Consider the following 72,089-nt stretch of genomic DNA (forward strand, 5'->3'; position numbering starts at 1 on the left):
ATTATAACAAATACAATTAAGTTGTTAGAACTGGACATCTCCAAAGTATCCAACTTAGAGTACTGGAAGTGGTGATTGATGTCACTTGACATGTCAGGCCTGACTTGCCGAGTCAGAAAAAGGGGAGTGATGACCTATGTCAGTTGGGCATGTCAGTTTATATTTTTATTATTATTTTAATGATTTTAAATATAACATAAATTGATAAAATTATAAAAATTAACATAAATGGAAATAACTTTCATTAAAAATAAAAAATAAAATATTACATTTCCTAATAATTAAAAAACATATGATTCCTAAAAATTAAAAAAAAAAAAAAAACATTACGTTATCGAGATTAAAAAGTTACAATTCGTTACCATCGCGATTATGCCATAGATGCGAAACTAGAGTATGTCGAAGATACTCATGCTCGTCATTGTCACACAGCTCTTTTGTCTTCTCGGCATATACATCACACCTTTCGTACCAAGTTGATCTTTGTAGTCTGTTGACAGGCAAGTAGTATGATTTATTTTCAGCGATGTTAAAACCATTGTCTTCAATTATCATGTTGTGCAATATGATGCAACCATACATGATTCTTTTGATTTTGTTTACGCTATATGCCCTAGCAGGTTGTCTTAAAATACCCCAACGACCTTGCAAAATTCCAAATGTCCTCTCAACGTCTTTACGAGCTGCAGATTGTTTCTTTGTAAAGTATTTCCTTTTTGCGTCAACAACACTTGAGAATCCCTTAACGAAAGAAGCCCACGAAGGGTAAATCCCATCGGCAAGATAGTAGCCTCGATCAATATCAACGTCCCCAATTTCGTATGGAACTTGAGGAGCCGTGTCAGTTAGTAAACTATCAAACAATGGAGATGCATTAAGGACATTCAAGTCATTGTTCGAACCGGCCATTCCAAAATATGCGTGGCAAATCCAATTGTCATACGATGCAACGGCTTCCAACATGATTGTCGGGTAACTGTGATCGCCTCGGGTGAAATGCCCTTTCCATGCATTTGGACATTTTCTCCAAGCCCAATGCATACAATCAATGCTTCCAAGCATTCCAGGAAAGCCGTGAAGTTCTTCATGTTTTTGATACAACTGACGTATATCGTCCTCGGTCGGTTCTCTCATGTATACATTACCATACAAGTCTATAATACATCTTGTAAAATTTTGCAAAGACTCACGTGATGTTCTCTCTGAAATTTGTAAATATTCGTCAAATAGATCCGGTGAATCACCGTATGCTAGTTGACGAATGGCAGTAGTGACTTTTAAAATAGTAGATACTCCGAGAACACCACGTGCATCAGGACGTTGTTGAAAATAAGTAAACCACTTTGGTGCATCGGGACGAGTAGAGTAAGAAAGTATACCTTCAATTATTTTTTCAAGAAGACTTTGTGGCATTCGATAACGCCGTTTGAAATATTCAGGGGGATACTTCGGATCTTGAACAAAATAATCGTTCAACAAACGATTGTGCGCTTCTACATGATCACGACGAATGTAGCGACGTTTTCGTCTTGAGCTTTGAGCCTCATTTTGTTCCTCGACCTCCCTACGTATTACCACGTTATTTCGATAAGCAAATATACTTTTCATTGCGTTAACCAAAATTTCTTCGTCGGAACTACTCATTTTTAAAGAAATATTTTTATTTTGATAATAGAATTTGGATTTGATTGTGTGAGTATATGTTGAGTAAAATGGATGTAAAATGATGTGTTTGTGTTTGTATATGTGTTGTGTATATATAGAATTTAAAAAGAAAAAAAAAAGAAAAAAAGGCAACGGTAATATAAAATAGCCGTTATATGTTAATTTTTTATTTTTTTTATTTCCTCGAACAAAACCGCGTCGCCTATGCGACTGAACAGACCGGGACGCAAACTCGCAACGAAGTTGAGGAGTGGGGTGACTAGCGACGGGGTAGGCGACTAGGGGAAACGAGCTCCCACTCCGGTTGCTCTTAAATACTAACAGGTTACAGCTATGATAAAATGTGTATCGCGCATATATAACTAATAAGACTAAAAGATTACATATATATCTTGAATGGATCTGCAACTCATTCAAGAAAAATGAATACTGGCTTGGTTGAATAACGATAACAGATGCACAAAATCAGCGTTTGCAAGCTTTCTAGATCTCGTCTTCAAAATCTCCTTGTTTCAACACACCCATAACTTTACTTTTATCTCGGACCCCTTCGTCTCACCATCATCCATATCCATATCATCATCATCATCAATTTCATCATCATCAGTCTCCATAGCTAAATTACCCGAAACTCCAACAACGGATGCATATTGTAACGCTTCAAGTGTTTTGTAGTTTTTCTGCAGCACTGAAGGTACTTTTTTATGCTTAAAGATAGCCCCAAGCGTTTTGTTCTTCCTCAAGAAACACATTCGGACCAACCCTTGGAATTCTTTTTTTAAGTTGACGGCTGGGGCGGGTTTTCTTGGCTCGATTCGGACAACGGACGAGTCAACCTTGGGTGGTGGTTTGAAGTTGGCTTTTCCAACTTTAAGCAAGTGGGTAACACGAGCCTTGAACTGTGTGTTTACTGAAAGAAGGGAGTAGAGTGTGTCACCCGGTTGAGCCACTAATCTCATAGCAAATTCAGTTTGGTACATTATTACAGCACATCGAAATAAAGGTCTGTGAATAATAATTTAAATGTTAGAGGCGATGAGATCTGGTACGGAATGTTGGCTACACAGATGTCAAAGTACGGAAAATCGCACTTGAGCACGTCTCCTGGGATCACCTGTGAACACACGAGTGTGTGCATATAGTTAGTTTACATTCCAGATTAACTCGCTTAGAGACCATGATGAAATTATTATTATTATTGCATTTTTGTATAGTTTAGATGCGCAATAGACTATGTGTTGCATTCAGACTGTCGCTCTGCTTTTGGTTCATAAATATAACCTCTTATTGCAAATTATACATTCTACATTTTTCATTAATGGAATTCTCAATTTTATAAGTGAGGTTTGGGATCAGACAGATGTGAAAATAACACTTTTAATCAGCAGAGAACAGAGTACGGTACTTATCAGCGTTGCAAAAGTCATCCATGACGACCGCCGCAACGGAAAAGTGCCTATCCTGACCCGTTCTGCTTAAAATCGGTTAAAAAGGTATGAGATGTAAATTTATTATGGGACGGGTCGAGAGAGAAATCTAAATTGTCTTGGGTTAAATGGGATGTTACACTTTTACCTTATGAGATGAAAGATCTAAATATTGGTTCGTAAAAAGGGAAAAATTGGGCTATGATGGGGAAGTGGTGGTGGAGATTTAGGCCCCAATTTAAATATTGGTTCGTTTGGGATCACGTTTTGACCTTGATTTTTTAATTATTGCGTTTTGATGTTGCAAATAATTTATTTACAGTGTTTGGGGATGAAATTCTAATAATCACTTATTTGCGTTTTAAGGGTATAAAAACACATTTTTGAAGAAGTAAGGGAGCACCTACTGTTGTGAAAACATGATTTTCGAATTATAGGTCTTAATGCCAAAATTACATACGTGTCCTTCCATCTCATTTATTGGAACGTTAACATATTCTTACGAGCATATATTCTAAATTTTTAAAACATAAACGTTACATGTATTAAACAGATGCTTATGTTAAAATAATAAACAAATATGACCAATTTTTTCACGTCAGTTAGTATTGTAGGGGGAATGATTCTCACACACACTTTTTTGATCCTCACACACCTATTTTAACTTTTTACTCTTCTAATAATACTCAATTGGTGTGTGAGGATCAAAAAAGTGAGTGTGAGAATCATCCCTTATATACAATATGTCAATTTATGTTTTATGGATAGAATGTTGAGGAAAGCGACGCTCCAACGCGTCAACCATACGCGGATCAAGCTCAACGGCAACAACGGACTTGGCAGCCTTTAGAAGCTTATCCGTTAAATTACCAGTACCAGGACCAATTTCGAGAACAACGTCCGTACTGTTGATGCCAGCTTTTTGAACAATCGAATCAATAATTAGAGAATTCTTCAGAATATGTTGACCTTTTGATTTGTGAAACTGTACTTCTCCTTCCTAATTTTTCCTCCAGCCATACTGCAATCGGATCAAATTAATAATCTAAATTCACGATTCAAGCGTTGATTATAATATAATTTACACGACAAAATACAAACTAACGTCAGAACTAAATCTAGCTAGGGCTTGAAAAAATAAATACGGATTTAAATTATACTAGACGGGATTACAATTGTAGTAACTGATAACATCTAAATCAGTGAAAATGTAACTCGTAAATCAGCATAATAGAAAAATAGAAGCATTAATTCAGAGATATATACTCTAACAATAGACAATCAATCTAACCTCAGAAGTTGCCGGTCCGAATGATTGCGCTTATGATTTCTGGAAGGCGAGGGCGAGGGCGAGCGGAGTATGTGGGGAGAGGCAAAACAGGGATAAATGGGGGGTTTTGAAGGGTTTTGGTAATTTTATACAAATAGAAGTTCATAAATAAACAAGTTGAACCCTTTTAGTTTCATCAAGTTAAACAAAATCATCATCCATACTGAATTACTGATTATATGTTATTGTATGTTTCTCGGTTCGGCAAACCTACAAATGGCCTTTTAGTTTTGCTATTTTTAGAAAGCCATCGACCAGTAGGTATTGGGGTTATACATGGGCACGGGATCGGATCAAATTAATTCGGTTTAAATTCGTGGTGAGATCCATTTAATAGAAAAAACTAGGATCAAGGAACGGACTATATAATATCAGTTCGATTCAGTTCTTGATGAGTCGGTTCAGTTATAGTTCTCGGAAAAGACCCATCCCGTTTTATAATCATATGATATATAAAAGTATATGAAAATGATATATAAAAAGAGAATAACAAACGTTTCATACATATATAGAATAATACACGTCTTGAAAATTGAGATATAGTCATTGTCATAATCATAATATAAAATAAAACTCCAATCAATATTTATATGTTATACACTTATACTAAACAAGTATGATCCGTTGGTTATTAAATAAATCAATAGATTTTCTGAATATCCATTAACGATATTATGTGCAGTAATTATTTAAAAGATTCGTGTACAAGACTAAATGAAATAAGAGTCGTTGATGACTTAAAAAATTCATCTATTGATTATTACTTCGTAAAAAATCAAGATAAAGTGAACAAGATAGATTTATATAATCGAATATTTCGGTCTGGCCCGTTTTCACTTTTCTTCGGATTCTAACACTCCGGTTTCGAGCACCGAAAAATATGAAAATTGAGGAACATGAACTATACCGAAAGTCTTCGGAAATGCTCAATTCCAGTCAGGTCCTCGGATCTTTCTGGTTTTCTGTATCATGCACACCCTTATAATTGCCAAAAAAAAATGATGTGACATCTACGTGACTTCTACATTGCAATGACGTCGTGGCTATCAGTATACTATATTTCCCAAATTTCATATATTTTACAAGTGTATTTTTTTTTTTTTTTTTTTTTTTTGAAAAAAAGTGAATAATACATTACCATTTTAGATATACAAAAAAATTATTCCCTATTACCTTTTTTGATAATTTAGATAGTTTTATGTTACATTTTCAAAAATTATTATTATCTTCTTTTTTTTTTTTGGCAAAAAACGAAAACTATATAACAAATCTTTTTTATCGGAAAGAGAAAAAGACAAACAAGATACAAGAAGCGAACACAAACAAAGCTCGACAGCAGCAAACTAACCCTAACAACAAAACCAAAATTATAGCTAACTAAACTCGAACGTCGTCGAGAGCCAACAAAACAACGCAACATACAATCTACTACCTATAAGGAAAAATTAACAATGAAGACCACTACTAGCTAACGAACAAAGCCAAACCACATTAACCGACCTTGTCCTCAGTGTTACCATCGCCCGCTATAGCCTTGAACGAAAAAGTCGAACCGTCTCCGGTCCCATCACTTGTAATGGTATCCGTCGGAGGAGGATTGAAACCGTGTATTTTAAACTCCTCGAAAAAACCCCCTTTTCCTAACGAACGTCCCGATCCGGTGCCCACGTAAGACCACTTACATGACACGTCCGCTTGAGCATCCCTAGACGAATTTTAAAACGCACTCCCATCTCTACCATCGTCATCATCATCATCGCAATCCCGTAAACCAAATGAAAAATTCGACGTCATCTTCTTCTTTTCCTTATCTTTTGACTTACCTTTAGCTTTAGAACCATATCTTTTCACCCCGTTTTTGTAAGTTTTTATTTTTTATTAATTGGAGTTAAAGAAGGATACAAAAGAGAGAGAGGTCAAATCGAAAAATCAAATCACTCATCTAAAAATCACCAAAACCAGGTTTCATTCAAACGAAAATTTGGCTCGACATTCGACATTTTTTAAAAAACTTGAATTTGGAGCGAATAGAGAGACAACGTTTACAACCCATTTAATTTCCCAAAATACCCTTCCAATATCCTTTCCTTTCCCACAAATAAAAACAAGAAAAAATTACGCTGTTGGTACCTGTAGTTTGTTTACATTTGCATCACAACACTTAAACTTTTATTTTTGCATAATTGGTACCTCGGTTTTACTTAACTATCTTGTTTGGTACCCAACCTAACTGGCGTCAATAATCAAACGTTAACCCCTTACAAGTGCAACGCATGTGAGGGTAATTTCGTCCCTTTATATGATTTAATTCATTTAAAATCACAACTTTTAATAAACCGTTCTCCTGATTCATATCAGTACTTATAATCCCTATTTTGCAACATTTAAATTTCAAATTCACATGACTACATTCTATGATCTTTGAACGACTAATCAACCAAAATTTCACCTCATTGTTCTATAACACTTATAGGCTCAACACTTTCATTTATAATTAAACTCGTACATAATATCCTATAATTCCATCCACCCGCAAATAAACTTTGAAATAAAATCATAAATTAACCGACTTTCACCCCACTTACCAACAATTAACAGAAACCATCCAAAATAAATACATTCTTCTCTGGAAATAGATAAGCTTGCTTTGATTTCTAATTAAATAATCTCTGATTCAGTATTTTTGTCAAGTTAATTCAACAAACTACAAAGTTATAAACTTTAATATAATAATCAGAGTTAACATTTACTCCAATTAAACAAAATGAAAAAAATTCGATTAAGGGACATCGTGAGCGGTGATCTGATGACGGCGTGGCGGTGATTCGATTAAGGGACATCGTGAGCGGCTGCTCTTTTGTCGTGGTTTTAATGATTCTGGTGGGATATACTTTCTTCCGGCTATTGTTAAGGTATGTTTACGGCGGTTTAGCCACAACTCCGCCCTGTGGTGATCCTCTTTTTTTGGTTGGTGACGTAAATTTTAGTCACGTTAAAGTACAAACAACTACTTCTGCAGATCGTGTGATTTAATGGATTTAGATAGCTTAAAAAATGGAAAGACGAAATTACCCTCACATGTGTTGCGCATGTAAGGGTTAAATTTGATTGTTAACGGCAGTTAGGTTGGGGTGCCAAACACGATAGTTAAACAAAACTGAGGCAACAATTACGCAAAAATAAAAATTTAGGTGTTATGATGCAATATGAACAAACCACGGGTACCATCAGCGTAATATTTTCTAAAAACAAACACATGCTTCAAACAATTACTTATTCTTTACTTAACTGTCCCTTACGCTTTAACCTTTCTTACAAAACATACCCCCAACAAAAGTTTCTCCGTATCTCACCCCTAAAATTTCCCATTTATTTCCTTGCCCTATACTACTACTGGTCTACCACATGCAACTACTTAAAATCCTACTTATGTGGTGTACCTTCTTCTATTACCCATTTAATACGTCCATTCTTGAGGAAGAACTACTTCCGGTGAGCCCATTATTTTTCCGGTACACTCCGGTGTTGTTCATGTTGTGCTAACATAACGGAGTTCTGACGTGGCATTGCAAGTTCTGCCAGCTCATATCTTTTGCGAAATTGATAGTATGGAGAAAATCCAACGTGGATGTCTGTTTGCTGTGGATTAATGGGTCCTATGGTTTTGTTGAATGACTGAACCATTTCACCTGGCAAATGAGAGGCAAATAATCATTGTTTTTATATTTAAAAACAGATTAGTAAACATAATCAAATTAGTAAAAACAGATTAGCAAAAAAGTATTTACTTAGAGTACAGTAATTAATTAAAGCTTTATTAAGAAACGATAGTACAGAATATGACAAATATAGGTCCACGCAAAAGAGAACACCCAGATTAGAAACATGAAAGGACTTTTCAACTGCAAAATTTAAATTAAAAAACATGTACCTGGTTTTTTCTTGATTTCTGGTAGAGTATCAGAATAACTCCGGGGTATAAAAACACCGGTCCCGGTACATTGTTTTTTCACCGCAACGTTTCCACGGCGGCAGGAAGCGTTCACAACATTTTTTACAAGGAAACCTCTAGCGTTTTGTTGAAGGCGTTGTTTTTCAACAGGAAGTTGTGGCCATGCATCTTGACGGAACCCTAACGGCCGGTCAGCGTAGTTTGGGTTACCGGAAACTGTCCGGCGAAGGTGTTGTTGATGATGTTGATGGTGAGAGAGAGTGGGTCCGGATCCGACCAGAAATGGGGCTCCGAGTAGACCTCTAGTTGAGACAACGTCGTCATTCACGTTATTCATTAACATCATCTTCATTTTAATCTTAGCCACGTATCCTGCCGCTGCTTTGATTCGTTCTAAAGCGTCTTCTTCCGTTTGACCAAACGGCGTCGTTGGACATGAGCCGGAGAAAACCCTCTTCTAATTCAATTTCAATTTTCAATAATAAATTAAAAAAAACTAAAATACTAGTAATAAATGTAACAAATAACAGAACCGAATATTACAGTTAAAAATTAGAACTACCTGAAGGTGAGAATGAGAAGAGGGTTTGAGATGTTCTTGAAGGGAGAGAGAGCGACTGAAGTGGCGAGTTAACCCAGTGACATCATCATCGTCGCTCTCTGATTCAGTGGAAGATGCGGAGGTGAAGTCGTACGGAACAAGGTGGTTACTGGGGAAGAGGGTTTTGTCGTCAATGTCACCGGAGAGAAACTCGGCCGGTAACAAAGAAGAAAGGTAGGAGAATTCATCAGACATTTTGGGGAATGAAGTGAGCGAATGAGAGTGAATCAATTTGTTTGATTATGTGGGACCCAACAAAAACCGGTGATTAAAGAAATTGAAAAAAGTGGAGGGAATGTTGGGGACACATTTTTGCTTTATATCAAGGAATCCAGGATTTTTCCCCTTTGCTCGATTCCTGTTTTTATCCGTGGGAGATTAAACCGATTATAGTTGCATAACCTGCTCTCAACTACTGTACTGAACGAAACTCGAATCAATCCGAGATCATGACCGGTAAATGAGTTAAAACTTAATGCAATCATCAATTAACGGAAATTGCATATGTCTTTTGTGTCTTCATATTCTTGAGATGGTCTCAAAGTTTTCTTTCGATTGCATAAAATTGTTTTAGAATTTTTTTTTTGTTCCATCATTAAAATAATAATATATGGGTCATTCAAAAATGTTGAGCCTTTTCAAACTTTTAGGCAATGTGCAATTGCTTACACTCGCACACACTCTAAGATGACTCTGAGTATGAGATATAATCATCCCACTATACCCTGATTCTCACAAAGTCTTGCATTTGAATATCGTTGATAGTATATGTTGATCTGGCCAAAAAAATAATCAGAAACTATCAAGAAACAAATCAATTAGGTTGCATACATCTAAATAAATATATGTATCTGTTCATGCATATTTTTTTCAGGGGAAAGCCTACACACGAACAACAATGCGAAAGAGTTTTTTTTAGGCGTCAACGTCGTTGATCTCCGGTCCGGTTACCGTGAATAACTCGTGCCCGAGATGATGATCTCGGGAGGGTGGCCAACGAATTGCCCGCCGGTCGATAGTCGGAACCTATCGATGGCAAAGGGAGAAAAACCCTACAAGACTCGTAGGAAAAAACGCTAGTGTTGCGATCGTGGAGAAAATCCGGCGATGGAAGGCCGTATGCGTTGCGGACTTGCGGTGGTGGAGGAGTTGCGGTGTGATCGAATGACCGTATGAGGTGTGATTTGTGTAGGGAGAGAACCCTATATTTATAGGGGAAAGACTAGGGTTAAAGGGAAATTAGGGTTTGAACCCTAATTTTTTCCAGGGTATGGTCCATTAGGGTTATATTTACGCTTGGCCCATAAGCTATAAACCCTAATTTCCCTTTAACCCTAATGGACCATACCCGATCAGTATCATATTCAAATAACCTGAATACAAATCTATATTTGTATAAAATAAATAAACAATACACATTATATTGTAAGTAGCATGATGGATCGGAGTGATTGATCATAGTTTTTCAAGGTAACTACTTGTTTTGTGGTAGTTCGAAGTCATACGAGTAAACTTATGTAGCTATGAAGAAGATTATTTTTTCAAAATTTACATATTTGAATCCACAACCTTTACTTTAAAAATATTTGCTCTAAACACTTCACCACCATCTCGGGGTTTGATTGATCATAGTTTCATGAAGCAAAATGTATGTATAGTTTAAGCTCAATACTCCACTATGTTAGTGGTTTAAATATAAGATGTTAAACGTAGCTTTAGGGCTACGTTTAAACATTTATCGTAAAATGTTAACTTTTTATACTTAAATTTACGGAGTCAATTTATTTCTCAAATTTTTTAATTTTATATTGAAAATATTAATTTTATAAATAATGCTTAAACGTATCAATATTAAAAATATATGCTATTCAATTGTTTATTTCTACTCAAATTCTTGTGTCGTGAATATAATAAGAGTGCTCCCAACCATGACACAATGTCTTCCAGGACTAACCAACCATTCGGCGCCACATCAGCACCTCCATCTCACTTCCTTCCCAGGACTAAACCCAAGACTAAACACTCCCAACAAAGACACTCCTCTTTCCATTTTTTATTTTCTTTTTGAATTATTTTATATTATCAAAAAATTACAATTATTTAAATAAAACTAAACTTTTATTAAAAATTTAAAAACATTACAGTAATTCAAATAAAAAAGTACATTAAAATAAGAAATACAATTAAAATAAAAATACAATTAAAAATAAAATTACATTAAAACATCAATTGAAACACCTATTCTTCATCATCGTCTTCTTGATCTTCTTCGTGATCTTCTTCATCCTCGTCATCGGGAATGTGTGAAGGTCCGGCGTCTTCTTGGTTGTTTGGATTTCTTGTTGGATCATGTCGTATGCGATAATTTGGTGGAAGATTATGTATGTGTTCTACAAGCATATGTTTTAGTAGTTGATGAATGCCCGCATCTCTTATTTCCGCGTCCACTCGCATATGCGCTTCAACCCTTTCTTGGAATGATCTCGTAGGTCGTCGAACCGGACGATAATTCTCCTCGAGTCCACAAAATGCACGGCCGTTGTCCTCGGTTATCATATTATTTAATATCACACATGACAACAAAATCCTTCAAATTTTGCGGATATAATAAGGTCGTGCCGGACGTTGAACAATTTGCCATCGGCCTTGTAGTATTCCAAATGCTCGTTCAATATCTTTTCTTGCCGATTCTTGATACCTTTTGAATTTTTTTTTTTGTTTCGGGTCTATCAGATTTTTGAACGACTTAACTATTGTAGACCATTCCGGGTAAATTTCATCCGCCAAATAATAACCCTTAGTAAACATACATCCGTTAACCGTATACGTACATGGTGGTGCTTCACCGGCTAATAACTCACTAAACAAGTCGGATTGATTTAGCACGTTGATATCATTGTTTGATCCGGCAGTTCCAAAAAACGCGTGCCAAAACCATCCATCGTACGATGCTACCGCTTCAAGCATAATTGACGGGTAACCATGGTCACCTCGTGTATAATGACACTTCCAATGTGCCGGACAATTTCTCCATCTCCAATGCATACAATCAATACTTTCTAACATCCCCGAAAAACCATGTATTTGAGCATGTTTAGTGGTCAAACGTTGCACATCTTGTGCAGTTGGTCGTCTCAAATATTCGGGACCGTACAAGTAGAAAATACATTTGCAAAAATTGTTTAAACAATCATATGAGGTTTGTTCACCCATATGCAAATACTCATCAAAAACATCGGCCGAAGCGGCATAAGCTAGTTGACGTATGGCGGATGTTACTTTTTGAACAATATTAAAACCAAGTAATCCGGTAGCATCTGTAGTGACCCGAACTTTTCCATGTTTATATATATTAATTGAGATTGATATTTACATGATTAAATGTTTCCAACATGTTAAGCAATCAAACTTGTTAAGACTTGATTAATTGAAATATGTTTCATATACACAATTGACCACCCAAGTTGACCGGTGATTCACGAATGTTAAAACTTGTAAAAACTATATGATGACATATATATGGATATATATATATATAGTTAACATGATACTATGATAAGTAAACATATCATTAAGTATATTAACAATGAACTACATATGTAAAAACAAGACTACTAACTTAATAATTTTTAAACGAGACATATATGTAACGATTATCGTTGTAAAGATATTTAATGTATATATATCATATTAAGAGATATTCATACATGATAATATCATGATAATATAATAATTTAAAATCTCATTTGATATTATAAACATTGGGTTAACAACATTTAACAAGATCGTTAACCTAAAGGTTTCAAAACAACACTTACATGTAACGACTAACGATGACTTAACGACTCAGTTAAAATGTATATACATGTAGTGTTTTAATATGTATTTATACACTTTTGAAAGACTTCAATACACTTATCAAAATACTTCTACTTAACAAAAATGCTTACAATTACATCCTCGTTCAGTTTCATCAACAATTCTACTCGTATGCACCCGTATTCGTACTCGTACAATACACAGCTTTTAGATGTATGTACTATTAGTATATACACTCCAATGATCAGCTCTTAGCAGCCCATGTGAGTCACCTAACACATGTGGGAACCATCATTTGGCAACTAGCATGAAATATCTCATAAAATTACAAAAATATGAGTAATCATTCATGACTTATTTACATGAAAATAAAATTACATATCCTTTATATCTAATCCATACACCAACGACCAAAAACACCTACAAACACTTTCATTCTTCAATTTTATTCATCTAATTGATCTCTCTCAAGTTCTATCTTCAAGTTCTAAGTGTTCTTCATATATTCTACAAGTTCTAGTTACATAAAATCAAGAATACTTTCAAGTTTGCTCGCACTTCCAATCTTGTAAGGTGATCATCCAACCTCAAGAAATCTTTGTTTCCTACAGTAGGTTATCATTCTAATACAAGGTAATAATCATATTCAAACTTTGGTTCAACTTCTATAACTATAACAATCTTATTTCAAGTGATGATCTTACTTGAACTTGTTTTCGTGTCATGATTCTGCTTCAAGAACTTCGAGCCATCCAAGGATCCGTTGAAGCTAGATCCATTTTTCTCTTTTCCAGTAGGTTTATCCAAGGAACTTAAGGTAGTAATGATGTTCATAACATCATTCGATTCATACATATAAAGCTATCTTATTCGAAGGTTTAAACTTGTAATCACTAGAACATAGTTTAGTTAATTCTAAACTTGTTCGCAAACAAAAGTTAATCCTTCTAACTTGACTTTTAAAATCAACTAAACACATGTTCTATATCTATATGATATGCTAACTTAATGATTTAAAACCTGGAAACACGAAAAACACCGTAAAACCGGATTTACGCCGTCGTAGTAACATCGCGGGCTGTTTTGGGTTAGTTAATTAAAAACTATGATAAACTTTGATTTAAAAGTTGTTATTCTGAGAAAATGATTTCTATTATGAACATGAAACTATATCCAAAAATTATGGTTAAACTCATAGTGGAAGTATGTTTTCTAAAATGGTCATCTAGACGTCGTTCTTTCGACTGAAATGACTACCTTTACAAAAACGACTTGTAACTTATTTTTCCGACTATAAACCTATACTTTTTCTGTTTAGATTTATAAAATAGAGTTCAATATGAAATCATAGCAATTTGATTCACTCAAAACGGATTTAAAATGAAGAAGTTATGGGTAAAACAAGATTGGATAATTTTTCTCATTTTAGGTACGTGAAAATTGGTAACAAATCTATTTCAACCATAACTTAATCAACTTGTATTGTATATTATGTAATCTTGAGATACCATAGACACGTATACAATGTTTCGACCTATCATGTCGACACATCTATATATATATTTCGGAACAACCATAGACACTCTATATGTGAATGTTGGAGTTAGCTATACAGGGTTGAGGTTGATTCCAAAATATATATAGTTTGAGTTGTGATCAATACTGAGATACGTATACACTGGGTCGTGGATTGATTCAAGATAATATTTATCGATTTATTTCTGTACATCTAACTATTGACAACTAGTTATAGGTTACTAACGAGGACAGCTGACTTAATAAACTTAAAATATCAAAATATATTAAAAGTGTTGTAAATATATTTTGAACATACTTTGATATATATGTATATATTGTTATAGGTTCGTGAATCAACCAGTGGCCAAGTCTTACTTCCCGACGAAGTAAAAATCTGTGAAAGTGAGTTATAGTCCCACTTTTAAAATCTAATATTTTTGGGATGAGAATACATGCAGGTTTTATAAATGATTTACAAAATAGACATAAGTACGTGAAACTACATTCTATGGTTGAATTATCGAAATCGAATATGCCCCTTTTTATTAAGTCTGATAATCTAAGAATTAGGGAACAGACACCCTAATTGACGCGAATCCTAAAGATAGATCTATTGGGCCTAACAAACCCCATCCAAAGTACCGGATGCTTTAGTACTTCAAAATTTATATCATATCCGAAGGGTGTCCCGGAATGATGGGGATATTCTTATACATGCATCTTGTTAATGTCGGTTACCAGGTGTTCACCATATGAATGATTTTTATCTCTATGTATGGGATGTGTATTGAAATATGAAATCTTGTGGTCTATTATTATGATTTGATATATATAGGTTAAACCTATAACTCACCAACATTTTTGTTGACGTTTTAAGCATGTTTATTCTCAGGTGATTATTAAGAGCTTCCGCTGTCGCATACTTAAATAAGGACGAGATTTGGAGTCCATGCTTGTATGATATTGTGTAAAAACTGCATTCAAGAAACTTATTTTGTTGTAACATATTTGTATTGTAAACCATTATGTAATGGTCGTGTGTAAACAGGATATTTTAGATTATCATTATTTGTTAATCTACGTAAAGCTTTTTAAACCTTTATTGATGAAATAAAGGTTATGGTTTGTTTTAAAATGAATGCAGTCTTTGAAAAACGTCTCATATAGAGGTCAAAACCTTGCAACGAAATCAATTAATATGGAACGTTTTTAATCAATAAGAACGGGACATTTCAGTTGGTATCCGAGCGTTGGTCTTAGAGAACCAGAATTTTGCATTAGTGTGTCTTATCGAGTTTGTTAGGATGCATTAGTGAGTCTGGACTTCGACCGTGTTTACTTGAAAAATGATTGCTTAACAAATTTTGTTGGAAACTATATATTTTTAACATGTGAATATTATGTGATATATTAATCTCTTAACGCGTTTGATATTATGTGATAGATATCTACCTCTAGAACAAGTCCCATTGACTCACATAATAATAATGAAGAGTCAAATGTAAATTGGAATGATTCGTGGACTGATTCACAAGTTCCCGAAGAGGAACCGAAAGAAGAGTCGGAACCGGAAGAAGAATCGGAACCGGAAGAAGAATCGGAACCGGATGAAGAAATAGAACCGGTGGGGGAAATAATAAAACGGTTAAGTAAAAGAAAATCCTCAACCAACCGACCAAGGTTAATTATGGTCAATGGTGTTTCCGCCAAGGAAGCAAAATATTGGGAGGATTACCAATTCTCCGATGAATCGGATTCCGACTAGAATTCCGATGATGTTATAGAAATTACCCCAACTGAATTTAAAAAGGCAAAAGAAAATAATAAGGGAAAGGGCATAAAAATAGAGAAATCTAATTCCAACCCCGATGAACTTTATATGTATCGTCAACCCCCGAAGTCCTTAAGTTGTAATAATGACCCGGGAACCTCTAAACCACCAGGTTTTTCTAAACCAATGTGGAAAACGACGGCTCGTATTAGGGGAACATCATATATCCCTAAAAACTTGGCAAAACGAACCAAAACCGAAGACGAAGAAATAAGCCAGTCGGAATACGATAGTTGTATTCGTGTGGTGTAATATATGTAATATAGTGTGCTTATGCTTTATGATATATGTAAAAATTGCTTATATTAATAAGTATTTTTTTTATGAATCTAACTCTTGTCTATTTTACAGTATAAAAACACAAAATGGATAGACAACCCAATATTTTAAGAGACCTACCCGGAGACATGATTGATGAAATCTTGTCTAGAGTCGGTCAGAATTCTTCGGCACAACTATTTAAGGCGAGATCAGTTTGTAAGACATTCGAAGAATGTTCCAAGAATGCCTTGGTTTATAAAAGGCTTTCGTTCGAAAGATGGGGGATATCACATTGGGAAATCCATAAGTTACGATGTGTTTACTTTGACGCATATATTGCGGGGAACCCAAATGCTATTTTACGCAATGGGTTAAGAAATTATTTTGACTCAATATATCTGAATATTGGACTTCGTGATTTAGAAAAAGCGGCTAACATGCAACATAAAGAAGCATGTTATGCTTAAGGATTAGTAATGTTCGCTTCTCACCAAAGTGAGAACAAGAACATCGGGCTACAACTATTAAACAAAACGTTCCCATAAGTGACGGAGTCGGTAATTGGGGAAATGGCACCGACTACTCGACACACCGTGAATATGAATGAAGAGGAATTTCGTACTTTTCTAGCTTCAAACATAGCCGCAGTACAGGCTGCGCTACATACCAACAATAACCTTGGATCTAGCAGTACAGTAAATCGTGTAGGATGCACCTACAAAGAATTCACTGCCTGCAAACCTTTGGAATTTGATGGAACCGAAGGACCGATCGGATTGAAACGGTGGACCGAGAAGGTCGAATCGGTGTTTGCCATAAGTAAGTGTACTGAAGAGGACAAAGTGAAGTACGCTATGCATACCTTCACAGGTTCTGCGTTAACATGGTGGAATACCTATCTAGAGCAAGTGGGACAAGGCGATGCGTACGCACTACCGTGGTCAGCATTCAAGCACTTGATGAACGAGAAGTACCGTCCCAGAACCGAGGTCAATAACCTCAAGACAGAACTTAGAGGGTTACGAATCCCAGGATTTGATATTACCACGTACAAAAGACGATTCACAGAATTGTGCCTATTGTGTCCGGGAGCATTCGAAGATGAGGAAGAGAAGATCGACGCGTTTGTGAAAGGATTACCGGAAAGAATCCAAGAAGATATAAGTTCACATGAGCCCGCCTCCATACAACAGGCATGTAGAATGGCTCACAAACTAGTGAACCAGATTGAGGAAAGAATTAAAGAACAGACGGCTGAAGAGGCCAATGTGAAGCAAGTCAAAAGAAAGTGGGAGGAAAACGGTGATAAGAATCACCAATACAACAACAACAACAACAACAATTACAACAATAATCGCAACAATTATCCCAACAATCGCAACATCAATCACAACTACAACAAACGGCCCAACAACAACAACAACAACAACAACAACAACATCAACTACAACAATCATCCCAACAACAATAATAACCGCAACAACAACAACAATCAGAAGCAGCTATGCCAAAGGTGTGAAAAGTATCACTCGGGGTTCTGCACCAAATTTTGCAACAAGTGTAAAAGAAATGGTCATAGCGCAGCGAAGTGTGAGGTCTATGGACCAGGGGTTAATAGAACGAAAGGAACAAATGGTGTCGGAACGAGTAATGGCGGAGCAAGTAGTGTCGGAGCAAGTTATGCCAATGTAGTTTGTTATAAATGTGGAAAACCGGGCCACATTATTAGAAATTGCCCGAACCAGGAGAACACGAATGGACAAGGCCGCGGAAGAGTTTTCAATATTAATGCAGCAGAGGCACATGAAGACCCGGAGCTTGTTACGGGTACGTTTCTTATTGACAATAAATCTGCTTACGTTTTATTTGATTCGGGTGCGGATAGAAGCTATATGAGTAGAGATTTTTGTGCTAAATTAAGTTGTCCATTGACGCCTTTGGATAGTAAATTTTTACTCGAATTAGCAAATGGTAAATTAATTTCAGCAGATAATATATGTCGGAATCGAGAAATTAAACTGGTTAGCGAAACATTTAAGATTGATTTGATACCAGTAGAGTTAGGGAGTTTTGATGTGATAATCAGTATGGACTGGTTGAAAGAAGTGAAAGCAGAGATCGTTTGTTACAAAAATGCAATTCGCATTATACGAGAAAAAGGAAAACCCTTAATGGTGTACGGAGAAAAGGGCAACACGAAGCTACATCTTATTAGTAATTTGAAGGCACAAAAACTAATAAGAAAAGGTTGCTATGCTGTTCTTGCACACGTCGAGAAAGTACAAACTGAAGAAAAGAGCATCAATGATGTTCCCGTTGCAAAAGAATTTCCCGATGTATTTCCGAAAGAATTACCGGGATTACCCCCACATCGATCCGTTGAATTTCAAATAGATCTTGTACCAGGAGCTGCACCAATAGCTCGTGCTCCTTACAGACTCGCACCCAGCGAGATGAAAGAACTGCAAAGCCAATTACAAGAACTTTTAGAGCGTGGTTTCATTCGACCAAGCACATCACCGTGGGGAGCTCCTGTTTTGTTTGTCAAGAAGAAAGATGGTACATTCAGGTTGTGTATCGACTACCGAGAGTTGAACAAACTTACCATCAAGAACCGCTACCCACTACCGAGAATCGACGACTTATTTGATCAACTACAAGGCTCGTCTGTTTATTCAAAGATTGACTTACGTTCCGGGTATCATCAAATGCGGGTGAAAGAAGATGATATTCCAAAGACTGCTTTCAGAACACGTTACGGTCATTACGAGTTTATGGTAATGCCGTTTGGTTTAACTAATGCACCAGCTGTGTTCATGGACCTTATGAACCGAGTGTGTGGACCATACCTTGACAAGTTTGTCATTGTTTTCATTGATGACATACTTATTTACTCAAAGAATGACCAAGAACACGGTGAACATTTGAGAAAGGTGTTAGAAGTATTGAGGAAGGAAGAATTGTACGCTAAGTTTTCAAAGTGTGCATTTTGGTTGGAAGAAGTTCAATTCCTCGGTCACATAGTGAACAAAGAAGGTATTAAGGTGGATCCGGCAAAGATAGAAACTGTTGAAAAGTGGGAAACCCCGAAAACTCCGAAATACATACGCCAGTTTTTAGGACTAGCTGGTTACTACAGAAGGTTCATCCAAGACTTTTCCAGAATAGCAAAACCCTTGACTGCATTAACGCATAAAGGGAAGAAATTTGAATGGAATGATGAACAAGAGAAAGCGTTTCAGTTATTGAAGAAAAAGCTAACTACGGCACCTATATTGTCATTGCCTGAAGGGAATGATGATTTTGTGATTTATTGTGACGCATCAAAGCAAGGTCTCGGTTGTGTATTAATGCAACGAACGAAGGTGATTGCTTATGCGTCTAGACAATTGAAGATTCACGAACAAAATTATACGACGCATGATTTGGAATTAGGCGCGGTTGTTTTTGTATTAAAGACTTGGAGGCACTACTTATATGGGGTCAAAAGTATTATATATACCGACCACAAAAGTCTTCAACACATATTTAATCAGAAACAACTGAATATGAGGCAGCGTAGGTGGATTGAATTATTGAATGATTACGACTTTGAGATTCGTTACCACCCGGGGAAGGCAAATGTGGTAGCCGATGTCTTGAGCAGGAAGGACAGAGAACTCATTCGAGTAAAGTCTATGAATATAATGATTCATAATAACCTTACTACTCAAATAAAGGAGGCGCAACAAGGAGTTTTAAAAGAGGGAAATTTAAAGGATGAAATACCCAAAGGATCGGAGAAGCATCTTAATATTCGGGAAGACGGAACCCAGTATAGGGCTGAAAGGATTTGGGTACCAAAATTTGGAGATATGAGAGAAATGGTACTTAGAGAAGCTCATAAAACCAGATACTCAATACATCCTGGAACGGGGAAGATGTACAAGGATCTCAAGAAACATTTTTGGTGGCCGGGTATGAAAGCCGATGTTGCTAAATACGTAGGAGAATGTTTGACATGTTCTAAGGTCAAAGCTGAGCATCAGAAACCATCAGGTCTACTTCAACAACCCGAAATCCCGGAATGGAAATGGGAAAACATTACCATGGATTTCATCACTAAATTGCCAAGGACTGTAAGTGGTTTTGATACTATTTGGGTAATAGTTGATCGTCTCACCAAATCAGCACACTTCCTGCGAATAAGAGAAGATGACAAGATGGAGAAGTTAGCACGACTGTATTTGAAGGAAGTCGTCTCCAGACATGGAATACCAATCTCTATTATCTCTGATAGGGATGGCTGATTTATTTCAAGATTCTGGCAGACATTACAGCAAGCATTAGGAACTCGTCTAGACATGAGTACTGCCTATCATCCACAAACTGATGGGCAGAGTGAAAGGACGATACAAACGCTTGAAGACATGCTACGAGCATGTGTTATTGATTTCGGAAACAGTTGGGATCGACATCTACCGTTAGCAGAATTTTTCTACAACAACAGCTACCATTCAAGCATTGAGATGGCGCCGTTTGAAGCACTTTATGGTAGAAAGTGCAGGTCTCCGATTTGTTGGAGTGAAGTGGGGGATAGACAGATTATGGGTCCGGAGATTATACAAGAAACTACCGAGAAGATCATCCAAATTCAACAACGGTTGAAAACCGCCCAAAGTCGACAAAAGAGCTAAGCTGACATTAAAAGAAAAGATATAGAATTTGAAATTGGAGAGATGGTCATGCTTAAAGTTGCACCTTGGAAAGGCGTTGTTCGATTTGGTAAACGAGGGAAATTAAATCCAAGGTATATTGGACCATTCAAGATTATTGATCGTGTCGGACCAGTAGCTTACCGACTTGAGTTACCTCAACAAATCGCAGCTGTACATAACACTTTCCACGTCTCGAATTTGAAGAAATGTTTTACTAAAGAAGATTTCACTATTCCGTTAGATGAAATCCAAATCAACGAAAAACTTCAATTCATCGAAGAACCCGTCGAAATAATGGATCGTGAGGTTAAAAGACTTAAGCAAAACAAGATACCAATTGTTAAGGTTTGATGGAATGCTCGTAGAGGACCCGAGTTCACCTGGGAGCATGAAGATCAGATGAAGAAGAAATACCCGCATCTATTTCCAGAAGATTCGTCAACACCTTCAACAGCTTAAAATTTCGGGACGAAATTTATTTAACGGGTAGGTAATGTAGTGACCCGAACTTTTCCATGTTTATATATATTAATTGAGATTGATATTTACATGATTAAATGTTTTCAACATGTTAAGCAATCAAACTTGTTAAGACTTGATTAATTGAAATATGTTTCATATAGACAATTGACCACCCAAGTTGACCGGTGATTCACTAACGTTAAAACTTGTAAAAACTATATGATGACATATATATGGATATATATATAGTTAACATGATACTATGATAAGTAAACATATCATTAAGTATATTAACAATGAACTACATATGTAAAAACAAGACTACTAACTTAATAATTTTTAAACGAGACATATATGTAACGATTATCGTTGTAAAGATATTTAATGTATATATATCATATTAAGAGATATTCATACATGATAATATCATGATAATGTAATAATTTAAAATCTCATTTGATATTATAAACATTGGGTTAACAACATTTAACAAGATCGTTAACCTAAAGGTTTCAAAACAACACTTACATGTAACGACTAACGATGACTTAACGACTCAGTTAAAATGTATATACATGTAGTGTTTTAATATGTATTTATACACTTTTGAAAGACTTAAATACACTTATCAAAGTACTTCTACTTAACAAAAATGCTTACAATTACATCCTCGTTCAGTTTCATCAACAATTCTACTCGTATGCACCCGTATTCGTACTCGTACAATACACAGCTTTTAGATGTATGTACTATTAGTATATACACTCCAATGATCAGCTCTTAGCTGTCCATGTGAGTCACCTAACACATGTGGGAACCATCATTTGGCAACTAGCATGAAATATCTCATAAAATTACAAAAATATGAGTAATCATTCATGACTTATTTACATGAAAACAAAATTACATATCCTTTATATCTAATCCATACATCAATGACCAAAAACACCTACAAACACTTTCATTCTTCAATTTTATTCATCTAATTGATCTCTCTCAAGTTCTATCTTCAAGTTCTAAGTGTTCTTCATATATTCTACAAGTTCTAGTTACATAAAATCAAGAATACTTTCAAGTTTGCTAGCACTTCCAATCTTTTAAGGTGATCATCCAACCTCAAGAAATCTTTGTTTCCTACAGTAGGTTATCATTCTAATACAAGGTAATAATCATATTCAAACTTTGGTTCAACTTCTATAACTATAACAATCTTATTTCAAGTGATGATCTTACTTGAACTTGTTTTCGTGTCATGATTCTGCTTCAAGAACTTCGAGCCATCCAAGGATCCGTTGAAGCTAGATCCATTTTTCTCTTTTCCAGTAGGTTTATCCAAGGAACTTAAGGTAGTAATGATGTTCATAACATCATTCGATTCATACATATAAAGCTATCTTATTCGAAGGTTTAAACTTGTAATCACTAGAACATAGTTTAGTTAATTCTAAACTTGTTCGCAAACAAAAGTTAATCCTTCTAACTTGACTTTTAAAATCAACTAAACACATGTTCTATATCTATATGATATGCTAACTTAATGATTTAAAACCTGGAAACACGAAAAACACCGTAAAACTGGATTTACGCCGTCGTAGTAACACCGCGGGCTGTTTTGGGTTAGTTAATTAAAAACTATGATAAACTTTGATTTAAAAGTTGTTATTCTGAGAAAATGATTTTTATTATGAACATGAAACTATATCCAAAAATTATGGTTAAACTCAAAGTGGAAGTATGTTTTCTAAAATGGTCATCTAGACGTCGTTCTTTCGACTGAAATGACTACCTTTACAAAAACGACTTGTAACTTATTTTTCTGACTATAAACCTATACTTTTTCTACTTAGATTCATAAAATAGAGTTCAATATGAAACCATAGCAATTTGATTCACTCAAAACGGATTTAAAATGAAGAAGTTATGGGTAAAACAAGATTGGATAATTTTTCTCATTTTAGCTACGTGAAAATTGGTAACAAATCTATTTCAACCATAACTTAATCAACTTGTATTGTATATTATGTAATCTTGAGATACCATAGACACGTATACAATGTTTCGACCTATCATGTCGACACATCTATATATATTTCGGAACAACCATAGACACTCTATATGTGAATGTTGGAGTTAGCTATACAGGGTTGAGGTTGATTCCAAAATATATATAGTTTGAGTTGTAATCAATACTGAGATACATATACACTGGGTCGTGGATTGATTCAAGATAATATTTATCGATTTATTTCTGTACATCTAACTGTTGACAACTAGTTATCGGTTACTAACGAGGACAGCTGACTTAATAAACTCAAAACATCAAAATATATTAAAAGTGTTGTAAATATATTTTGAACATACTTTGATATATATGTATATATTGTTATAGGTTCGTGAATCAACCAGTGGCCAACTTACTTCCCGACGAAGTAAAAATCTGTGAAAGTGAGTTATAGTCCCACTTTTAAAATCTAATATTTTTGGGATGAGAATACATGCAGGTTTTATAAATGATTTACAAAATAGACACAAGTACGTGAAACTACATTCTATGGTTGAATTATCGAAATCGAATATGCCCCTTTTTATTAAGTCTGGTAATCTAAGAATTAGGGAACAGACACCCTAATTGATGCGAATCCTAAAGATAGATCTATTGGGCCTAACAAACCCCATCCAAAGTACCGGATGCTTTAGTACTTCGAAATTTATATCATATCCAAAGGGTGTCCCGGAATGATGGGGATATTCTTATATATGCATCTTGTTAATGTCGGTTACCAGGTGTTCACCATATGAATAATTTTTATCTCTATGTATGGGATGTTTATTGAAATATGAAATCTTGTGGTCTATTATTATGATTTGATATATATAGGTTAAACCTATAACTCACCAACATTTTTGTTGACGTTTTAAGCATGTTTATTCTCAGGTGATTATTAAGAGCTTCCGCTGTCGCATACTTAAATAAGGACGAGATTTGGAGTCCATGCTTGTATGATATTGTGTAAAAACTGCATTCAAGAAAATTATTTTGTTGTAACATATTTGTATTGTAAACCATTATGTAATGGTCGTGTGTAAATAGGATATTTTAGATTATCATTATTTGATAATCTACGTAAAGCTTTTTAAACCTTTATTGATGAAATAAAGGTTATGGTTTGTTTTAAAATGAATGCAGTCTTTGAAAAACGTCTCATATAGAGGTCAAAACCTCGCAACGAAATCAATTAATATGGAACGTTTTTAATCAATAAGAACGGGACATTTCAGCATCACGTTTTTGAATAAAATAACTAAAATATTTAGGAACCGGAGTTTGAGAAAAGTTCAATATACCTTGACAAATACGAAGAAATAGAGGTTTGCTCATTCGATAACGATTACGAAAATAATCGTCCGGAAATGTGGGATTGTCGGAGAAATAATCATTCCATAAAGCCAATGCACGACCCTGACAATCTCTATGTAAATATCTTCTAGGTGCCCTTGGTATTTGTTCTACTTCTTCATTCTCACTTAATTCATCTAGCGTGTAACGACCCTGGACTTTCCAATGTTTACTTATTAATAATTATTATTATTAATACGTGTGATTAAACGAATGTATGTTATTACATTTACATGTTGCCATGATTGCCCGTACTTGAATTTTAATTGCCCGAAACGTCTTTGTGACACACGAAACTTTCACGAATAATATTTTAGAATATTATTTACATTCATGATTGATTTTATTAATCATTTTAATTAACCAAGGTTATTGGTTAATTACTTGGGCCTTTGTTGGATTTAGTTGTTAAATACTTGGACTTGGGCTTTAATTAGTGATTAATGGACTTGTTAGCCCACTCTACTTAATTAAATGGATTAACTAGCCCAATACTACATGTAAGTATCATCATTAAGTTTATCTAGCTAGTTTGTTACACTTGGAATCTAGTTACTTGATACTTCCCATGTAATCACCCTTAATATCCATCTTTTTAGTCTAACATATGTTAGTAACTAGTGAACAACTTCCCCCCTCCTTATTCCCTTGAAAACCGTAGGTTTGGCCTCATGGGGAGGTGTTTTTACTTTCAAATTTTTGATAACTTATTACTAGTTTTAACTCACACTTCATTCATTTCAAACACACACATACTTGCAAATCTTTTTTTTCTCTCTTTTTGCTCTCAAACATTGTAAGTTACATGAGACTTTTTCTCTTCTTTTCTTCACTTAAAAACTGAAACTTACATCTCATCTCATCATCATCTTTGGTTGTTGTTTGATTACTTGTTACTTGCTTGTTGTTGTTACTTTGTTACATATAATTGTTAGTTGTTCTTTACTAGTTACAAGAATCAACTCTCTAGTTTATTCTCCATTTTTATCTTGTATTTACAAAGAACAAACAAGAACTAACTTTCTAGTTAGGTTCTACATTTATTGCTTCAAAGATTGTAAGTTCATGTGTTGAAAATCATTACTTGTGATTCATGAAGTAAACTTCAAGTTTACTTTCTTAAAGATCAAACTTTGGTTTGAATCTTTAAAGTATGAACAACCCATGAACTAGTTACTTGTTTACTTAGTTTATTACTTCATATTATGCACTTTAAATTCATGTTTGTTGATTATTATTTGTCAAGTGTTACTAGTTAACTTTGATCTCATTTATCTTGAACTTAAAGTTAACTTTAAAAGTTCAAGAACATGAAAGTAATCTTTCTTTAATTTTAACTTCAATTACTTGTAATGGATCTAAGTTATGTAGCTTATGGTCTTCTTATTTTGTCATTAACAAAAGCTTTCAAGCTTACATACACTTTATTAGTTGATAATCTAAGTTTTGTAACTTATGGTTTCACTAAAGTAAAGATACAAGTATTAATCCTTAAGATTTAACTTAACAACTTTAGATCTAGACTTTTGAGTCTTGGATCTTCAAGATCAAACTAAGAACTATGTTCTACATCTTAAGATCTTGATTAGTTAATTTACTTTCAAGTTTGTAGTTCAATATTACTTTATAGTTCATGTATGTGACAAGCCTAAGACCTTGATGTAACTTTGGTTCATCAAACTACATACAACTCTTAAGTGAGTTGTGCTTCATGTCTTAGACTTACACTTGGGTTATGATGGTCAAACCTTGGTGAAAATGATGCAAACACATCAACGAGTTGTACACTTGAAGCTATATGCATCAAGGATGAGAACTATGATAAGCATCGAGGACCAAGAACCACCGGAACCTACTGACCCTACTGTTTTGCTGTTTCTGGGTCTGATAAGTAAGACCTGGGCTGTTTTAATATTGATTTTCAGATATCTCTGTTCGAGTAGATAACTTTTCATATAGGACTCGTCTTAATCCGAGTTACGGTTTAGGATTTATGGCCCTCCGATCGTCACTATGTCCTTTAACGTTGTGCAGAAATTTCTGACCTACTCGCACTTAGACCGTCTCCACGGTCAAACGAAGACGAGTTTGCTTCTGTAAATTTTACCACACTTAAAGGACTCATATACGGAGCCATGGCCACTGGTATCACCTTATTTCAGTAAGAGTAGAGGCCGTGGTGACTGACTGAAGTCAGCCTTTGTTTTAAACTACTTTCATAAACGAAACTTACTTTACGCCTTTTGTTTGATGATGAATGATGATGACCCTTAAGACCTTATTTACATACTTTTAAACCTATTCGGACGATTTACTAAATTAGTACTATTTGACTTAGGTTGAGGACTCGTTGGACCTTTCGGACCGATTACTTGCACACTTTTCCCGACTCGACTTTTACCGCTACTTTATCATTGTGAGTTATAGCATTCCCTTTTTACTTTAACTTATTTTGGGAACTGAGAATACATGCGGATTTTATGTTTTACATACTAGGCACGAGTACTTAAACTTATATATGTGTGGGTTATACAACGGCATAAACATTCCCTTTAGCTCGGTAACGTTTAATCATTGGTTTTTGAACCGTGAACGCGAATCTTAGATATGGATCCATAGGGTTTGACATCCCCACTCGGGCTAGTCGCGCTAGCAGTCAATGAGTGTTTAATACTTCGTAAACATACGCACTTGCCAAGTGTACTTTCAGGGGGTATAAACGTTAAGTTAGTTACCAAGTGCCCACGGTTAAGCATATACTTTATCATACTGTTTTGAAACGCTCTTTGTAGCAATGAAATCTCGTGGCCTACCTTACTTACTGTTATACTTAAACTATAGCTCACCAACCTTTGTGTTGACGTTTTTAAGCATGTTTTTCTCAGGTGCTTAAGGTTATTTGCTTCCGCTATCGTGCTAGTCTTGCCGTAGACACCCGCTGCTCTAGTGTTATCACCGCATGAACTGTTTAACTTGCATTCAAACTTTAATACATTTGAAACTATGTTTTGTAACGACCTAAGGGTCACATACATTTATTCATGCTTGCTATTCGTAGGAGCATACTGTTGCTGTAAAACATTTGATGTCGGTTAAGACGTCACCTTTTTATCGTGAATGCAACTTCTTTTATTACAGCATATAGTACTTAACCTTGTAATGATCCTGTTGTTGATGATTCGTACACGATGGTTTTGTACGGGGCATCACATTTGGTATCAGAGCATTGGTTGTAGGGAATTAGGTTGCATTAGTGAGTCTAAGATCGACCCGAGTAGGATTCACTAATAGGACTAATCTACAACTTGCTAGTTTACTTGTTTCCGCTGAACTTACTGCATGCTGCTGCTTACTTTTTACTGCTATATATCGTATGCTGCTACTTGTTTACACTACTACATGATATTACCTACTTTCGATTGCATGCTACTGTGTTACATTACTGCATGCCACTATCTGCCTTTAGCATGATACCTCGGTATGATACTATTACTATTGCCATGCTACGTGCTGCTGTAAACGATCTAGGCTGCCGTAGTTGTTATGCCTGATTTTGCTCTTGCTACCTGTCTACTATCCGCTATACCAACTTGGAGAACCTATCCCTCCCCGGTTCAGATGTTTTCCTGAACTACTTTCCCACTCGTCAAACCCTAAGAACTAGTAGTGTAATCCACCTGTTACTACTGTTCCACCGTTCCAGAGATCGAAACATTACTTCACGCAATCTAGAAGATTGTTCAATTGACACATACACTGTACGCTTTCATGACCGTCACTTAACTCTTTCATTCTTCACGACTGCTCAAAGATCTAACGACACTTCTGAACTTAGGTCCCTACCACTCCTAGACATTGGAGAAGTCGGGAAGGCATTCCCTTTAATGAGGTCATAGTGTCTTCTACTAATACTCAGCCATACCCAAAGACTTGCGAGTCGCCTCGAGACATATCGTATCACTACTTGCTACACGTACAACCTGACACAAGACCCGTAATGAATATCTAGAAGGAACCTAATGACGTTACCTGAACCCGAACATTTTGAAGAAATTTTGGACATTTAGGCATTGATGCATGACCTACGGAACCTACACACCCACATCGAGAAACTGTGAGATTAGTTATGTAGATTCTGTTTTAAGATGGCATAGATAAAGCACCGTTAGATGAAATTGTGTATAATTGGAAGTGATCACGTTACGTTGACCATATGATATGATATTGGAATGAACGTATGATTTAGTACAATATAATGACGCCAGGCCAGCGTGATTATATTGAAGTAAATCATGCAGAAGTTCCAATGTTACTACATGAGGAATATGAGGTGATCCATGGAAAATTTTGGCAGGGATCATTTGAGCTTACGCATTATAGTCTGTTAAAGGTAGGGAAGGGATAACCACGTTGCCCAGGTACTATACAAGAAGGGCTTTGATTGCGGAACCGATAACCCGAAAATTTGTTATAAATATCGACACCCTGGACATTTAAGGAGAAAGTTCTCATATAGGAAAAACTTTAAACTTACCTGCGGTAAAGAAATCATTATGGAAACTTGCATGGATCCTGATTCTTGTTAGGGTACGTTTCGGCACAACGTTTTATTGTTTCGGAGTTTTTTAATACTAGAATGATAGAAACCTTACAACTAAGAACCTTAGCATTATCATGAATAATAAACCATCAACAACCATGAGAATTAAGTATTCTATAGGACACAAGCAAATGGTAAACTTAGGAAGATAGAGGAATAATTTAAGGTAGTACTTTAAGATTAACATGTGGGTCATTTGGAGATGACCTCATATTAACCAAACTTGGAAGTTTTAATGTAGTAGTTGAAAAGGATTAGTTACCTACGTACAGGCATATGTTATTTGAGAAGATTGATAGAATTTTTCACAGTAGTACGGTAAGATTTGATTTGGGATGAACTTTAAGATTAACCTAATACTCATTGACCTAGGAAGCTTTGATGAAATAGTTGGAACAAACTGACTTTCAAGGATGAAAGTGGAATTTATTTATAATGGGAAAGATTTATTTGTATACCTCGCAAGAATGGTGAAACTATTGTGGGGAGAGATGTAGTCCGAAAACTGAACCTTATTAGTACATGACAACAACCCGAAACTCCACAATGGAAATGGGAAGAAATTCATCATTAACTACCAGAGACGGTATGCGGTTAGGACATCAACTGGGTTATTATTGACCATCTCGCCAAAACTGCTCACTTTATAGCCATGAAAGAAACCGATACAATGGACAAACTTGCACAACGATACTTAAAGGAAATTGTATTCCGTCACTTCAGCAATTCAAATTCTATATTGAGGATCACCCAAGAATCTCATTTGATACTCATTCTTACGCAACTCTAAATCCTAACTCATTTCGAGGAATTTCTTATTCAATGATAACCACAACATCATCCTTCTTACCTCGATATTAGTCATACCAGTTCGAAATTTTCCAAAAAAAATCAATGGGTGGTTCATTCTCATCCTCATACTCTCCCATTCGTATCTCACTTATAAGCAACAACTTCACACTTAAGCATTTTTGATCAAAGGACTTATGCCCTACTAATGCTCATCAATCACATATAAATTCAATGGTTTTTATTACCTCAAATATCACACAAAATTTTCAAAAGTCTTTTACTCGATTCTCATCAATCTTTTCCAACTTGTAACCTTCGAAATATAAAAATTTTGTTTGCCAAAACCTTACACACATTATTTTACTTTGCTATCCTCTCAAAGCTTTATAAAAAAATACATATATTTTGTTCGCCATTCGCGCAAATTTTGAAATCATATACGTTATATAAAATAAAGTAAATGATTACTTTTCTTTGACAAATACATGTAAAAAAAAAAAAAATTTACTTTCACTCTTACAAATCAAATCTTTTGTTCAAAATATATTTTACTTTGAATGGTACGGGTTGTACATAACCCTAGTTTACTAAAACTTCGTTTCTTTCCATACATTGTCACCATAAACAATTTCTATAAAAAAAAAATTCTTCGTTGCTTGCTATATAAAATTCTCCGTTGCTCATTCGTACCCGAGTCATCGTGAAGACTTTACAACCGTCGAAATCGAGTGATTCATGTGTGCATGTGTTGAAGACACTTCTGCCACGTCATTCAGAGCCTTTGGGCATCCACTGACACTTAAACCATTTAAAATCATTGCGTTACCCCGAGAACCTCATTTGCCACGCCTGTTGGGACAATGCTCTTTCTTACATAACTCTAAGTCCTGACTTATTTCAAGGGATCCTCATTTAGTGGTATTAATACCATCATTATTTCGACTTTAATACTAATCATAACCTGTTTGACACTTTGCAAATTCAAGAAGCAATTAACTTCTCATCCTCGTGCTTTATCCATCGTACCCCACTTTTAGCAATGGCTTCGCACGTAAATAATTTTGGCCCAAAGACTTGTGTCCTGATAATTACCAAAACTGCATTTATGTCATTAGTTTTCATTACCTAGTAACTGGTCCCCCAAGGATTCCAAGCTTTTTCACTCAATCTTTTCAACTTGTAACCTTTGAAATACGAAAAACTATGTTTATAAAAAAAAAAAAAAAAAATTACACGTTGTTTATTTGTGCAGTCCTCACAAGATTTACAGACAATGAAAGTACTAAAAACTTTTTGATCACTTAAACGATTTATAAAATTTTATATGTATAAATTTATACTAAGTTATATCTTCAAATTATTTAAAAACCGCTCCTTTACCGAGTTATTCAACTTAAGTCAAATAGTTTTGAGCAAAATGGTACACGTTGTACCTACTTCTAAATTTACTAGGAACTTCGTTTCGTTTACGTTGTCACAACAAGCGTTCAAAGGTTAAATTTTCAACACTCCCTTGGTTGATTTTATTAAAGGTTTTCGTATTAGACTACACCATGTATGGACCACACTTTTTCTCGCCCCCTGTTAGAGACGAAACTTACTATTAAGATCTTTGTTAAAAACTCTTGAGCCACTTTGGATGGCGGTTTTATATAATTTGTTAGAAAAATCTCTGTACCCTTAAAATGTTCTTTTTAAAGTTAGACATGATAAAAACGCGGGCCGATAAATCAGTTTTCCATGGTACACTCAGTAGTCACCCCATCATAGGACAGGCACTAGGTAAGTTCCTACTCTCAAAATTTCACGGCTAAACGCAACGCCCTCGTAAACATTATCTCTATGAATCAGTATGTTGAAATACAAGAACCATTTTGGAGATTCTTTTCAATCGGAATAAATCATTCTTTAGGACCAAGAGTTCACGTATCTTCTCATCCTCTTGTCCCCTTAAGTACACAGATAAATTCAGAATGAACCACTCGAAGAGTTCACTCTCACGCCTTTCGTGCGACTTTCTTTTGGAAATGTAATATAAGATACTTTGAGAACCTATGAATCTCATTATCCCTTTTGGGAAGAGACTGCTTAAAACATCTACGACACTCAGGTGGATACTCTATATACTTCTTCCTTCATTGGTTGCAACTGTATGTTGCTCTAGTTAACGTTAACCCTAACTTCAACATGTAACTGAAAGGATGAAGTTACATTGCGGAACTGTGTTTCCATTTCATCCAGGGATAGGTTCACCTGCGGTATGGTAAACTAGGTGATATCCCTCATTGTTCGTTCAGACCGTTCTGAAGACACTATGAATAATTATGGCTTGTAAGACCGATTGATCACTTTTAGCTAGAATTTCAATTCACTTATTCAAATGAAACGTTCTTAAATATCGGGTTCCTTATGCCTATGGTATCCTTCTGAAATCAAGGGGTTAGTAAAGTTCGTGGTAAACACTATCCGGACTTCAAAACGCATGGTTGTGATCACCATGTTTTCCATCCTACCTATCAGATTATTGGTACGACATAAGCGCTCGATGTTTTAGATGAGCTTAGGATCATTCATGATGCATTTCACGCATCCAACTTACCGAAGATGCCTATAAGGCTAAACATATCACCTTTTCCTTTTGTGGATATACATTCAGATGACATACTCATGTTAATCGGAAACGAAATCAATTTGTTGATCTCTTAGGACAAGAGACTTAATTAACGACTGATGCCGATTCTTACTTTCATACGCCGGAGTACCTTTTAAGGTAAATAACTTACTTCTGAGCCCTCGAGTCTCATGGAACTTTGATACGTCCCTTCCTATTCGAATACGTTACCATTGATGGTCATTCCTTAAAATTTCGGGACGAAATTTTCTTTAACAGGTGGGTAATGTAACGACCCTGGACTTTCCAACATTTACTTATTAATAATTATTATTATTAATACGTGTGATTAAACGAATGTATGTTATTACATTTACATGTTGCCATGATTGCCCGTACTTGAATTTTAATTGCCCGAAACGTCTTTGTGACACACGAAACTTTCACGAATAATATTTTAGAATATTATTTACATTCATGATTGATTTTATTAATCATTTTAATTAACCAAGGTTATTGGTTAATTACTTGGGCCTTTGTTGGATTTAGTTGTTAAATACTTGGACTTGGGCTTTAATTAGTGATTAATGGACTTGTTAGCCCACTCTACTTAATTAAATGGATTAACTAGCCCAATACTACATGTAAGTATCATCATTAAGTTTATCTAGCTAGTTTGTTACACTTGGAATCTAGTTACTTGATACTTCCCATGTAATCACCCTTAATATCCATCTTTTTAGTCTAACACATGTTAGTAACTAGTGAACAACTTCCCCCCTCCTTATTCCCTTGAAAACCATAGGTTTGGCCTCATGGGGAGGTGTTTTTACTTTCAAATTTTTGATAACTTATTACTAGTTTTAACTCACACTTCATTCATTTCAAACACACACATACTTGCAAATCTTTTTTTTCTCTCTTTTTGCTCTCAAACATTGTAAGTTACATGAGACTTTTTCTCTTCTTTTCTTCACTTAAAAACCGAAACTTACATCTCATCTCATCATCATCTTTGGTTGTTGTTTGATTACTTGTTACTTGCTTGTTGTTGTTACTTTGTTACATATAATTGTTAGTTGTTCTTTACTAGTTACAAGAATCAACTCTCTAGTTTATTCTCCATTTTTATCTTGTATTTACAAAGAACAAACAAGAACTAACTTTCTAGTTATGTTCTACATTTATTGCTTCAAAGATTGTAAGTTCATGTGTTGAAAATCATTACTTGTGATTCATGAAGTAAACTTCAAGTTTACTTTCTTAAAGATCAAACTTTGGTTTGAATCTTTAAAGTATGAACAACCCATGAACTAGTTACTTGTTTACTTAGTTTATTACTTCATATTATGCACTTTAAATTCATGTTTGTTGATTATTATTTGTCAAGTGTTACTAGTTAACTTTGATCTCATTTATCTTAAACTTAAAGTTAACTTTAAAAGTTCAAGAACATGAAAGTAATCTTTCTTTAATTTTAACTTCAAGTACTTGTAATGGATCTAAGTTATGTAGCTTATGGTCTTCTTATTTTGTCATTAACAAAAGCTTTCAAGCTTACATACACTTTATTAGTTGATAATCTAAGTTTTGTAACTTATGGTTTCACTAAAGTAAAGATACAAGTATTAATCCTTAAGATTTAACTTAACAACTTTAGATCTAGACTTTTGAGTCTTGGATCTTCAAGATCAAACTAAGAACTATGTTCTACATCTTAAGATCTTGATTAGTTAATTTACTTTCAAGTTTGTAGTTCAATATTACTTTATAGTTCATGTATGTGACAAGCCTAAGACCTTGATGTAACTTTGGTTCATCAAACTACATACAACTCTTAAGTGAGTTGTGCTTCATGTCTTAGACTTACACTTGGGTTATGATGGTCAAACCTTGGTGAAAATGATGTAAACACATCAACGAGTTGTACACTTGAAGCTATATGCATCAAGGATGAGAACCATGATAAGCATCGAGGACCAAGAACCACCGGAACCTACTGACCCTACTGTTTTGCTGTTTCTGGGTCTGATCAGTAAGACCTGGTCTGTTTTAATGTTGATTTTCAGATAGCTCTGTTTTAGTAGATAACTTTTCATATAGGACTCGTCTTAATCCGAGTTACGGTTTAGGATTTATGGCCCTCCGATCGTCACTATGTCCTTTAACGTTGTGCAGAAATTTCTGACCTACTCGCACTTAGACCGTCGCCACGGTCAAACGAAGACGAGTTTGCTTCTGTAAATTTTACCACACTTAAAGGACTCATATACGGAGCCATGGCCACTGGTATCACCTTATTTCAGTAAGGGTAGAGGCCGTGGTGATTGACTGAAGTCAGCCTTTGTTTTAAACTACTTTCATAAACGAAACTTACTTTACGCCTTTTGTTTGATGATGAATGATGATGACCCTTAAGACCTTATTTACATACTTTTAAACCTATTCGGACGATTTACTGACTTAGTACTATTTGACTTAGGTTGAGGACTCGTTGGACCTTTCAGACCGATTACTTGCACACTTTTCCCGACTCGACTTTTACCGCTACTTTATCATTGTGAGTTATAGCATTCCCTTTTTACTTTAACTTATTTTGGAAACTGAGAATACATGCGGATTTTATGTTTTACATACTAGGCACGAGTACTTAAACTTATATATGTGTGGGTTATACAACGGCATAAACATTCCCTTTAGCTCGGTAACGTTTAATCATTGGTTTTTGAACCGTGAACGCGAATCTTAGATATGGATCCATAGGGTTTGACATCCCCACTCGGGCTAGTCGCGCTAGCAGTCAACGAGTGTTTAATACTTCGTAAACATACGCACTTACCAAGTGTACTTTCAGGGGGTATAAACGTTAAGTTAGTTACCAAGTGCCCACGGTTAAGCATATACTTTATCATACTGTTTTGAAACGCTCTTTGTAGCAATGGAATCTGGTGGCCTACCTTACTTACTGTTATACTTAAACTATAGCTCACCAACCTTTGTGTTGACGTTTTTAAGCATGTTTTTCTCAGGTGCTTAAGGTTATTTGCTTCCGCTGTCGTGCTAGTCTTGCCGTAGACACCCGTTGCTCTAGTGTTATCACCGCATGAACTGTTTAACTTGCATTCAAACTTTAATACATTTGAAACTATGTTTTGTAATGACCTAAGGGTCACATACATTTATTCATGCTTGCTATTCGTAGGAGCATACTGTTGCTGTAAAACATTTGATGTCGGTTAAGACGTCACCTTTTTATCGTGAATGCAACTTCTTTTATTACAGCATATAGTACTTAACCTTGTAATGATCCTGTTGTTGATGATTCGTACACAATGGTTTTGTACGGGGCATCACATAGCGCGTCAATGGCTTCGAGTGCTCGATTCGTAGTCGTATTTCTGATCGATAATACCATATTTACGTCGGGCTCGGAGTCGGAACTCATTTTGTTTATTTTTGAGTATAAAAATGATGAATGGGGTAGAAAATATGAAATGATAGTGTATGTTTGTGTATATAAAATGAGTTATTTGGTGTGTGTATATATAGTGTAAAAAAGAAGGAAAAAAAAAACTAGCCGTTCAACTAGCCGTTATGTGTATTTTTAAATTTTTTTTTTATTTTTTTTGTTTTCCTCTCCCAATTCCGTCCAAAAAAATGCTCAACATAGTAAACAAGCAGGGCAAGATAGGCTGGACGCGACCTGGGCTGAAGGTGGGCGGAAGTGGTGCCAACGGCGCCCAGGGTGGGCGAGCCTGGGTGGTGGCCCTGGGCTAACCGTTGGGAGCGCTCTAAGTATTTAATTTGATTTTTTGAATTCGATAACTTTGAAGCTATAATAAATAATGTAACCTATGGGACAATTTTCAAACCATGCCGATTATTGGTCTAATAAGATTTTTTTTATTTTTTTTTATTTTTTTTTGACAGTTTGGGATCATCCAGGGGAAACTTAACCACCACGCGTTCATCTCTCGTAGTTGCATAACCCGGCCTCAACTACTGTCCTGGAGAAAACCTAACCAATCCGAGGGCATGGTCGGTAAAACCCCTTCTCCCCGCTGCCCTCGCACTAAGCGAAAAACGACCTGGGTGGATACTTCGGGTCAGGGATAACATTAAGTGCAATGTTGCAGCCTAGCGGAGTCGAACTCATGACCTCTCGCTAAGAGAGGCAAACCACAACAGCTGAGCTAGAACTCAATTTTTAAAAATAAGAATTTTGATAACGACATCTTTTATAGTTGTTGTAAAAATGTGTATATAAATATCGTATTTTTATTAATTGCATTGTAAAATTCAATATTAACTATTTTGTACAATACATTATCACTTTTAACAATATTTCTAAGAGTGATCGTTATAAAAATCATAATTGTTATAATTCAGTAGGCTTATAACTACCTTTAGTGGTTTGATTCTTGATTAAGAATACTAATAATGAAGTGTAAGAACAAAGATGATAATGGAGAGAAAGAAAGAAACACTTTGTAAGTGTGAGAAATGGTGCAAGTTTAATGCTTGCATTCATGGCTATTTATAGCAAAAATATCACAAGTTTAGGTAATACAATAATATTACTTTTGTGTATCAATAATTGACTATCCATTTATATATATATATATATATATATATATATATATATATATATATATATTTATATATTTATATATTATAACACTCCCCCTTGGATAGCAATTTTGTTTGTTGAAGATCAACTGTAAGTTACTGCCTCGTTAAAAACCTTGCTAAAGAAAACCCAGTGGGAAAAACTTTAGCTAAGGGAAAAAGAGTGCAGCATGGAGTTGACTCCTCCTCAAGTAGACATCGCTTCGGTTGTTACATCTTTTGAACATGTCTCATGCCAATGTTATGAACGTGTGTTCTGAAAATAGCAGTTGGAAGTGCTTTCGTGAAAAGATCAGCAGAGTTTTTGCTGGATTGAACATATCTCATTTCAATCTCGTTGTCCTTAATGATATTTTAAGTGTATGAGAAGAATCTAGGAGGTATGTGTTTGGTTCGGTCACTTTTGATATACCCTTCTTTCATCTGTGCTATGCAAGCTGCATTATCTTCATAGATAATTGTTGGACTTTTATCGCGTTCTAGTCCACAAGAATCAGTAATGATTTGTGTCATTGATCTCAACCAAAAACATTTCCGAGTAGCTTCATGTAATGCAATCACTTCGGCATGATTTGATGATGTAGCAACAAGTGTTTGTTTTTGAGAACGCCATGATATTGCAGTACCTCCATTTAGAAATACATATCCAGTTTGAGATTTAGCTTTATGTGGATCAGATAAATAACCTGCATCAGCATAACCAACCAAATCTTGTTTTGATTCGTTAGAATAAAATAATCCTAAATCAGTAGTTCCTCGAATGTATCAAAATATGTGTTTGATCCCATTCCAGTGTCTTTTGGTAGGAGCAGAGCTGAACCTTGCCAACAAATTAACTGCAAAAGAAATGTCAGGTCTTGTACAATTTGTAAGATACATAAGAGCTCCAATTGCACTAAGATATGGTACTTCTGGTCCAAGAATATCTTCATGATCTTCACATGGACGAAATGGATCAGTTTCAACATTGAGTGATCTAACAACCATAGGAGTACTTAATGGTTTTGCCTTGTCCATATTGAAACGTTTCAAAATCTTTTCAGTATATGTTGTTTGATGTACAAGTAAACCATTAGGCATATGCTCAATTTTTAAACCAAGGCAATACTTGGTTTTTTCGAGATCTTTCATTTCAAATTCTTTCTTTAGAAGTTGAATGGCTTCATAGATCTATTTATTTGTACCTATGATGTTAAGATCATCAACATAAACAGCTATGATCACATATCCGGATGTTGTTTTCTTAATGAAAACACAAGGGCAAGTAAGGTTATTTGTATACCCTTTGTTTATCAAGTAATCACTTAATCGGTTATACCACATACGTCCCGATTGTTTTAACCCATATAAAGATCTTTGTAATTTAATCGAATACATTTCTTTGGGTTTTGCATTTGATGCTTCTGGTACCTTAAATCCTTCAGGTATCTTCATATATATATCACTATCAAGTGATCCATATAGGTAAGCAGTCACAACATCCATGAGATGCATTTCTAAATTTTTAGAAACTGCCAGGCTGATTAAGTACCTAAAAGTAATTGCATCCATAACAGGGGAATAAGTTTCTTCATAATCAATTCCCAGTCTTTGAGAAAAACCTTGAGCTACAAGTCTAGCTTTATACCTTGTAACTTCTTTTTTCTCATTTCTTTTTCGGGCAAAAATCCATCTGTATCCTACAGGTTTCACATCTTTAGGAGTGAGAACGATGGATCCGAAAACTTTTCTTTTATTAAGTGATTCTAATTCAGCTCGTATTGCTTCTTTCCATTGAGCCCAATCATGTCTATTTTGACATTCAACCATAGATGTTGGTTCTGGATCATCATCATTATTCATGATGTCATATGCAACATTAAATGAAAATTTCTCATCAAGATTTTTCATTTCATTTCGGTTCCATAATATTTTTGAATATGCATAATTGATTGCAATTTCTGTATTGACATCATCAATCTCCTCTGCAGTAGGAGTACTGATTTGTGGTTCTTCTTGAACACTTTCTTTTACTTCATTATCAGCTGATTTTCTTTTTCGAGGATTTTTATCCTTTGAACCAATTGGTCTTCCACGTTTCTGACGTGGCAAAGATTCATGAGTGACGTTATTGCCAGCTTTTGGAATTTCAATTCGAGCTGGAGTATTTACTGCTGGTATATATGATTTTGTCACCGTTTTTGTATCTGTAAATGCATCAGGCAATTGATTTGCAAGTTCTTGTATATGCATTATCTTTTGAACTTCTGTCTCGCATTCTTTTGTGCGAGGATCAAGATACTTTAATCGAGGTTCACACCATGAAACATCATTTTCTTTATTTTTCATTTCTCCCCCTAATCTAGGGAACAATGTTTCATTAAAATGACAATCAGCAAAACGTACTGTAAAAACGTCACCTGTCATAGGTTCAATATACCTTAATATTGAAGATGTTTCATATCCAACATATATTCCCAACCTCCTTTGAGGACCCATTTTTGTACATTGTGGTGTCCCAATTGGAACATACACTGCACAACCAAATGTTCTAAGATGGGAAATATTTGGCTCTTGACCAAAAGCAAGTTGTAGGGGGGAATATTTATGACTTGCACTTGGTCTGATGCACAGCATGTAAAATTGCATGACTCCATATAGATACAGGGAGTTTTGTTCTCATTATCAATGGTCTAGCGATTAACTGTAAACGTTTAATCAATGACTCGGCTAAACCATTTTGTGTATGCACATGAGCAACAGAATGTTCAACAACAATTCCTATAGACATGCAATAGTCATTAAATGCTTGAGATGTAAATTCACCAGCATTATCAAGTCTCACCCTTTTAATGGTGTAATCAGGAAAATGAGCTCTCAATTTAATAATTTGGGCAAGAAATTTTGCAAATGCCACATTACGGCTTGATAACAGACAAACATGAGACCATCTGCTAGATGCGTCTATTAGAACCATGAAATATCTAAATGGTCCACATGGTGGATGAATTTGTCCACATATATCACCTTGAATTCTTTCAAGAAACATTGGTGATTCTTTCTCAACCTTAAGTGGTGAGGGTCTAGTTATCAATTTTCCAAGAGAGCAAGATGTACATGGAACCATTGTATCATGATGGATTTTTCTATCCTTTAGTGGATGTCCATGAGTATATTCAATAATCCTTTTCATCATTGTTGATCCTGGATGGCCTAATCTGTTATGCCATAAACTGAATACACCAGGATCAATATATTTTTCGTTAACTACCATATGTATTTCTGGTACATTTATATGTGTATAATGTAATCCAGAACTAAGTCTTGGCAGTTTTTCAACCGCATGACTCTTGTCAGTGATACTTAAATATTTCTCATTTTCTGTTATCACTTACTGATAATCATACCCGTTAAGGTATATGTCGGAGAAACTCAATAAATTTCTGCTTGACTTGGGAGAAAATAAGGCATCATTTATTAAAAATTTTGTACCATTTGGTAGTATGAAATTTGCCTTTCCTATCCCTTTTATCAAGTTAGCAGGCCCTGATATTGTATGTATAGTTCCTTCCGTTGGTTTTAGATCAATAAAATATTTCTCGGATTTAAGTATAGTGTGTGTAGTTCCACTGTCTGCTATACAGAGATCTCCACCACTTGATTGATGTTGTATTCCAGCAAAATTCATATTGAACTTCATATATAAGAAATAAATAGTGAGTACATTAATATTACACAATATTTTAAACGCAAATAGATAGTACAAAACATTTAGCAAACATAATGACAAAGACAGACGATATTAAATCGTTTATTTTTCGAAAGACACACAACTTAAACATTCAAGAAATCTTCATATAAATCAGATGGTTTCTCATGTGACGGCCCGGAAATTTCCGACCAAATTTAAACTTAACCTTTATATGTTTCCGACACGATAAGCAGAATTTTTAATGTTGAATCTTAAAAAATTTGGAACTACATTCATGTAATCAATTACCCTTTGACAGTGTTCGACGATTCACGAACAATTATGTGTATATAGATATGTATATATAATATATAATATTAACTGAAAACATTAACAAAGTATTAGATATATGATACTTTACATGAACATATTTGTTTCGATATATTTATCGACAGAATTAAGAGATAATATCAAATGATTGAATTATCAGATACATTATGATATGATTACGGGCCTATGTTATGAGGTCCACTGTGATTTAAGAAATCTATTCTTTTTGACAACTCATTACTTAACCAGTATGATAAAGATAACGATATTTATATTTTATTTTATTAAATATATATAACGATTTAAATTAATATTATATATTTTTATACGCGTATTATACGTACATAGTTTTATACTTTTACTATACTTTAACTTTACCTTTACTTTACTTTTACTTTACTTTAACTTTAATAATTCATATTTTAATAATTCACTTTAATAATTCATACTTTAATAATTCACTTTAATAATTCATACTTTAATAATTCACTTTAATAATTCATACTTTAATAATTCACTTTAATAATTTATACTTTAATAATTCACTTTAATAATTCAAAAATCTATTATAAATAGAATTCAATAGATTTCATTATTTGATAGAAACTTGAAAATATATTTCTCTAAACTCTCTCAATCGAATTATATATATATATATATTTACTTAGTACTATTTCAAGATATTATTAGTATACATAAAATACTACGACGGAGTTATATTCAGACGATTTCAAAATAAGTTTTCAAATGGGATATAGCTAAGGAAATTATGGGTTATAGCTATGAAGGTTATGGGTATTGATCGAGGGTATTGCTCGTGAGGTCAACCTAACGTTTATCATTTTCGTTGCGTCTACGTACTTTCCTGCAATATTGAATCACAATATTGATACGTGAGCATTCATATCTTATCTTTTATATATTAATAGTGTATCCCTGACTAGTGCTCGAGTATATATGATTATGCATGTTTGTATGCTTAGTTTCGTCGTTAAATAGTTTATGATAAATCACGAATTTGATACATATGCTACTGAGATAAGTTATATGATATGCATGTCGTTGAAAAGCTGAAGAAAAAAATTAATAATTTTTCATTTAGAAATCGTGTGGTTTCGATGAACGGATTAAAAGATATGGTCAACTGAATTATCATTAATTTTAATATTATTATTAAAATGATAATTATAACTGTTATCAGTTGATGTTATTACTAAAATTATCTTTATTACTAAAAATTAATATTTTTATTAAAACTATCATTTTATTATTTTTATCATTATTATTATTATCAATATTATTTTATCAAATAAATATGCGTACAAAGATATTTTTACCACACGTAATGTAATTACAATAATAATACATACCACTATATTTTTATGATATTAAGTGAATTTTATAAATTTTATTACTTGAGATATATAAAAGTATATTTTTATCATATATGAATTTTAATATAAATTTTTATTTATTAATAAATGACTTGTATTATTTAGTATAATAAGATCTGATAAATATATTTAAATATATAAAACTACTATATATAAGTTATATAATAAACATGTATAGATTTTGAAAGTCATTTTGGGTCAAGTTGACTTTTGCATGTCGGTCTCGAGCATTAGGATTGTGATACACTACGACTTGACCTAAATTGTTAGACAGATATTGACCAACATATAAATATATATACTTAATATAGGTTCGTGAATTCGAGACAAACCCTGCACTTGTTCAGTGCCGTCATATACATAATTGCAACAAAATACAGTATTGTGAGTTTCATTTGCTCCCTTTTTATATATATTTTTGGGCTGAGAATACATGCGCTGATTTATAAATGTTTTATGAAATAGCCACAAGTACTAAAACTAATTCTATGTGGGTTTAAACCAGAAATATACCCTTAGCTTGGTAACATTAAACTACTTGTCTATGTACGGTAGGCGCGAATCCTAAAGATAGATCTATTGGGTCTGACAAACCCCATCCTGACTATGGGATGCTTTAGTACTTCGAGGTTATTTTAAACACACCTGATCTGGTGTACTTCAGAGGGTAAAACATGAACGTTAAGGCTTGTTACCGGGTGCCTACAAATTATAGAATACTTTTATACACTTGCGAGTGTACGGATATTTATAGAAACTGAAATCTTGTGGTTTATTACTATTACGGAAATGATGGATTATGATAAACTAATGAACTCACCAACCTTTTGGTTAACACTTTAAAGCATGTTTATTCTCAGGTATTAAAGAAATCTTCCGCTATGCATTAGCTCATTTTAAGGATATTACTTGGAGTCATTCAAGACATACTTTGAAAGACGTTGCATTCGAGTCGTTGAGTTCATCAAGATTAATATTAAGTCAATTATAGTTGGATGTAATATGAAATGGTTTGCATGCCGTCAATTTTTGATGTAAAGAAAGTTTTTCTTTTAAAAACGAATGCAATGTTTGTAAAACGTATCATATAGAGGTCAAATACCTCGCGATGTAATCAACTATTGTGAATCGTTTATAATGTATATGAACGGGTCCTTTCAGTTGGTATCAGAGCGGTGGTCTTAGCGAACCAGGTCTTGCATTAGTGTGTCTAACTGATAGTTGTTAAGATGCATTAGTGAGTCTGGACTTCGACCATGTCTGCATGTCAAAAGTTTTGCTTATCATTTTTAGTCGGAAATCATCTACTTACCATCCTTAGGAAATTACCTGCTTATCATTCTTAAGTCTGGACGCGTTTTCCTACATTTATTGCATAATAGTGTATAGACGAATTCTTATCTTAGCATATCTGTTACTGTGAACTTTGACTGACATCTTTCAAAGATTCCTCCGTAATTTATGGGATTTTGGTATTATATATACATATGTAAATTATGTATTGAAGAATACCAAATCTAAATTCTACAATCTATTTCATACCAAAAAATTCTTTCCCTGATCATACAAGACGGATCCCTCAACCAGTTCGAGTTCCTCGGATTCCGACAGCTATGCCGATATGGATTTTCACATGAACTCCGAAAGCAGCGTGACCGGAATGAATCAACCAATTAGCCATCATCTATTCTGGATGAATTGGGGATGGGTTCGTAATCTACTTAACCATTGGAGACAAGAAGAAGGCGATCCCTTTCATCCACCACATTGCCCTCTTGGCAATGAACCTGAAGCACTTACCGGCGAACCTGTCTGAAACACCATTTTCTCTCTCATTTCCAGAGTATCTCGTCATGGTTGTATACTACACCAAATTCTAGATCTTATTTATTCGCTCGTCCGAACAGACAATTACCCAGGTGTAATAGAAGAAGTCAACGAGCTTCGCGCTCGGGTAGTGGCTTTGGAGAATATGGTGCAAAGGTTACAAACACCAGCAGCAGCACCAACAGCATAACCAGTACCACCATCAACAGTACCATTACCACCACCAACAACAACCGCATCGCAAACCTCAACTTCACAATCTGTCCCACGAGCATCGACGTCATACGCCATGTAGATACCAAGGAATACCACAACGATGAAGTATTGATTCATAACTTCATTGGGGAAACATTCTACGGCGATTATGTAATTTCTAAAGTTTAGAAATTATCTATCCTCGCCTTAACCATAAATCAAATGAGTTTAATTTAATATTAACTCATTAAATCAATATTACATCTGAAGAAATATACACATATATATTTCCATAAAGACTGTAATAAAATTCTTTTGTACAAAATATTAATTGTGAATTTTTTTTTAACGGGTAGGTAATACCCGAGAGATATATAAATTCACAATTAATATGTTACATTCTTCGAATCTGATTCAGCAAATCATCCATTATACTCCCTACTTTCACAACAATATACATTCTTTTATAAAAATCAAAACAACCATACTCATTCAAAATCTAATTACATATTCTGATTTTGAAATCTCAGAATTCGATTCAAGATATAATCGAAATCGTCACTCTTAGATTCCTACATCTTTCAAAACTATACTTTGACTTCAAAACTGTCCTAGAACCTCATTTCTATTCATGGAACTCACAAAAATATTTGTATCATTCAAAATCTTAGAACATCATATGTATATTAACAATTACAATATGTGTTCAAACACTTCGAAATTCCTAAAGACATGCGAGATGATGATCCAACCACATATTACCCACTGTCATGCATCTGAAAAGCTCTCGAAACCAAAGTTATAGTTTAACACGTATTCATGTCAGATCCTTTGATATTTATTACCAAATATAATTTTTCAATCTTTTTCCAAAATAGACAGTTTTGTCACAGCTCCAGCAAATCACCTTCATTTGTTTATACGAATAAACCTTATTATAACAATTACCCCTTCATCATTGTTACCGGGGAACCTTTCATATCTCGCCACATTAGCAGTAAACTTATCAACAACTTCATTAACCTTCGACTTAAGCCTCTTTGAAAAGCCACTATACTTATTCATTAAAACCCCATCATGTACTCACCTACATCCTGTAACAATAATTGTCACACCAACTACTGGGAATTAGCAATCAGTATTTTGAATTTCGCTACAATTTTACGTCAAAAGTTATACATATAACGTCTATCTCCTAGATTTACATACTTCGAATGTGAATTTTCTAAAAAACATCCCAAACCATGAACTAGTTCTCCGAAATTGGAAAAATGCTGATGAAGCAGCAAAAACTGTAAACGACTTTAACAGTCAAAAGTTTGATGATAAAGAATAGTATGGTGGTAAAGCTGAGAAAAAGAGAAGGTTTGAAACTGGAAAACGGATTGAGCAGACCATGAAGGAGGCTGTGGATAAATCACAAAGACTAAACCTGCCTTCAAAGGATCCAAATGATTCAGTGTCTACTGAAATCGTTAGCAAACAACTTACTTCTTATTCTAAACCTTCACAGACAAATCTTCTTCATCATCCATATTATCGTATCTTTTATTATAATATCTTCGATATTCCTGAAGATATTTTCACAACTATTCTTATCTGAAATCTTTTATCTCTTCGCAATATCTGCGTTATAACATAAAAAGAAACTGTGTTTGTTTCTAAATTCTAAAAAAAAAAAAATTGAATTTAAAATAGGAATGTTTTTGAAGTAGTGTTGGGAACTGAAGCATGAGTTAGTATAATATAATGACACTTGATCAACGTGATTATATTACAGTAAGTCATGCTGAGTTTCTAATGGAACGTGATGATTCACAGAACATACTGTCATCATGTACTGTTTACACGACTCTTACATTCTACCCAATTTCCAAACATATTAAGAACATATCATCTTGATAGCTCTATATTTTCGGATATTCTGGTAATTTGCCAAATCAAGATCGTGCCATTGCGATTTTCTTCTTGGAACATTAACTATGTTCATCCAAAAATTCATATCTACGAATTCTGGACCATTATCCGCTTGACTTAAGGTCGGAAAGAGAAAACGAAAGCATGAAGCTCCGAAATATAATGGAGAATATAAAGCCCGATAACAACCCCGAAATTACAAACCTTGTATATCAATGCGTATAGCAATATAAAGACACGGGAGAATGAAAAACACAATAACCCCAAGGTAATGGTAGAAGAAAATAACTTCCTCCGGTGGTAGATGAAAAAGAAGAATGACATATATGAAAGTTAAGAGTATATCAAGAATCAATACTGGATGAAGCATATTAACGAATGCTTTAAAGTATGAATTGGGGAGAAAGACTAGAAGGTGTGAGATGTGGAAATAAAGAAACGAAGGGGGTGGAATTATAGTAAAATATCAGACAGAGAAATCGAGACAGATTATCGCATTTAATCAAAGAAGATCCTGATTTTCTTAATCACCGAAGAACCAAATCTTATTGCAAAGATTTTCTTTAAATCCCATGAATTCCGAAAATCAATCATAACTACGTCATCGGTTAAAACGAATATACGTTTACTCATTTCACTCTCTTGCGATAGCTTCACTTATACTCTTCGCGTAATCAAATTATTTTATCTATATTACTCAATGATGATAAAACTCTATTTATCAACTCATATTCATCATGAAAACATTTTTATAGTTAGCCATGATGACCTCGATCAAATTTCGGGACGAAATTTCTTTAACGGGTAGGTATTGTGACGACCCAAAAATTTCCGACCAAATTTAAACTTAACCTTTATATGTTTCCGACACGATAAGCAGAATTTGTAATGTTGAATCTTAAAAAGTTTGGAACTACATTCATGTAATCAATTACCCTTTGACCATGTTCGACGATTCACGAACAATTATGTGTATATAGATATGTATATATAATATATAATATTAACTGAAAACATTAACAAAGTATTAGATATATGATACTTTACATGAACATATTTGTTTCGATATATTTATCGACAGAATTAAGAGATAATATCAAATGATTGAAATATCAGATACATTATGATATGATTACGGGCCTATGTTATGAGGTCCACTGTGATTTAAGAAATCTATTATTTTTGACAACTCATTACTTAACCAGTATGATAAAGATAACTATATTTATATTTTATTTTATTAAATATATATAACAATTTAAATTAATATTATATATTTTTATACGCGTATTATATGTACATAGTTTTATACTTTTACTATACTTTAACTTTACCTTTACTTTACTTTTACTTTACTTTAACTTTAATAATTCATACTTTAATAATTCACTTTAATAATTCACTTTAATAATTCATACTTTAATAATTCACTTTAATAATTCATACTTTAATAATTCACTTTAATAATTTATACTTTAATAATTTACTTTAATAATTCAAAAATCTATTATAAATAGAATTCAATAGGTTTCATTATTTCATAGAAACTTGAAAATATATTTCTCTAAACTCTCTCAATCGAATTACATATATATATATATATATATATATATATATATATATATATATATATATATATATATTTACTTAGTACTATTTCAAGATATTATTAGTATACATAAAATACTACGACGGAGTTATATTCAGACGATTTCAAAATAAGTTTTCAAATGGGATATAGCTAAGGAAATTATGGGTTATAGCTATGAAGGTTATGGGTATTGATCGAGGGTATTGCTCGTGAGGTCAACCTAACGTTTATCATTTTCGTTGCGTCTACGTACTTTCCTGCAATATTGAATCACAATATTGATACGTGAGCATTCATATCTTATCTTTTATATATTAATAGTGTATCCCTGACTAGTGCTCGAGTATATATGATTATGCATGTTTGTATGCTTAGTTTCGTCGTTAAATAGTTTATGATAAATCACGAATTTGATACATATGCTACTGAGATAAGTTATATGATATGCATGTCGTTGAAAAGCTGAAGAAAAAAATTAATAACTTTTCATTTAGAAATCGTGTGGTTTCGATGAACGGATTAAAAGATATGGTCAACTGAATTATCATTAATTTTAATATTATTATTAAAACGATTATTATAACTGTTATCAGTTGATGTTATTACTAAAATTATCTTTATTACTAAAAATTAATATTTTTATTGAAACTATCATTTTATTATTTTTATCATTATTATTATTATTAATATTATTTTATCAAATAAATATGCGTACAAAGATATTTTTACCACACGTAATGTAATTACATTAATAATACATACCACTATATTTTTATGATATTAAGTGAATTTTATAAATTTTATTACTTGAGATATATAAAAGTATATTTTTATCATATATGAATTTTAATATAAATTTTTATTTATTAATAAATGACTTATATTATTTAATATAATAAGATCTGATAAATATATTTAAATATATAAAACTACTATATATAAGTTATATAATAAACATGTATAGATTTTGAAAGTCATTTTGGGTCAAGTTGACTTTTGTTGACTTTTGCATGTCGGTCTCGACCATTAGGATTGTGATACACTACGACTTGACCTAAATTGTTAGACAGATATTGACCAACATATAAATATATATACTTAATATAGGTTCGTGAATCCGAGACAAACCCTGCACTTGTTCAGTGCCGTCATATACATAATTGCTACAAAATACAGTATTGTGAGTTTTATTTGCTCCCTTTTTATATATATTTTTGGGCTGAGAATACATGCGCTGATTTATAAATGTTTTACGAAATAGGCACAAGTACTAAAACTAATTCTATGTGGGTTTAAACCAGAAATATACCCTTAGCTTGGTAACATTAAACTACTTGTCTATGTATGGTAGGCGCGAATCCTAAAGATAGATCTATTGGGTCTGACAAACCCCATCCTGACTATGGGATGCTTTAGTACTTCGAGGTTATTTTAAACACACCTGATCTAGTGTACTTCAGAGGGTAAAACATGAACGTTAAGGCTTGTTACCGGGTGCCTACAACTTATAGAATACTTTTATACACTTGCGAGTGTACGGATATTTATAGAAACTGAAATCTTGTGGTCTATTACTATTACGGAAATGATGGATTATGATAAACTAATGAACTCACCAACCTTTTGGTTGACACTTTAAAGCATGTTTATTCTCAGGTATTAAAGAAATCTTCCGCTATGCATTAGCTCATTTTAAGGATATTACTTGGAGTCATTCAAGACATACTTTGAAAGACGTTGCATTCGAGTCGTTGAGTTCATCAAGATTAATATTAAGTCAATTATAGTTGGATGTAATATGAAATGGTATGCATGCCGTCAATTTTTGATGTAAGGAAAGTTTGTCTTTTAAAAACGAATACAATGTTTGTAAAACGTATCATATAGAGGTCAAATACCTCGCGATGTAATCAACTATTGTGAATCGTTTATAATGTATATGAACGGGTCCTTTCAGTTGGTATCAGAGCGGTGGTCTTAGCAAACCAGGTCTTGCATTAGTGTGTCTAACTGATAGTTGTTAAGATGCATTAGTGAGTCTGGACTTCGACCGTGTCTGCATGTCAAAATTTTTGCTTATCATTTTTAGTCGAAAATCATCTACTTACCATCCTTAGGAAATTACCTGCTTATCATTCTTAAGTGTAGACGCATTTTCCTACAGTTATTGCATAATAGTGTATAGACGAATTCTTATCTTAGCATATCTGTTACTGTGAACTTTGACTGACATCTTTCAAAGATTCCTCCGTAATTTGTGGGATTTTGGTATTATATATACATATGTAAATTTTGTATTGAAGAATACCAAATCTAAATTCTACAATCTATTTCATACCAAAAAATTCTTTCCCTGATCATACAAGATGGATCCCTCAACCAGTTCGAGTTCCTCGGATTCCGACAGCTATGCCGATATGGATTTCCACATGAGCTCCGAAAGCAGCGTGACCGGAATGAATCAACCAATTAGCCATCATCTATTCTGGATGAATTGGGGATGGGTTCGTAATCTACTTAACCATTGGAGATAAGAAGAAGACGATCCCTTTCATCCACCACATTGCCCTCTTGGCAATGAACCTGAAGCACTTACCGGCGAACCTGTCCGAAACACCATTTTCTCTCTCATTTCCAGAGTATCTCATCATGATTGTATACTACACCAAATTCTAGATCTTATTTATCCGCTCGTCCGAACCGACAATTACCCCAGTGTAATAGAAGAAGTCAACGAGCTTCGCGCTCGGGTAGTGGCTTTGGAGAATATGGTGCAAAGGTTACAAACACCAGCAGCAGCACCAACAGCATTACCAGTACCACCATCAACAGTACCATTACCACCACCAACAACAACCGCATCGCAAACCTCAACTTCACAATCTGTCCCACGAGCATCGACGTCATACGCCATGTAGATACCAAGGAATACCACAACGATGAAGTATTGATTCATAACTTCATTGGGGAAACATTCTACGGCGATTATGTAATTTCTAAAGTTAAGAAATTATCTATCCTCGCCTTAACCATAAATCAAATGAGTTTAATTTAATATTAACTCATTAAATCAATATTACATCTGAAGAAATATACACATATATATTTCCATAAATACTGTAATAAAATTCTTTTGTACAAAATATTAATTGTGAATTTTTTTTAACGGGTAGGTAATACCCGAGAGATATATAAATTCACAATTAATATGTTACATTCTTCGAATCTGATTCAGCAAATCATCCATTATACTCCCTACTTTCACAACAATATACATTCTTTTATAAAAATCAAAACAACCATACTCATTCAAAATCTAATTACATATTCTGATTTTGAAATCTCAGAATTCGATTCAAGATATAACCGAAATCGTCACTCTTAGATTCCTACATCTTTCAAAACTATACTTTGACTTCAAAACTGTCCTAGAACCTCATTTCTATTCATGGAACTCACAAAAATATTTGTATCATTCAAAATCTTAGAACATCATATGTATATTAACAATTACAATATGTGTTCAAACACTTCGAAATTCCTAAAGACATGCGAGATGATGATCCAACCACATATTACCCACTGTCATGCATCTGAAAAGCTCTCGAAACCAAAGTTATAGTTTAACACGTATCCATGTCAGATCCTTTGATATTTATTACCAAATATAATTTTTCAATCTCTTTCCAAAATAGACAGTTTTGTCACAGCTCCAGCAAATCACCTTCATTTGTTTATACGAATAAACCTTATTATAACAATTACCCCTTCATCATTGTTACCGGGGAACCTTTCATATCTCGCCACATTAGCAGTAAACTTATCAACAACTTCATTAACCTTCGACTTAAGCCTCTCCGAAAAGCCACTATACTTATTCATTAAAACCCCATCATGTACTCACCTACATCCTGTAACAATAATTGTCACACCAACTACTGAGAATTAGCAATCAGTATTTTGAATTTCGCGACAATTTTACGTCAAAAGTTATACATATAACGTCTATCTCCTAGACTTACATACTTCGAATGTGAATTTTCTGAAAAACATCCCAAACCATGAACTAGTTCTCCGAAATTGGAAAAATGCTGATGAAGCAGCAAAAACTGTAAACGACTTTAACAGTCAAAAGTTTGATGATAAAGAATAGTATGGTGGTAAAGCTGAGAAAAAGAGAAGGTTTGAAACTGGAAAAATGGATTGAGCAGACCATGAAGGAGGCTGTGGACAAATCACAAAGACTAAACCTGCCTTCAAAGGATCCAAATGATTCAGTGTCTACTGAAATCATTAGCAAACAACTTACTTCTTATTCTAAACCTTCACAGAAAAATCTTCTTCATCATCCATATTATCGTATCTTTTATTATAATATCTTCGATATTCCTGAAGATATTTTCACAACTATTCTTATCTGAAATCTTTTATCTCTTCGCAATATCTGCGTTACAACATAAAAAGAAACTGTGTTTGTTTCTAAATTCTAAAAAAAAAAAAATTGAATTTAAAGTAGGAATGTTTTTGAAGTAGTGTTGGGAACTGAAGCATGAGTTAGTATAATATAATGACACTTGATCAACGTGATTATATTACAGTAAGTCATGCTGAGTTTCTAATGGAACGTGATGATTCACAGAACATACTGTCATCATGTACTGTTTACACGACTCTTACATTCTACCCAATTTCCAAACATATTAACAACATATCATCTTGATAGCTCTATATTTTCAGATATTCTGGTAATTTGCCAAATCAAGATCGTGCCATTACGATTTTCTTCTTGGAACATTAATTATGTTCATCCAAAAATTCATATCTACGAATTCTGGACCATTATCCGCTTGACTTAAGGTCGGAAAGAGAAAACGAAAGCATGAAGCTCCGAAATATAATGGAGAATATAAAGCCCTATAACAACCCCGAAATTACAAACCTTGTATATCAATGCGTATAGCAATATAAAGACACGGGAGAATGAAAAACACAATAACCCCAAGGTAATGGTAGAAGAAAATAACTTCCTCCGGTGGTAGATGAAAAAGAAGAATGACATATATGAAAGTTAAGAGTATATCAAGAATCAATACTGGATGAAGCATATTAACGAATGCTTTAAAGTATGAATTGGGGAGAAAGACTAGAAGGTGTGCGATGTGGAAATAAAGAAACGAAGGGGGTGGAATTATAGTAAAATATCAGACAGAGAAATCGAGACAGATTATCGTATTTAATCAAAGAAGATCCTGATTTCCTTAATCGCCGAAGAACCAAATCTTATTGCAAAGATTTTCTTTAAATCCCATGAATTCGAAAATCAATCATAACTACATCATCGGTTAAAACGAATATACGTTTACTCATTTCACTCTCTTGCGATAGCTTCACTTATACTCTTCGCGTAATCAAATTATTTTATCTATATTACTCAATGATGATAAAACTCTATTTATCAACTCATATTCATCATAAAAACATTTTTATAGTTAGCCATGATGACCTCGATCAAATTTCGGGATGAAATTTCTTTAACGGGTAGGTATTGTGACGACCCGAAAATTTCCGACCAAATTTAAACTTAACCTTTATATGTTTCCGACACGATAAGCAGAATTTGTAATGTTGAATCTTAAAAAGTTTGGAACTACATTCATGTAATCAATTACCCTTTGACCGTGTTCGACGATTCACGAACAATTATGTGTATATAGATATGTATATATAATATATAATATTAACTGAAAATATTAACAAAGTATTAGATATATGATACTTTACATGAACATATTTGTTTCGATATATTTATCGACAGAATTAAGAGATAATATCAAATGATTGAATTATCAGATACATTGTGATATGATTACGGGCCTATGTTATGAGGTCCACTGTGATTTAAGAAATCTATTCTTTTTGACAACTCATTACTTAACCAGTATGATAAAGATAACTATATTTATATTTTATTTTATTAAATATATATAACGATTTAAATTAATATTATATATTTTTATACGCGTATTATACGTACATAGTTTTATACTTTTACTATACTTTAACTTTACCTTTACTTTACTTTTACTTTACTTTAACTTTAATAATTCATACTTTAATAATTCACTTTAATAATTCATACTTTAATAATTCACTTTAATAATTCATACTTTAATAATTCACTTTAATAATTCATACTTTAATAATTCACTTTAATAATTCATACTTTAATAATTCACTTTAATAATTCATACTTTAATAATTCACTTTAATAATTCAAAAATCTATTATAAATAGAATTCAATAGGTTTCATTATTTCATAGAAACTTGAAAATATATTTCTCTAAACTCTCTCAATCGAATTACACACACACACACATATATATATATATATATATATATATATATATATATATATATATATATATATATATATATATATATATATATATATATATATATATATATATATATATATATATATATATATATATATATTTACTTAGTACTATTTCAAGATATTATTAGTATACATAAAATACTACGACGGAGTTATATTCAGATGATTTCAAAATAAGTTTTCAAATGGGATATAGCTAAGGAAATTATGGGTTATAGCTATGAAGGTTATGGATATTGATCGAGGGTATTGCTCGTGAGGTCAACCTAACGTTTATCATTTTCGTTGTGTCTACGTACTTTCCTGCAATATTGAATCACAATATTGATACGTGTGCATTCATATCTTATCTTTTATATATTAATAGTGTATCCCTGACTAGTGCTCGAGTATATATGATTATGCATGTTTGTATGCTTAGTTTCGTCGTTAAATAGTTTATGATAAATCACGAATTTGATACATATGCTACTGAGATAAGTTATATGATATGCATGTCGTTGAAAAGCTGAAGAAAAAAATTAATAACTTTTCATTTAGAAATCGTGTGGTTTCGATGAACGGATTAAAAGATATGGTCAACTGAATTATCATTAATTTTAATATTATTATTAAAACGATTATTATAACTGTTATCAGTTGATGTTATTACTAAAATTATCTTTATTACTAAAAATTAATATTTTTATTGAAACTATCATTTTATTATTTTTATCATTATTATTATTATCAATATTATTTTATCAAATAAATATGCGTACAAAGATATTTTTACCACACGTAATGTAATTACATTAATAATACATACCACTATATTTTTATGATATTAAGTGAATTTTATAAATTTTATTACTTGAGATATATAAAAATATATTTTTATCATATATGAATTTTAATATAAATTTTTATTTATTAATAAATGACTTGTATTATTTAGTATAATAAGATCTGATAAATATATTTATATATATAAAACTACTATATATAAGTTATATAATAAACATGTATAGATTTTGAAAGTCATTTTGGATCAAGTTGACTTTTGTTGACTTTTGTATGTCGGTCTCGAGCATTAGGATTGTGATACACTACGACTTGACATAAATTGTTAGACAGATATTGACCAACATATAAATATATATACTTAATATAGGTTCGTGAATCCGAGACAAACCCTGCACTTGTTCAGTGGCGTCATATACATAATTGCTACAAAATACAGTATTGTGAGTTTCATTTGCTCCCTTTTTATATATATTTTTGGGCTGAGAATACATGCGCTGATTTATAAATGTTTTACGAAATAGGCACAAGTACTAAAACTAATTCTATGTGGGTTTAAACCAGAAATATACCCTTAGCTTGGTAACATTAAACTACTTGTCTATGTACGGTAGGCGCGAATCCTAAAGATAGATCTATTGGGTCTGACAAACCCCATCCTGACTATGGGATGCTTTAGTACTTCGAGGTTATTTTAAACACACCTGATCTGGTGTACTTCAGAGGGTAAAACATGAACGTTAAGGCTTGTTACCGGGTGCCTACAACTTATAGAATACTTTTATACACTTGCGAGTGTACGGATATTTATAGAAACTGAAATCTTGTGGTCTATTACTATTACGGAAATGATGGATTATGATAAACTAATGAACTCACCAACCTTTTGGTTGACACTTTAAAGCATGTTTATTCTCAGGTATTAAAGAAATCTTCCGCTATGCATTAGCTCATTTTAAGGATATTACTTGGAGTCATTCAAGACATACTTTGAAAGACGTTGCATTCGAGTCGTTGAGTTCATCAAGATTAATATTAAGTCAATTATAGTTGGATGTAATATGAAATGGTATGCATGCCGTCAATTTTTGATGTAAAGAAAGTTTGTCTTTTAAAAACGAATGCAATGTTTGTAAAACGTATCATATAGAGGTCAAATACCTCGCGATGTAATCAACTATTGTGAATCGTTTATAATGTATATGAACGGGTCCTTTCAGTTGGTATCAGAGCGGTGGTCTTAGCGAACCAGGTCTTGCATTAGTGTGTCTAACTGATAGTTGTTAAGATGCATTAGTGAGTCTGGACTTCGACCATGTCTGCATCTCAAAAGTTTTGCTTATCATTTTTAGTCGGAAATCATCTACTTACCATCCTTAGGAAATTACCTTCTTATCATTCTTAAGTCTAGACGCGTTTTCCTACATTTATTGCATAATAGTGTATAGACGAATTCTTATCTTAGCATATCTGTTACTGTGAACTTTGACTGACATCTTTCAAAGATTCCTCCGTAATTTATGGGATTTTGGTATTATATATACATATGTAAATTATGTATTGAAGAATACCAAATCTAAATTCTACAATCTATTTCATACCAAAAAATTCTTTCCCTGATCATACAAGATGGATCCCTCAACCAGTTCGAGTTCCTCGGATTCCGACAGCTATGCCGATATGGATTTCCACATGAGCTCCGAAAGCAGCGTGACCGGAATGAATCAACCAATTAGCCATCATCTATTCTGGATGAATTGGGGATGGGTTCGTAATCTACTTAACCATTGGAGACAAGAAGAAGGCGATCCCTTTCATCCACCACATTGCCCTCTTGGCAATGAACCTGAAGCACTTACCGGCGAACCTGTCTGAAACACCATTTTCTCTCTCATTTCCAGAGTATCTCGTCATGATTGTATACTACACCAAATTCTAGATCTTATTTATCCGCTTGTCCGAACCAACAATTACCCCGGTGTAATAGAAGAAGTCAACGAGCTTCGCGCTCGGGTAGTGGCTTTGGAGAATATGGTGCAAAGGTTACAAACACAAGCAGCAGCACCAACAGCATAACCAGTACCACCGTCAACAGTACCATTACCACCACCAACAACAACCGCATCGCAAACCTGAACTTCACAATCTGTCCCACGAGCATCGACGTCATACGCCATGTAGATACCAAGGAATACCACAACGATGAAGTATTGATTCATAACTTCATTGGGGAAACATTCTACGGCGATTATGTAATTTCTAAAGTTTAGAAATTATCTATCCTCGCCTTAACCATAAATTAAATGAGTTTAATTTAATATTAACTCATTAAATCAATATTACATCTGAAGAAATATACACATATATATTTCCATAAAGACTGTAATAAAATTCTTTTGTACAAAATATTAATTGTGAATTTTTTTTAACGGGTAGGTAATACCCGAGAGATATATAAATTCACAATTAATATATTACATTCTTCGAATCTGATTCAGCAAATCATCCATTATACTCCCTACTTTCACAACAATATACATTCTTTTATAAAAATCAAAACAACCATACTCATTCAAAATCTAATTAGATATTCTGATTTTGAAATCTCAGAATTCGATTCAAGATATAACCGAAATCGTCACTCTTAGATTCCTACATCTTTCAAAACTATACTTTGACTTCAAAACTGTCCTAGAACCTCATTTCTATTCATGGAACTCACAAAAATATTTGTATCATTCAAAATCTTAGAACATCATATGTATATTAACAATTACAATATGTGTTCAAACACTTCGAAATTCCTACAGACATGCGAGATGATGATCCAACCACATATTACCCACTGTCATGCATCTGAAAAGCTCTCGAAACCAAAGTTATAGTTTAACACGTATCCATGTCAGATCCTTTGATATTTATTACCAAATATAATTTTTCAATTTCTTTCCAAAATAGACAGTTTTGTCACAGCTCCAGCAAATCACCTTCATTTGTTTATACGAATAAACCTTATTATAACAATTACCCCTTCATCATTGTTACCGGGGAACCTTTCATATCTCGCCACATTAGCAGTAAACTTATCAACAACTTCATTAACCTTCGACTTAAGCCTCTCCGAAAAGCCACTATAATTATTTTGTAAGCATTCATCAATATGTTGATGAATAAAGCAACATGCCGTTGCTTGTTCTTTTTCAGAACAAGTGTTGTTTTCATTTATGGCTTCAAGAATGCCCATTGATTTAAGATGCATTTTTACTTTTATAACCCATGGCATGTAGTTGTTTCAAGTTAATTCTAAAGGAGTAAATTTAAGCTTTTCCAGATTCGACATTTTCTATTAAAACAAACAACATGATAAATTATAGTCACTTTATATTCATAAGTATATAAACATTAAACATAAATTTAATATAACATAAATGATAAGTAGGTGACAGTGTCGACCATATGTAAGCAATCATTAATAAATGTTATATAACATAAATATAAATATTAGTAAACATAAATGATAATTAGGCGACAGTGTCGGCCATATAAATGTTAGATAATAGAAATATAAATGTTAGTAACATAATTGATAATTAGGCGACAGTGTCGGCCATATAAATGTTAGATAATTGAAATATAAATGTTAGTAACATAAATGATAATTAGACGACAGTGTCGACCATATATTATTCAGGTGGTATAACCGACCATATATCATTTAGGTGACAGAGCCAACCATAATTAGTATTAAGATTATCGTGCTGATAACGTGTTATAATTCAGTAGGCTTATAACTACCTTTAGTGGTTTGATTCTTGATTAAGAATACTAATAATGAAGTGTAAGAACAAAGATGATAATGGAGAGAAAGAAAGAAACACTTTGTAAGTGTGAGAAATGGTGCAAGTTTAATGCTTGCATGCATGGCTATTTATAGCAAAAATATCACAAGTTTAGGTAATACAATAATATTACTTTTGTGTATCAATAATTGACTATCCATTTATATATATATATATATATATATATATATATATATATATATATATATATATATATATATATATATATATATATATATATATTATAACAATAACAATAATAATACAAATGATGAAGTGTTTTATTTTATACATGTGAGTTTTAAAAAGGAATGCCCATTCTTACATAATTAAATATACTTTTTAAATAAAGATATTTAGTGATTAGTGATGTCTGATTAAAAATAATACTGGCTAAACATAATTAAACCGTAACTCGGCTACTTTTAATCCAATTCGCAAATGATCTCTAAGTTATTTTTGCGACAAAATATATCACTTGTACAAACCTCGTACAAAAAATTGTAGTGTATAGACTACGTACAAAGCATTATGGATTTATTGTAAAATATAGAATATGTTTGGTAAAAAGCTTTTAGTGCCGTAACTTCTAGTCATAATATGGTTAAGGTTACAAATATACTATATAATTTCAGTTTTGTTCTGATACAAGATACATTATATATTATAATAATGACACATAAACAATTGGTTTATAGTCTTATCGGAACAAAAATGAAAGTATATGATCGGTCTGTAGTTTTAAGTTTTTTAATTAAAATAAAATGCTCTTATCTAATAAACATATTCATTTAGTTAAATGTGCTTAAAGTATTTAGACATAAAGAAAAAAATAAAAGATACTATAACTAGTGTTTAAGAAAAAAGATCATAACATTTTGTTTATTTACTTTTTATAAAAAAATAAATTAATTTATCAAACACTTAAATGCATCTAAGCGACTACTCCTTATTAACCTGGCTAACAAGTAATCACTAGCTACGAAGTATCATGTACTAACTATCAACTATTAGCTACCAATTATTTTGCAAAACATGATGTACTAAATATCGTTTCATTAATGACATGTTTTTTTAAATGTAATTGTAATCCATGCTAGTTAGAGAAAACTAGCATGAACTTAACTAATGATACACATACCCTATGAGCTCGTGTAGCACACCAAACAACATTACCGCATGAGCCATGCATGTTTTGCGCTGAAGGAAACAGCATTCAAGTCAAGGACCTGGCGCAAGTCCATACTAGCGCCAAGGTTGCATATGCATGTCAGACGATGCTGTAGCTGGCAGAAGACATCTGGCAGACAAGTGTCAGGTCCGACATAATACTTTTTACTTTTGTCGGGTCAGCTCACACAAGGACGTACAATTGGCAGGTCACGATCTTTTTAGCTCTATTATATAGCAATAGAAGACAAAAAGGATTGCCCTATAAATAATGGATTCCATCCACAACAGAGGAGGCTGAACACTCACTCTACATTCACACCTATACTATATTTGGTATTAAGGTACAAACTAGCTGCGCTATCTATATAGCGCGATTATACCCGCGCTACCGGACATATAGCACTCCACTAGACATACTCTTGATCTATAGGTAACGTTCTATGAACATAAATCCTTTAAACCAGCGCGAGCCATCACCAACCGGGCGACCCGTCGATAGTGGTTATATGTTTAACTACCCCTGATGAGATTCTCATCTTGTAATGGGTTATTCACGGTACTCCGGACCGGAGAGTTAAACTCAATTGACCCTTAAATTCACCTCTCTTTGATGTCAAGTATGGACCGAACCCGACTCATTTATTCTATGCTTGATCACTGACCAACAACCCTAAAGTAGCAATTATGTAGTCACATACATAAATTCAGTGAGTATAATTTGTATTCATTATTTGAATTATTTGATTACACATTAAAAATGAAAAGTTTATAACGTATTGGTTGTTCAAAACGATATTGATTTTGGACATGTTAAGTTAATATTTGTTGTTATTCTACATATGGATTCTGAATCTTCACTGCGGTGACGTAGTGTGTTTTACACGAAATTGGTGATGGCGCATCGGGACTGTGCCGACGTTTAAACGGCCATGTCTTTCCCCAAAAATTGGTCGTACAACTTGGAATCAACGTCCCAGATTGTCGGACCTCAATCTGGATGCTTCAATTTAGTTTATTGTTTTGCTACTGCAACTTCTAATCGGGTATTTGGGTTGACCCATTTTAACTTTTAACGAATGCGACTTGGCAGTTGGCCCATTTTAAGTTTTTCAAATTCAACCACACTTTTTTTTTTTTTTTTTTTTTTTTTTTTTTTTTTTCTTCCAACCACACTTCATGTGTTTTTTTCTAACATTTTTAGGCCCATGGTCAATACTCCTGTAGGTTTAAAATTATAATCGAGCTGAATAACGTTCATGTAATTAAATTCAAAGCCGGTCCTGAGAATTCGAGTGCCCTGGACGATACGAAGCAAAAGGGCCCCAAGACCCGAAATAATAATATAAGATAATTATAAAAAATGATAATTAACTTCATATTAATAATATGGAGTTTGAAAATGTGGAAGGTATATATAATATAGGTAGGCTTGTTTGAAAAAAACTCAAAATTACATAGACTAATATTCATGGCATAATATTTTTGGCCCCTTAAAATTTTGAGCCTTGGACAAAAGTCCACTTTGTCCCCCTCATGGGCCGCCCCTGATTAAATTTACCATTAAATTATATTACATTACATTTATCTTATGTTAAAACCAATATAAAAGAGGGTAGAATAAATACCCTGTTGTTTTTACCAACATCGGATACCTTTGTCTAAAATTAACGAGTATTTGAGGTGCTTTTTATAGAAAAGTAAACCCTGGATCAAGTGTAATGTTCGGGCACATGGTCAAGGATCCAAGGTACTTTTTTAATGTACTTGACTAATTTCTTCGATATATCCTCTCAAATTTATATATGTTCTTGTTTTAACAGGAAAATACAAAACAATAAACTACTCCGTACTAACTAACTAATTATAAATGATAAGTAGAATTGTAGAAAAGTAACTAAGTAGTTTTAGCATTAAATATTACTATTTGAATTAATTATTGGATCCCAGGAAAGAGCATAGACGAAGGAATAATGTTCAAAATACCAAAAATCATTACCTTGTTTGTATGCCTTGTGAAATAATAGTGGCCATGGCAACAATGGCGGCACATGCATACATTCAAATCTTATCTACCTATAATCTCTAGTTTGGTTTGTGCCATTATTATATTTATACCTTCTAACGATCATGTGAACGTGAATCTTTGTTTGGTTTTCTGGTAGTTGGTCTTAAGGGTAATGTTCTAACACTTTTCGGCGAATAACATCTTGCATTTTACAACGGACCAGCGTGGTTCCTCAGGAGTTGGCGTGGTGAGGGTGTTGGTGATTCGGGCTCGATGTCTATTATTTCTATTCATTGGATTGTTGGTGGGTGGTTGATTCAACAATTCCTTCCTCGTGGCTACGTGATTTGGATTAGTTTTTTTCGCCTGCAATGTTAGCATCAATACTTCTGATCATGTTTCGGTTCTCTAAAAGTTTAGAGGGTTTGTGTTGTTTGTGTATGTAGCGTTTGTTCTATTGGAGCAATTGTTTGTTTCCCTGGTGATTATGTTTGTCGATCAACCGGTCCTGTACTATTTGATGCCATGGGCGAGAGGATGAAAAAATGACCCGACTAACTTATAATTAATAACCACGTTAAATTCGTCTCGATTCCCAAATTAATTATTATACAAGATGTAATAACCAAAAGTGAATAAATTACAAATCAAATTTGAACTTCCAAATAATCAAGGACCTGGAAATATTAAGAGAACACAACAAATTTGAGATTGTGAGTTCGATTCTTTATGTCGACAAAAATAGTGTCTTTGTTTTCTTCACAAAAAATAATATTTAAAATATATTACTGTAGTATACTTTATTACTTTATTTATTACCCTAATAATATTTAAAATATATTACTGTAGTATACTTTATTACTTTATTTATTACCCTACACACAACTCAATATATAAGGATAATATATATAGTTGGAATGCTTTTTCCCTGAAAATTGAGCTTAAATTTTTTTTTTTTCAGCGAAAAGACAAATAATATTAGAAATGAAAGAAGATCATCAAAATGATGAAGGCTTAAAATTTATACAGAGTACGTAATTAAATAAAAAGTAAAAGTTTAAAATAAAAATAGCATTGAATTGTAGGGAATAATATAGGTTCTACATCATATCCGTCTCTTTTACTCCATCATAGGGGGTTAAATTGTTAATGTAACATACTTGAGGACTTTAACTATAGATATAAAGAACAACAAAGGGTAGATATTTACAGTAATATTTCATAGTCAATTCAATTTCTCCTCCAAAACAAACCCTAAGTCTCAAATTTTTTCCACAAACCCTAAGTCTCAAATGTTTTCCAATGACTTCAATAAATTGACTTTAACAATAATGGTTTACCTTATATGCCCAAAATATTCATATATTAAGAATTAATTATCTAAAAATCAAATTTTTCAGCTACATAATTTCAGAATTGACATGAACATTTTGATGCCCCTTGTTAATTGCTGCCCTGGGCGGTCGCCCCTCCAGCCCACCCCCAGGGCCGGCCTGCACACACGTAAGCTTGTGTCACATGGTTGTCAATTTTTTACTATACAAGTAGACCGTATGATCTATTCAATAAATCACTCGTCTTCGTTCATTATGCTTTGGTCTCCTCCCTCCTTTTCGTGCTCGCTTTCTCGGGTTCTGATATCTTTTTTAGCCACCAGAGTCAAATCTCAGGCGGCGATTTTAGGGTGGCTCTCAAATCCAGGTGGTTGACGGTGTTTTTGGTTTGATTGGGTGGCTGTTTTTTCCATTTTTTTTTTATTTTTTTTTTGCATTTTTCCGACGAATCATTGTTACAATCAGAGTTTTTAAATGGGTAGGGGTGCTTCGTCCACCGCTTTGGTGGTGATATACACTACTTGTCACTTTTCTCTCTCTACTGCCAGAGAGGTCTGCTTTTTTTATTTATTCGGATCTTGTTTTCTGGCGACGACTATTCCCTCTAGGTCCTCTCATTTTCGTTGTTTCTTTAGATGTTTCGTTGGGTTTCCATTGTTGGGTTGTATTCTCTTCCCCGTTCTCTGTTTTTCGACTGCAAACGTTACAGTTAATCGTGGTGTTATGCATCGATTATGGTTGGAGTGTGCTCGGGTATGGGCCTGATAATTGTTTTGTTTAGCTAAGCTATGGTGGCCGACTAGTAGGAGGTCGGATCTTGGTGACCTTTGGGTGGCTAGATCTTGGTTATTATGTTGTTTCCAAGTCTATTCAGTCTTTTTCCTTGCTCCTTAGTTTTCTATGTTTTTTTGTAGCGTTCTTTCAACTTTGATTTATCTCGGGTTTTTTTGGTCATGCTTGTTTTTTTTCAGTTGTCGTGCACTTCCGTATGAGTTTTCCACATTTTTCCAAGTTGAGTGTGGATATTCTTTGATCACCGAACTGATACTAGTTGCAGGCCCTTAGAGGTGGTTTTGGATTGTGTGCCTATGTGGTGATTTGGGGTGTTTCTTTTTGGTCTTTTTAATACAACCGTTGGATGGTGCGGATGATAGGTGAAGTTGGTTTGTTCATCTTTACTTTCAGAAGGCGATATATGCTTGTTGGTTTGGAGTTTCTTTAGGGTCATTGGCTCCAGGTTTAACGACCCAATCCGTTATCTAACCAATTACACTAAATGTTTTCTTATATATATACAGCAGAGGGGTACGCGGCGCGCAGCCCCATGTGTGTGCGACGCGCACAAGGCCTGATGTAACAACCCAACCCTCGTTATAACAAAAACACGACCCAAAAAAAAAAAATTCTGGGCCTGTACAACTGGACGGCGTCCAGTACTGAAGACCTGGACGGCGTCCAGCCTTTTTGGACGGCGTCCAATTAGGCTAAAAAGTTCTGTTCAGTTTTACATTACGCTTGAACGAAAAACCCGCTTCCCGACAATTTCCAACGAACCAATTATCACAACATATCCAAATAAGTAAAGCTAATAGATTTCCAACATCGAAACGAGTTTTACAAAATGGGGCCCACAACGGTCGTTTTACGAGTTTCGTACAAATCATGAGTTTCGACCACATTAGTTTAATTACCAAATGACACTATGAGCATGATGTTTGGGGGTTAAACTACCCAAGTCTCGGTCAAACTCCAAAAGTTATCAAATCCCAAAAGCGTCCCCTAAACAACAAGCGGGATCTCTAATTGATGTGTGCAGAGGTGTATATGAAATAGCTTATATTTTACTAGAAAAACTATTAAATACGATACAATTTTACACAAGATATTTATTTATTTATAGAATGAATATACTTAAACCTTGCTACAACACTTATAGGCAGTGTACCTAATCGTACAGTAGTGTAGTTTTTAGTAAGTCCGGTTCGTCCACAGGGAATCTTTTAAACAAAGATATTAGTTTTAATTTATAAAAATACAAATATATATATAAGTAATATTATTATTATAAAGGGGGGTTTTTACCGTTTAATGACCGGTTTGTCGATTTTAAAAACTTTAGTCGCAGTTAAAATCTAATGTAAAATATTAAATAAATAAAAGACTTAATTTAAAGCGTAAAATAAATAACGATAATGAAATTGCGATAAATAAAAGTGTGATAATTAAAAAATACGAAAATTAAAAGTGCAATTAAATACAATAACAATAAATAAAAGTGCGATAATTAGAAGTGCAATTAAATATGAAAATAAAGGAAATTAAATATGAAATAAAAGAATTATGCTTATTTAAACTTCCGTAATCATGATGTTTGACGTGTTGATTTTAGTTTTATGCCCATGAGTTAATTGTCCTTTGTCCTGGATTATTTAATATGTCCGTCTGGTTTTTGTCCATAACAGTCCATCAGTCATAAATATAAAGTGCGAGTGTCCTCGTCAAATTATCCTTATACCCGAAGTTAAATATTCCAACTAATTGGGGACTTAAACTGTAACAAGGTTTTATTACTTTGTTTAATAATTACACCAGGTTATCGACTGCGTGTAACCCAAGGTTTTAATATTTTGTTATCAATTATGCCAAGTGTCCTTGTACATAATTTTAACCCTGTTTTAATAATTCTAGTGACTATTAATCCATTCCCGTGTCCGGTTAAATGAACTATTATTCGTACATATAAATACCCCGCCCATCGTGTCCGATCGAGTGTATATGGTTATTTATATGGACGTCCAATTGTAAATCTTTATATTAAAATTAACAAACTATCATTTAGTTAAACAAATATAAAGCCCATTAATAGCCCATAGTCTTATTTCCACAAGTGTCGTTCTTTTGTCCAAACCCCAATTATGGTACAAAATCCAATTACCCAATTTTAGTAATTAGCCCAACATCATGATTACTTCGGATTAAATAAGCATAATAATAACTTAGCTACGAGACATTAAATTAAAAAGGTTGAACATAACTTACAATGATTAAAAATAGCGTAGCGTTACACGGACATAATTTCGACTTACACCCTTACAACATTCGCTAACATACCCTTATTATTGGAAATTAAAATTAAAATTAAAATTAAAATTATAATATATATATATATATATATATATATATATATATATATATATATATATATATATATATACTTTACGTATGATGAATGAGAAAAAGATGTGTTTTTGAGTCCAAAACTCGCGAACTTTATAGGACAGGCCTGGAAAAAGGGCTCATGCGATCGCATGAGCTTTGCCCTTCAAGGCCATGCGATCGCATGGCAGCTGGGGAGAGTCACATGTGGTTGTTTTCTTATGCCGACGGTTTATATAATATAATATATATATTAATTTTAAGAATTAATTATATATTATATTATATTCATGTGCATAGTTGACTTGTAATTTTTAGTCCGTTGCGTCGAGCGTTGAGAGTTGACTCTGGTCCCGGTTCCCGATTTTCGAACGTCCTTGCGTATAATTTAATATCTTGTACTTTGCGTTTTGAATCTTGTACTCTTGTAATTCTGAGACGTTTCTTATCAATAATTGGAACCTCTTTGATTATACTTTGTACTTTTGAGCTTTTTGGTCGTTTACGTTTTCAATTCGTCGAATCTGTCTTTTGTATTCACCTTTTATTATTTAAATGAATATCACTTGTAAATAGAACAATTGCAACTAAAAGCTTGTCTTTCTTGAGGGATAATGCTATGAAATATATGTTCGTTTTTAGCATTATCAAATATTCCCACACTTGAGTGTTGCTTGTCCTCAAGCAATATAGTCTTGAAATATACTAGAATCACTTCTTTATTCTTCACACTTTGTACATCAGTAATTTCATTACGGCGGTATGAACGATGGTAGTAACGTTATGGTTTACAGTCTCACACGACTATAAAAATTTAGATCCGTTAGGAAATTGGATCTTTATGAAAACATTTGATCTTTTTGAAAATTCAATCTAGTTTTTACCCTAGATAAGTTTTCCGGAATAACCCTTCACCGGTGTTTGTAAATTCATTTTGTTGGTTTGGTGGGTTTCAGATTTGAAAATTTTAGCTCAAAACTTGTGGTTTTGTGTCACCCACTTGCTAACCTTGTATTAGGAAAGCAACACGTCCAGTTTACTTGTTCCGTATATTACCTTTCGATAAACTACCGTCCGGCTGTAAAGGAAAGCGTTGAACAAGCAACTGTTAAGGCAATGTCCCCTGACATGCTTTTAATTATGGTCTATAACGTGTCGGACGCAATTACTATCCTTGGTAGGAGCAATAGTAAAGCTCACCATTATAATTTTTTGGTCTGGCACAAGGTCCTGTCTTTGACCATGCTATGCAACCACCGTTCTTACGGTTGACACCCGATTTGGTTCAGGTGACCTAATGAATTCCAGGTGAATTCCTAGGATTTTACGTTCAATGGTAATGAACGCATTGAAAATGGGTTTTCAGAAAACAAATCGGTTTGTAATTTTGATCAAAATATTTTCTCGTTCAAGCTCGAGTTTAGATATCATTGAATTCCATGAGTTTGTAATTCTCAATCTTTAAGGTCAATCTCTAGGATTGAGTAATATCAGTCTTAAAAGCTGATTTTTGATCTTTAAGGAGATTATCCTTTCTGGGGGTCTGATTCATTAGTCTTATCCAGCTGATTTGCACGGCGTCCTCCCCATTTTACAAGACAGATCCTCTCATGGTTAGGATAAGTCTGACCACTTGGCGACCCTGTTTTATGCTGAGGTCTGTGGATTTTCTGCTGATTTTAGAGATGGCTTTTCTAGATTTTTCGTCAACCTACAGCTGGTCTGGACGACAACTTCATGACCTAAATTAAGAAGCGCGTTTCTTTTTCGGAAGACTTTACTTCCTTTTAATGATGGAATTGATTCATCGTGTAGATCCATCTTTCTTACAGTAAATCGGGTAAAACTGTTTAGTTTAGTCCAAAGCAAAAGTATCTTCAATTATTTGTTACAAAAATATGTGACATATGTTTAAGATAACTTGGTAAATTTTCCCACACTTGGCTTTTATTTTCTTTTATTTGTCTTTTTATTGGCCTCTATTCCATTTTAAATGAATTCTAACATTTTGGTTTGTTTCTCAATTTATGTCCTTTCCAAGGTAACAATAATTTCGGTGTTAACACCTAGTTTTATCGTTCATAAATATGTATAAACATGATTTTGAGTTCATTTAATTGAAAATTTTGAAAATTTTTACTAGAATTGGGTAGTCAGTATATAAGACTAGGGCTGTTCTTTATTATCAGAGAGCACTAGATTCTGATACAACTACTGCGTTACTAGTATTTTTAATGGTAACCAAGTGTATAAAGTAAAAATTTTAAAATTCCGAAATAATTTAACCCCTTCCCACACTTAAGATCTTGCAATGCACTCATTTGCAAGAAATCAGTAACAATTTAAATTATTGAGGGTGATTAGCGCAGAAAAATGATTAAATTTTACCAAAGTTTCTAAACATATTGGCGTTTGTTTGATGAATGATAAATGGTGCATATCATTTGTTCATTCCGTCTTGTTGTTACATCACATTTATTTTTCATCTTGTCGTCAAAATTAGTTACTTTTGCTGAACTTAATGCCAGTCTTTGAAAATGCGCTGTTTTACCCTGTTTTGTACAATCGACAATATACATACATACAAATATAAACATGCATGGCAATTTGAAATGGGACTTAATATTCCACTTTCAAATCCTAAATGTGAAATATTAGTACACAATAATAATAAAAATGTTAAAAATTACACAAATATATCCAATAACATAAGTTTAAACATGAAAAAGTAAAAAGATAAAAATATAAAAATCATAAAAATAACCAATGGAACCAAATCAGTCTGGATAGGGATTCCAGTTCATCTCGTCAGGTGGGTTCCATTGTTGGTTATAGGTGTTCTGATAGGCTTGGTTATAGTCATACTGGTTGTCACACCCCCCAAAATGGACCAGGGGTAATTGTGACCAATCATATCATAACACAGTTGTATAAACGAGAACGACTCTATATGAGACTTTTTAAATAAAACCTTTGTTAATAAAACAGCGGAAGCAGTAATACATGTTTACATTATTATTAAAACGTAAAATAAATGTTTATGACCTAAAATATAATATGCGATGTGGACTCCATGCAAGCATCAAATCTATCATCACAAAGTTGCAAACAGCTAGCTCAATCATCACTTGAGACAAAACATGCTTAAAGTGTCAACCAAAAAGGTAGAGTGAAATTCACAGGTTTATAAATAATATCCAAAGTTTTAGACCGCAAGATTTAGTTTAAAGTTGATTGATATAGAAATATCAATCTAAAAGTGTTGCTGCATTTTGTAATATCGCTACTAAACAAGTTTACCCTATGACACCTTGTACTGTCAGTGTCGTGGAATCATTATTATGTAACCAAAGACCAACGGTCGAATGGTTAGAGACGTTACTCTCAATAGGCCTACTCACAATAGTTAAGTTTGCATTTAAACGTAGCAATTAACGATGTTACGGTAAGAATTTAGCATGAATCAAAGCATGACAGCATAGTTAACAATTTAGTACTTGTGTCTAAGCGTAAAACAGTTATAAAGCAAGCATGTGTCTCACCCCAAAAGTTATAAAACAATTATGAAATAGTAAAAAGTGGGGCTATGAAGTTCACCTTAGTAGCACAAAAGAGTATTCCACGAAAGAATTGAACCGAAGGACGTGACCGAGATCTCAACCTAGAGATAGAACGTATGATCAGACATTTCCTAACAGACAATAGTATATAGTACTATATTGATAGTAATGGTTCACTAAAGAATTTCCATTTTCGGAAGGTTACTATTTATGGAAAGTTTCCACTTATAGTAATTTTTCAATTTTAGAAAGTTCGGGTTAATCTTTAGCAAGACGTTGTATAACTTTACTCAAACTTCGTTGCTATCAAATAAGTCAGGAATGACCAGATGTAACCGGGGGCCCATGACTCTTGACCAGAATCTAAGTCATGGCATTCGAGATCCACAAGCTTACCCATAAATGGCAACCTAGACATCATTCACTTACGACCGTGAGTAGCGATGAAGTTCACATGAATTGTACATTATCTTTGATTAACCTTCACTTTAGGTTTATATGTTATAATATATGTTATATTATATTTATTAATGTATTAACAATTTGATTATCTTATATTATATACTATAAGTTATTATTATTATTAAATTAGTATAGTTATTAAATAAGTGTTTATTAATAATGTATTGTTATTAACTTACATTATAAGCATTATACTTTATTATATAGTACACTTAGTTATTAATCGTAAGTTATAATAATAATATTAATTTAGTATATGTAATATACTTATGTTAATCGAAAATCATACTAATATATGTTAATTCGAATATTAATTTATTAAATATTATATTTATAATTTTTATAAACTTAGTTAATTATACAATTCAGTAGGATATTTTATAAAAATAATTTTATCAAGTTTTTGTATTTATTTCTCACTTTTCTTTATATATATATATATATATATATACTCGGTTTATATTAATCAAATTTAATTAGGTAATAAATATTAAAATGACCTAAATAAATAATTTTATATTTTTTACAGGTTCTATATTATGTAAAAATGTTATAAAAATTATTAAATCAAATTTTATATCAAAATATTATTTATTTAATGTTTTCTAATTATTTAACCATTGTAATCGGCCTATAATTAAATAAATAGGAAAAATAATTTAAAATTAATTTTTATATTTTTTTTAAAGTATCTAGTGATGCTACTAATCATATAAAAATTTTATTAAAATATTTAATACACGTTTGTATTTATTTTGTATTTTCTTTATTATTTCCCTCGGTTTAGAATAATGCAAAAGTAAATTCTTTTTAAATACTAATCGTCCCATTTATTTAATTTTTATAATTTTTGCTTGTTTATA

At 33.4% G+C, this 72,089-nt stretch overlaps 1 protein-coding gene and 1 pseudogene across 1 annotated transcript; both read right to left on the bottom strand.

Moving 5' to 3' along the window:
• Positions 1-348: 348 nt before the first annotated feature.
• LOC139863272 (uncharacterized) lies at positions 349-1,644 on the bottom strand. Its single transcript, XM_071851910.1, has one exon. It carries the CDS (start codon positions 1,642-1,644, stop codon positions 349-351), a length of 1,296 nt encoding a protein of 431 aa, XP_071708011.1.
• A 434-nt stretch (positions 1,645-2,078) lies between these two features.
• Positions 2,079-6,216, bottom strand: LOC139863273 (ribosomal RNA small subunit methyltransferase-like; annotated as a pseudogene).
• Between the last annotated feature and the right edge of the window lie 65,873 nt (positions 6,217-72,089).

Source organism: Rutidosis leptorrhynchoides, chromosome 8 (assembly GCF_046630445.1).
Source record: "Rutidosis leptorrhynchoides isolate AG116_Rl617_1_P2 chromosome 8, CSIRO_AGI_Rlap_v1, whole genome shotgun sequence".
NCBI lineage: Eukaryota > Viridiplantae > Streptophyta > Magnoliopsida > Asterales > Asteraceae > Rutidosis > Rutidosis leptorrhynchoides.

Bases quoted from the DNA above. Each gene is read 5' to 3' on its own strand.
- LOC139863272 (XM_071851910.1), bottom strand. From the start codon at position 1,644: ATGAGTAGTTCCGACGAAGAAATTTTGGTTAACGCAATGAAAAGTATA.